The 72,089-nt window shown below is 32.3% G+C and overlaps 4 protein-coding genes across 5 annotated transcripts; 2 read left to right on the plus strand and 2 right to left on the minus strand.

Moving 5' to 3' along the window:
- The first annotated feature begins 4,061 nt into the window (after positions 1-4,061).
- On the plus strand, positions 4,062-8,701 carry LOC131634883 (vacuolar cation/proton exchanger 3-like). The gene is made up of 11 exons (XM_058905508.1): positions 4,062-4,453; positions 6,334-6,401; positions 6,524-6,552; positions 6,730-6,926; positions 7,019-7,234; positions 7,326-7,445; positions 7,534-7,650; positions 7,739-7,792; positions 7,886-8,002; positions 8,083-8,176; positions 8,307-8,701. Exons 1-11 carry the CDS (start codon positions 4,178-4,180, stop codon positions 8,366-8,368), a joined length of 1,350 nt encoding a protein of 449 aa, XP_058761491.1. The 5' UTR covers positions 4,062-4,177; the 3' UTR covers positions 8,369-8,701.
- A 494-nt stretch (positions 8,702-9,195) lies between these two features.
- LOC131634882 (ABC transporter G family member 31-like) lies at positions 9,196-23,189 on the minus strand. 2 transcript variants are annotated; one of them, XM_058905506.1, is made up of 24 exons: positions 22,534-23,189; positions 22,302-22,422; positions 22,129-22,217; positions 21,746-21,830; positions 17,481-17,643; positions 17,250-17,326; positions 17,001-17,145; positions 15,746-16,047; positions 15,378-15,659; positions 14,894-15,210; positions 14,655-14,815; positions 14,476-14,579; positions 13,939-14,095; positions 13,765-13,830; positions 13,498-13,634; positions 13,046-13,378; positions 12,673-12,963; positions 12,492-12,575; positions 10,793-10,926; positions 10,333-10,560; positions 10,033-10,204; positions 9,855-9,942; positions 9,598-9,764; positions 9,196-9,501 (listed from the first exon to the last, which is right to left on the minus strand). In XM_058905506.1, the coding sequence occupies exons 1-24, from the start codon at positions 22,869-22,871 to the stop codon at positions 9,220-9,222; spliced, it is 4,323 nt and encodes a 1,440-aa protein (XP_058761489.1). In that variant the 5' UTR covers positions 22,872-23,189; the 3' UTR covers positions 9,196-9,219. The 2 variants fall into 2 exon arrangements, with proteins under 2 accessions (XP_058761489.1, XP_058761490.1); XM_058905507.1 differs by lacking the exons at positions 21,746-21,830; positions 22,129-22,217; positions 22,302-22,422; positions 22,534-23,189 and adding an exon at positions 17,774-18,049.
- A 7,733-nt stretch (positions 23,190-30,922) lies between these two features.
- On the minus strand, positions 30,923-35,764 carry LOC131634886 (protein DAMAGED DNA-BINDING 2-like). Its single transcript, XM_058905510.1, has 11 exons — positions 35,398-35,764; positions 35,170-35,260; positions 33,835-33,962; positions 33,206-33,328; positions 33,020-33,108; positions 32,779-32,899; positions 32,544-32,635; positions 32,306-32,435; positions 31,951-32,199; positions 31,664-31,860; positions 30,923-31,479 (listed from the first exon to the last, which is right to left on the minus strand). Exons 1-11 carry the CDS (start codon positions 35,632-35,634, stop codon positions 31,266-31,268), a joined length of 1,671 nt encoding a protein of 556 aa, XP_058761493.1. The 5' UTR covers positions 35,635-35,764; the 3' UTR covers positions 30,923-31,265.
- A 25,763-nt stretch (positions 35,765-61,527) lies between these two features.
- On the plus strand, positions 61,528-63,098 carry LOC131634867 (dehydrodolichyl diphosphate synthase 2-like). Its single transcript, XM_058905493.1, has 3 exons — positions 61,528-62,006; positions 62,114-62,181; positions 62,485-63,098. The coding sequence occupies exons 1-3, from the start codon at positions 61,572-61,574 to the stop codon at positions 62,921-62,923; spliced, it is 942 nt and encodes a 313-aa protein (XP_058761476.1). The 5' UTR covers positions 61,528-61,571; the 3' UTR covers positions 62,924-63,098.
- The last annotated feature ends 8,991 nt before the right edge of the window (positions 63,099-72,089 follow it).

Consider the following 72,089-nt stretch of genomic DNA (forward strand, 5'->3'; position numbering starts at 1 on the left):
ACAGATTTGGTTGCGTAACAGCCAAGCTTCATAGACAGTTTCCGTAAAAGCGCATTTCAGAATTTTAGATTTCCCTTTACTATATTTTTATTATTGATATTAATTAAAATACTTTTTTATTATATTTTTCTTATGATTACTATAAGAAAATAATTGAGCAAACTATAAATCAATTTTAACAAATTCTCCTGATACGTGAGAAATAAAAAATATTGTAATTTATCTTTACTTTACTTTACTTTGCTGACATGATATAGAGAATAGAGAATATAAATAATTTAAAATTATTTTAGAGACACATTAAATTGAAAATATATATTAAGAAATTTTATTTACTGCAAGAAAAATAGAAATAATATATTCTACAAATTTTATGAAAGTAATATTTATCAAAAGTTAATAAAAAATTGTTAAATTCATTTTTTTTTCATTTTGCAAGATTTGAACATATGATCTCTAACACGTTGAAGTGTTAATAGACCGATTAATTTGATTTAAATTCAATCATGATATCAAGTGTTTATAGTCTTTTCTCGATCACAGTTGTAAAATTCGATCAAATCATAATTCTCTTTATCAAATTCCACTACTAGAAATACACGTATTACCTGTGGAATTTCCTGCGGAATATTTTCCGCAGGTTTACCTGCGGATTTTCCTGGGACTTTCTTAAAAAAAATAAACTTTCCTGCGGATTTAGAATTGGCAGAAAATTCTGCAGGAATACTTGCGGATTTTTCTGCGATTTATATATTTCAATCATAAAAAGAAACTATAATGCAAAATCCGCAGGTAAATCCGCAGGAAGGTTTCCTGCGAATTTTGCTGCGGATACCTGTTTTACTAAAACCAAACAGTTATACAAAATTCACAGGTATTTCCGCAGGAAACTTTCCTGCGGATTTTGCTGCAAATTTAACTATTTCTTAACATAATAGTAATTTTTGTCTAATTTTTTTTTTTAAAATTTAATCATTATATTTAATGGTTAATTATTTAATATTATTATATTAATTAATTTTTTAATGTGAATTGTGTTATTTTAAAATTTTCATCTTAATTTTTTAATGAAATAAAAGGTATAAAAAATTTGAAAAATAAAATTAATAAAAGATATTAAAATTTTTGAGAATGGGTATCAAAGATTTATTTAAAATAATCAATTTTTTTAAAAAATACATAAGTAACTCATATTTAAAAATATTATCTCAATAATCATTTAAGAAAGTTATATATATATATATATATATATATATATATATATATATATATATATATATATATATATATATATATATATATATATATATATATATATATATATATATATATATATATATATATATATATATATATATATATATATATATATATATAAGAAAATAGATGGTGTAGTCAATTATTTTTACACTGTCAACTAATGACAACTATATATAACTTTGATTAATTTAAAGTTATATTTAAAATTGAATGAGTAGTTGTTGAATAATGTTTAAACTCAAATTTAGAGTTATAATTATAATTGAATGAATGATTATCGAATAATGTTTATAAAAATAATTATAAAACATGATTTTATTTTGTTTTCTGATTTTATGAATTAACTAAAATCTTTTTAAAATAAATGATAATTTTTTACTTAAACCGTGAAACTAAAATAACTCCCAACATTAGTAAAAATAAAATAAGAGGTAAATTAGTAAAAATAAATTAAAAGTAAAATTTAGTAAAGGGGAAAAAGGGTTTTCGTTCTCAATTTCTCACGATCGTTCCACGACCATGGTTCCCATTAGCGCTTCAATCCAATCTCCTTTTACGCCATCATTTCGCGTTCAATCCATGCATAATGTAGGTTTTAGATCACATTTCACTCTTCAAGTATCTCTTGGCTTAAGTATCTCCACCCAGATTTCAACGATGTTCAAATCAAATCTAACACAACTTGTCATCACAAACATCTTACTAGTTGAGCTTCATTTTTCGGTGCTAAATCGATAAATTGTTTGTTGATTTTGTTTATTTTCTCAACTCGCTGAGTCTGTGATGTGTTTGTTGTTTTTCCAATTCTAGGTTTTTTTGTGATTTGTGTTGCTGTTGTGGTGGTTGAAAAGCATGTGGAAATTGACAAGTTTTTTCAGTTCTAGGTAAGGCAAAATAATGTTGTTTTCAGCTGATTATCTTATGTATTGTTCAATGGTTTCATTCTCAATTTCAGCTTATGCTTTCCCGCTTTGTACAAATTCAGTTTTCCGAAGCACTAACTTCAAATGACAGGGTATTCATGCTTCGGTTTCAACTGCGATTGGGGGATGCATTTGTCTGTATCTTACAACAATATAAGGGTTTATAGGCTGCAATAGTGAGAATTGGTCTAATAGAGATGTTAGTGTTTTCAAAGTTGTTTCAATTTGTTAAAGAAAGTACCTTATTTGGGAGTTGTGGTGTAGCTGACCTTATCACAACATGCAGTAAGAAAAATGAATTATAATTCTCTTTATCAAATTCAACGTTAATCACCACTAAAATAATTAACAATTGGTAATTTATCAACTATTTTGATTAATCATAAAAGAATTAGAAATGAATTATTAAATTACCAAATTGAAGAGAAAGTTTATGAATAAAATTGGTGGTTGATACGGATGAGGATTGTCTCCAAGTTAAAGTTTTCACTTGAGGGATTTATGTGAAAATCCTAACTCTTCAATTATTTTTTAATTAATTTTATCTATGCATACGAGAATTAACAATCAATGAGATGATTTAGTGAGAGAGAATTCATTCCCATTGTCTACACACTTGGAGAAGGGCTGTTCCTCAGAGAAAAACTTACATGGATACGCACATAAATCATTAGTGTTAGGAACAACCAATAAGAAAAGAGAGATTTTTAAATTTATTTAAAATTAAATTTCTTTCTTAATTGGATTTATGGGGTGGTTGTGATTGAGTAGGAGAGAGAAAAAAATATTTTTTGTATTTTAATTAATAAAAATTTGTGATTGGTTGTTTGTAAAGCCACTTGTTATGTTTGTTTTTTTTTTAAGCAAATTGGAATTAAAAAGCACTAGGGGTGCTTAACCCAAATACAAGAATACATAAAACCAGTCGGTGTAACAAAAACTAACCGACCTATCAACGAATAATCCATCTAAAATCATAACCTGAAAAAACCCGGATCTAAGAACCACTCCTCCCGGGACCTATTACAAAAACATTTAAAGAAAACACTAAACCAATCCCAAGAAAGAGCTTTCATGCGAGATAAACCATCAAAGGATTTTACATCCAAACCATCGAAAATTACTTCATTCCTACCAATCCACACAATCCAACAAAAAACAAGACCAAGGAACCACTTCAAACCAATGCCCCCCACTTTATCACAATGCTTTTCCAACCAACAAAGACGACCCACTATCGAATTAACCGCGGAATCGTCGATCAAATGTAACCAATAAAGAAAACCGTACACACGTAACAAATACAACATATCATAGAGGAAACTTCATCTCTAACCTCTAATTAAATATCTTTAAGAAACATATATTAAAATTCTCTATGGAAATATAAGTACTAGATTTAAATACCAATACTATTTATAACATTAAGTGGATTCTAACATTAATTTACTTAATATAATTACACAATCTTTAAACTTTTTATCTTTATTTAATTTTCAACCAATCATCATTATCTCTCTCTATACTTTATAAACACGAAAATGGAAAATGAAAATGACAAAACAATGAAACAAACCACCCAAAAAGTAAAAACTATAGTGAATATATTACGTACAACAACGTATAGGAAGATTCATGTTTTATCATCTATAATACCTCATAGAAACAAATTCGTATGAGCTCAAGCATGCAAAATTTATACTTCACCTATTCCAAATTTTCACCCAACAATATATCCATCCAAAACAATAAAAACATGTACGAGGGTTACGCAAACATGAGTTTGGAAAATTCCACGAAGCTTCATAGTACTTAGTTTGGAAATTGCCACAATAGCACAATGGTAATCTATACAATGCAACCACCCAATTTTTTTCACAACCTCATTCTAGTTTCGTTTCAATGAGTTTCTTTTTATCTCAAATATTTATAAATCTCGTTACACTATTATAAATATTCTTCACCATTTGGAAGTGTTAATTAGTTTTGGTAGAATGAGTTTCTTCTCTGAGGCTACTTCGCGACCGATATTTCCTAGCATGAATGTGAATGAAGATTTGGAGAATAAGGTTGATTCGGTTGAGAATATTTCATCGAGTTCGATTGTGAGGAAGAAGTCGGATATTGTTTTGGTGACGAATAATGGTCGGTTTCAGATAGTTAGAAATGTGATGAGAAATGTGAAAGAGGTGATGTTGGGGACTAAGCTTGTTGTGCTTTTTCCGGCGGTTCCTTTGGCTGTTGCTGCGGATTTTTATAGCCTTGGAAGGGTAAGTAATTAGCACTTTTGGTGATTCATAATGTATGAACATTTTATTTAGTTTTATGAACTATTTTTTTCTTTCAAAACAATAATGTCACATTGCCAAATATAATTTTATTTGTTAACGAATATGATACACTTAAGAAAAACATGTTCAAAATGAGTTGTGTGAAAAAAAATTCTAAATATTTTATAAGAGGGCTAAAATCTCGAATTTATAAATGAGAGAACTAAATTCAATAATTCACAAAAATGCATTTAAACCCCTATTATATTTTTCTAAAACACAAATTACACAAATCCCCAAGAGATTTACAGTTCTTTGTTGCATGGTTAGTGAATTACTAATAATTAATTTTTAGTTGGTTAAGTGGTTTAAGGTAGCTAATGTTAGATGAGGAGGTTAATTAAACAAAATATAGTTAAATAGGAATATATATTTCTAACATTGGCCAACCTAAAGCCACATAACAAGTATGCTTCTCATATTTCTATAATATTATAAATTATTTTTTATTTTATAAGCATATATTTAAAAAGTATAGTTTTTGAGTTTAATGGTTATGCACTGACGGTGTAAAAAAGTTTTACACTATCATTCAATTAGAATATGACGTTCTGCCACGTCATACAATTTTTTTAAAATTTTCAATCTAACTTGTCCTGATTCATAATCGTCATTGGTTGACAGTGTAAAACTATTTTACACTGTCCTGTCAGTGCTCTTTTTCCATAGTTTGTTATAAAGGATATTTGTGAATGATACAAAATATTTATTTTCTTTATTTCATGATTTATAATAAAAAAAGATGTTTTTGATAGTATATCATCCTAGCATTTTCTTATTTTTTTCATATATAAAAAAACCATTTTACTATTTTTCAAAAATATATCTTTTCCATATTACCCAATTCAAAATTGTAAAAAGAGTGTTTTTTATATATCCAAATTGTATAATCATGAAGACAAAATATATATTTTTTTAAAAAAAATTGATGACAAGAAATCATTTTTTTTAAGTAAAGATGGCATTAAAAAAGCACAAGGGGTGCTAATCAACAATTACAAAGAAAAAGAGAGAAAAGAACTCCCCCAAAACCCCCTTACAAAAATCACCTAATACATAAATTCGGATTGTCACCCAAAAAAATGAGATCTAGCCCTTTATAAGAGGAAAGAAGCCATTCCCAAGCAACAAACTTAACCATACCTATAGTGTCAAAATCCCTCAATGAAACACCCTCAAAAACAATAGCATTCCTACGATTCCAAATACCCCAACAAAAAGCCAATCCAAATAACCAACTAGTATCAACCTTAAATTTGGATTTACAAGACAAGTCCAAAAGAGAAAGGCTATTAAAAAAATTACCCGGAAATAAAGTATTGTCGAAACCGAGCCAATCACACAATTTGGTCCACCAAAGTAAAATAGTCGGACAAGAAGAGAACAAGTGATCCAAATCTTCCTCCTCCAAACCACACAAAGGACAAAGAATCTCCATAGGAGCTAGCACAACCTTCCGCTTAACCAAGTTCAACATAAAAGTTTCAACATTAATCTTTAATGAAAAAATCAAACTATATAACATAACATAAGTCATACTTGAATCACGAACTTAAATTTTAAAGCAAAATTATAAATTTTGATCATAGGTCACACTTGAATCACAAACTTAAGTCTTACGTTAAAATTGAAAATTTTAATTTATAAAATCTCATCCCCACTAAAAAAGAAAATATTTTTTTAATCATTATCATTATTTATATTTCATTTTGCATTTGGAAAAACAATTATAGTTCCTTATCTTAAATATATATGTAAGAAATGTGATATAATATTAGTTTTTGGCAAATAATATAATTGCCTTTCTGTTATGTATATAGCCTTGGATTTTTGCTTTGAGCTTACTTGGACTTGCTCCCCTAGCTGAACGTGTCAGCTTCCTCACTGAGTAAGTTTGCATTTCACATTGTAATATGATTATACTATCATTCAAATTTCATATTTTCTAGCATTGCTATTTACTAATTTTTTGTTACTGAAAATGTTTACCTGAACTGCATAAACTTCAAGGCAAATCGCATATTTCACTGGCCCAACAGGTACGTTTACTCTTTTACGGATATAATAAACACTAGACAGATTTATAGCCGATGACTGATAACTGATAGTTTATAGCTGATGACGGATAATTTATAACTGATGATTGATAGTTGATAAACATTTCAATAGATTACCATAAATTACTTTAAGTAAGCCAATTTGTGTGAATGTTACAGTTGGAGGTCTTCTAAATGCAACTTGTGGCAATGCAACTGAGATGATCATAGCAATATTTGCACTTCACCAGAACAAAATCCATGTTGTCAAATTCTCCTTGCTTGGTTCCATTCTCTCAAACCTTCTCTTGGTTCTAGGAAGCTCACTCCTTTGTGGTGGCTTAGCAAATCTCAAAAAGGAACAAAGATATGACAGAGTAAATATACATTATTGTCCTTTTTTCCATCACACATTGTGCATTCATGCTATTAATCAATTTCTTATGTTTTTCGATTATTAAATGAACAGAAACAAGCTGATGTGAACTCATTGCTTTTGTTGCTGGGATTTCTATGCCATTTGCTGCCATTAATGTTCAAATATGCGTTGGCGGGAGGAAATCATTCTATCGCCAATTGTACTCTTCAATTGTCGAGAGCAAGTAGCATTGTTATGCTTATAGCATATGTTGCTTATATCTTCTTCCAATTGAAAACTCATCGAAAAATATTCGATGCACAAGAGGTGATTAACACTAATTAGCACAATTTATTTAACTAATTTGGTTATATTTTATTTGTAGTTACTTAAATGAGGTGCGAGGTTTGATTTTCAGGTGGAAGATGAAGAGGATGAAGAGAAAGCAGTGATTGGATTTTGGAGTGCATTCAGTTGGTTGGTGGGTATGACATTGGTCATATCTGTTCTTTCTGAGTATGTTGTGGGAACCATTGAGGTACTTTTTGATGATTTTGGCCATTTAAACTAAATATGTAATTAGATTTGATGGGTTAATTGTTTACACTTTTATGCTTAATAACTAGGCTGCTTCGGATTCTTGGGGTATTTCTGTGAGCTTTATTAGCATAATTTTGCTACCAATTGTTGGGAATGCCGCGGAACATGCTGGATCAGTCATATTTGCTTTCAAGAACAAATTGGTATGGTTTTGATAAAAATATTTGATGTTTATATTAGACATTGCAATTTCTTTACTAGTACTATAAGCTTAAGTTTGTTATCTTGCAGGATATATCATTAGGTGTTGCTATGGGATCTGCTACTCAAATTTCTATGTTTGTGGTAAGGCTGTGATAAATATTTTGTCAAGTAATTATTATTTTTCAACGCTGGCTTAACACCGACAAATCTGGATTATCCAATAATCTATTTCAGGTTCCATTTAGTGTGATTGTTGCGTGGATAATGGGTATACGAATGGATCTAGACTTCAATCTTCTTGAAACTGGATGTCTTGGTTTCGCAATTATTGTTACAGCCTTCACTTTGCAGGTCTGCACATCCGGCATTTATTCTTTAATTTTCTTATCTTTAAAGTTACTAAATATGTGATTTTATTGAATCTTCTGTAGGATGGAACTTCACACTATATGAAAGGAGTCATTCTTACTTTCTGTTACTTTATCATTTCTGCATGTTTTTTTGTTCTCAAAGCTCCACAAATCAGTAAGTATACCTAGCTTCCTATCACGAACAGTAAAACTTTAATTTGTTCATATTGCATTTTTTTGGGTCAAGTATAGTCTTAGGAAAAAGATGTGTTTGATTAAACATTCAACTTTTTTACTTGTTACAGATCAATATGGTATAATCGGTTTCGGAGCAAACACCCCTGTGAAGCCATCTCCAATTGAATGACTCTGTTTCCATGGTGATTAAAACAACCTGACCCTACACATGACTGAAATTCTTCACTTCAGATACCAAGTCGGATTTCTGCTTGTGGAACATGAGGCTGTGAAAATCAAACATAAGTCCGAAGTAGATATTTCAATGCTTGTGCTCTTTCTCGATAATAAGGCGTAACAATGTCTTTTTGGATATTGCTCTATATATAGTTATCATTATCAATGGACTTAATTCATGTATACCCCAATTCCATGTTCCAGTGTTTAGCATTACAAGTATTTTCTATTGTGTCAGATGTTTAATTAAATAAAAGAATTTCAATAAAGGATGAAAAATTATGGATATTAATCTTTCTTTATAGTTTTTGTTCACTTTAAAAATATTGTAAAGATTCTTAAGTTATCTTGTCTACTGAATCTACATATAATTAAGAGCTTATGTGTGTAATTATTAAGACTGTTGTTTTTAAAAAGGCCAAACAGCTAATTTATACCAGATAAAGTTGTAGAATAAAAAAAAGGTGTTTGATCATCAACTTTCTGTGAGTAGAAACTGAAGTTATTATACTTGAGAATTCATTCACAGAGTGGGGGGGTCTATGATAGTTTCAACTATTAAGATATGAAATATCAAAAGGAATTCTTTTTGGCTTTTAAATTGGAATGAATGCCTTTTGTAACGGCAGGATCCAAAAACAAAACATAAACAACCGGGTCTCACATCATCTACAATAAACAGACCTAGTACAGTGACAATTCTATCGAGCACCTTCCTCATGAATTGCGTGGCATACAAAATCTTATCCAATGAATAAATCATCTACTACTATTATGATGTGGAAACCTAAAAATGTAAATCTTTTATCTCTTCTGGAAATTAAAAAGTTTAACAGATGTAGCAAAACTACCGAAGAATAGGATATTAAATGCAAGAAGGACTATCACTGAAAGACCCACAGACGATATTCCGTTGATTTTCTGATCATATCCAAGAGTTGCAGATATATACTCTTTCACAGTGCCTTTGAATCCTGGTCCCTCAATTGTTGTTTCCACATCACCAAGCTGAGATGTTATAATACCGCGTAAAGTCCATTGAACAGGGCAGATATAATAGAACCAAATCCACCAATCCGGAATACTCTGAGACATCCATAGTCATTGTCACATTATTAGTTTTTAGAAGCCAATAGAAAATTGACTTTTGGTTCAAAAATTTCTAAGTATAACATTACTCACCGCTTTTGGGATAAGAAAACCGGAAAGAAGATTCCACAGGGAGTAAAAAGCTGAAGAAATAACAGCAGCCAACTGTTGTGAAGCTGTAAAACCAACCGCCATCATTCCGTAAAAGGTGAAGTAGGTAAAGGTTAGGAACATGAACAATAGATAGAGAAAAAACTTCCCTGCAATAAATACAATTAGATATTAAAAGTGGAATCCAAACATATATAAAATAACCAATATATGAATATACATGAAAGTTGATATGTTACCCGGTGTCTTCTCAAAATTGACCATAAAATATGTTATCAAGCCAAACACCAATGTCTGAACAGCAATGTATGGGATCTCTATAAGTCCCTGAAAGTCAGATTAAACAATCATTATAAGTAAATAATTAAGCTGAAAAATTAGCCATGTAATAATTTTCAGTGTTGTGATGAGACCTACCTGGGCTGCTGCATATGGCAATGGGGAGTACATTCCTGCTGCTTTCTCTCTATAAAATACTGTCCTTTCTATTGAAACAATCGGCTGTACAGAAGAAGCATTGTTTACCCCAAGAAACAAGCACGCAGAATAAAGAGCTCCCATAAGGACAAACAGCTCTTGAGTTGTTGCTCTGCATAATATTATTGATAGTTACTGTGTCAGTCAAACTGAATAAAGCCTTTTACCTTTTTTTATTTGATTTAAATTTACATACATGAAATAACTCCTTTACAATAAAAGAAAACAAGGAAATATTACCTTTTTGAACCAACATCCCAAAATACACTTCCAAATATTAAAGCACTGATTGTGGTGAAATATAGCCTCATTGCATTATATGCTGGGCTTCTCCAGTACACAAGATTTTGTTTCCATAAGCACAGAAAAAATTGGGACAACGAATTTTGTGAAAACATTGTGTCAAACTTCAGTGGTTCGGATCCAGCAGGAGGATGCTCAAATTCCAAAATAGAAGACTCCACCCCTCTGATAAAAACATTGACTAAGCAGTTTAGCAATTTATCTGAAAAACAATATTTCTATTCTACCACCTGTAGCTTAAGGGTTGTATCATCTTGGATTATTAGTTTTTTTTTTCAATTTCTAGAACAGGGACCTTTCATTCATATCATATCACTCCAACATTAACTAAAAATAAGAACAAAAAGACTCTGGCAGTAGCAGTAGCAGCTGATAAACATCACAATAGAAACAACACCTGAATTGCGCTGAATTCTTATAAATTGCTGCAAAATCTGAACCAATTTTCTCTTCAATAGCAGGTGTAGTGACCTCAAGAACCCAGGTAGCTGGATTGTAGCCACTTGGAATAGGGGGGATACCACCGATTCCCTGTCGAGCAGATAGGAAAAAACAACCAGAAATATAAACTCAGGAACTCGCACATGTATTCTGACATTAGTTTCAGAAAAAGAAATCCACAACAAAAAACAGAGACGGTGAAGCAGGGGCATTACTGGGTCATACTTGTTAGAAAAAACAAATAGAAGATGAGAATATAAATCTAGACTATAAAAGTATGTTTTCTTTAATAAACAATGCACTCCTCCTTCATTCTCCACTGTCTTAATTCTCTTTCTATTCCCTTTCTCACTCTTTGTTCTGTTGTAAGTATTCTCTACTTTCCCACACAACTCCAAATCATGTATTGATAAAAGAAAGACCTAATTCCACTATGTATATTCTGAACTACTCTGCTCATGGCTCCTGTTCCAATCTAAGCCGATGCCTGTTCCAGAAAGGCACAAAACAGGGACCGATCCAGGTGGTAAAGAGCTCAATGCTCCACAAAGCAATGAGGACCTCCGGATCAAAGTAAATCAAGTTGTGAGGACACCTGTCTCCTGGGACAGATGCCCCTCGGGAGAAGGTTCTAGAGACTCAACCCCTAGGGCCTTACTATAAGGCCTGCCTAATGAAGGCCCCATATTTAGGTACATACTATTCTAATCCTGAATACGTCTCACCTTCTACCGTCATCTATTTGGGTGTCGGAGTGTTTGCAGTATCTCCGCCGCTAGACCGGAGCACCGTGACACCAAACTACACCGGAGTATGCTATAGGATCCTGGTTCATCACCTCATTTGTGAACCTCATCGGTCTTCTTGTGATCAGATCTAAGCTTATAAATATCTAACTTCTAGAAAAGGATAATCAATATTCAAGCCTAATATTTCACAGAATAGAAAGAAGTCGGAGAATTAAACTAGATATAAAGAAAAACAGGATGTTTTCATGTAGTTGTAGAAAGCAGACAAGTTGTGCGCACAAGATAGACACTTAGGAGAGACACTAACGCGTTGTTTGAGAGTTTAGGAGGAGAGGGAAAGGGAGCATTTTGAAATAAAGGAAGGAGAAGTGGAAAGAATCGGGAGAGGAGGGATTTGGGGGTTTGTGGAAAGAATCGGGAGAGGAGGGATTTGGGGGTTTGTTTTTCTTTATACTACAAAATCCCCTTAAAATGGGGAGCTTAAAAATTGTATAGAAAGAGGATTTTGGAGTTTTTGAAGGTTTCAGTAAATTCTTCAAATTCAATCTACATTATTATGATACTCATAAAATTAAAAATATATTAATGGTAAACATACATTTATCACTCTCTACAAAAGCATTCTTTCAAAAACTGTGGAAAATTTCTCTTTTTTTCCGACTACTCCCCTTCCTCCAAAGCTCACATTTTCTTCCCTCAAACCTCGCAAACAAAGTCTAAGGAGTAAATTATTCGTAGCATGCAGCACTGAATGGTGCCATTTTCATTGTAGGCTGAAAAAAAGATTGTGGGATCTTAAGTTTCATTGGTCAAGTTTGCACCTGGGTTTACTGATAATCACAATTGATGAGTAAAAATCACTGATGTAGTGGTAACAATAATAGTAATAAGTTCTAAAGTCATCACCTGAAAATAGTCTATCAATATCCGTGAATGCTCACCAATCTTTCCTCCATAAATAACTTGTCCCCCGCGTTTCATAAGAAGTAACTGGGCAGCAAAAGCAAATGCTTAGACTCATTGATAGAAATAAGTGCACTATTAGATATCAAAACAATAAACTGACAGAAGACATGATTGAACTAACATCATCAAATGCTTCAAAAATATCAATACTTGGTTGATGTATTGTGCAAACCACTGTCCTTCCAGTATCAACAGTGTTGCGAACAGTTCGCATAACAATAGCTGCAGCACGTGCATCAAGTCCAGATGTAGGCTCGTCCATAAAAATAATAGAAGGGTTTGCAACAAGCTCCACTGCAATTGTTAATCTCTTTCTCTGCTCTGTTGATAAGCCTGAACTACCTGGCATACCGACCAAAGCATGTCTCAAAGAATCAAGCTCAACTAGTTTCATTACTTGTTCAACAAATTCCTGTAAAATATTTCAGCTAGTTAAAGTCTGTAAATTTCAATGCTCAAATCAGATGATACAATGTGTTACGAAAACAAATTACACGTCTTTTATCAACGCTGATTTCCTTGGGAAGACGAAGAGATGCAGAAAACCACAGGGACTCCTCAATTGTAACTTGAGGAGAATGTATATCATTTTGTTCAACATATCCGGATATTCTAGCAAATGTCCGTTGCTCTTTTGGGTAACCTGATATTTTGATGTTCCCTTCGATATACCCTCCAGTTTTCCTGCCAGCAAGTACATCCATCAATGTGGTCTTTCCAGCTCCACTAGACCCCACTAATGCTGTAAGGACACCCGGTGAGAAAACTCCGCTCACATCTGTTAAGAGTTGCAACCTTGTTTCAGGTATGCCTTGCTTTCTTATTTCCTGTAAAAACGTCCTTCTGAACTAGTTAATGAAAAATACATCTGCTAATTTTTATGGAGCTTATATCATTACATATATAGACAGTATTTTATGGAATCAGAAATTACATATGCCCTTACCTTTGGCATATCAACATAATAATTGACATTATGGAATGTCATTGTCAATGGTTGAAATGGAAGAATCATTCCCTTCATATCACTTTTATCTTTCGTAGTCCTGGAATCGGTACTCATTTCATGGACCTGATTACTAACTGCATAGCCAATTCAAGTATTGTGCGACATTTTAGGTCAATACATTATCTATCTTTAAATATGTACGGTCCATCAAAGTGAAGTAGATAATAGATATTTATTCAAGCAAAATAATATCAAGCTCACTACCATCTCCAGAAGAATTCTTTCCTGAGCCATCATCCAGAGGAATAACTGTGCGAGCCTTTTGAAGTGCTGTATTAAAAGTAAGAAAAAAAACCGGATATCATAATGAATGACATAAATGGAAGGAGTGCAGGCTCTTAAATGGAAAAACTGGGGAAAATAATATTCAAAACTTACGATTCAGATAGGCCAAGGACAAAGTGACCATACTATGGAAAAAAACTGCATAGAGCATTAAAATTCCAGCACCAACCCAATACCAGTAATCATCAACTGGTATGTTGTGTGAAATGAGGATGTTGTAACCAATTGTGTTGTTCCCAATTGCTGATTTCTGCAGACAATAATTAATATTATAATTCATAAATATGCTACAAAACCATTTAAAATAAAAATCACGTATAATATTCATTTTTTCGCCTTAAGATTTTGATTAGTTGATTGTTTGCATGGCAATAGAGTCTACATAATCAGATGGTCAAAATTCTAGTCCATGTCAAAATTTATATTCTTTATAATACAAAATCAGGTTTTAGCCCAAATTATAATGGGCCTACTAAACTTTGACCATGCTTAATGACCAAAGGGAAATCAGGTTAAAAGGTATTGGAAATTACTCACAAAATTTTCTCCGTGGAGTTGGTCCTTGACAGTATATTAACACATGAATTCATTGGCAGAAAATCAATAAGTTACACATGCCAAATATAATACCTTCATCCATCGGGTAGCAGTAAATTCATTAACTGTAATTGCAGTTTGTCCATAGGTAAGAGGTGACAAATAGTAGCCCCAAATCCACCATGGCTTAATCATTCCTGAAGAAATAACAACCAAATAACTAACAGCAATATGGTTTGCAATTCTCTAGCAGTATGTGGGTCAGTGCCTACCTTTAGGTACAATAAATCCTCCAAGCAAAAATATAGTCAGCAGTGCAGCTGAGCCAAATGTATTGGCAAGAACCATATCTCTTGCAATAGCAGCCATCATCCCGAAAAGACCTAATGCCATTTGGTGCACTATAAAAAGTATAAACATGTAGCGAAAAAACCTGAAACATTTAAAAATTCAATGACTAAGAAGGTAAAAATAAATTTTTTAATAGAAAGATGCAATAAATTTAAGATACCTTCCCGCAGCAGGGGCAAATCCAACAGTGTAATATACAACAGCACTCCATATAAAAGCCTCAATAACGGAGTAAGGTACACGGAGAATCCAACTGGTAACAGACCATGCCCATGCAGGATAGAATAAATTATCTCTTTGCTTGTAAAATATTGGGAGCCGGCTTATCATCAAAGGCAACTCAGAGAACCCATTAAACATCATGTGAACAAGCCCAAAGAATAGAGCAGAAAGATAAAGATTCCCAAAAACCTCATCTGTGGGATGCAGCCTTGTTCGTAGAAATACTGTACATGTAACGAATCCAACAAAAGCAACCTGGGGCAACATGATAAAATATATAAATAAGTCAACAACTTACAAAATAAGTTGATAATATAGACTTCATAAAGATAATAATAATAATAATAGGATCTTTTCAATTTTGAAATAAATAAAAAATAGTACAAAGAGCAAGTTTAAATACAGTATCTAATAAAAAATACCTGGAAGGTTCTAAAAATATAAAGGAAACTATGTCTTTTGATCAAAAGGACTTCTCGATTAAAGCAAGCTTTTGTGACCTCCAATTTTGACACAGCATATTTTTTTTGAGCCAAAGCTGAAGGGTGGCACTTTGATTTATCATATGGATGTGCCTGTAAGGAGTCAATATACCTTCCAAATCTAGATTTTCTAAAGGCTTCTGCAATCTCATGAACTGAGATAAATTCATATGGTTTAGAAGGATCAGCCCAGTACTGTGCCTGATCCTTTTTAGAGGTGACCTGACAAAAGAGAAGAAGTTAAACAAGATTCATATGAAGCTCTTGACCCTAATAGTATGTTTAGACGATATTATTTATACATATACCTCCTGAAGGAAGTCTGCAATCCCCTTACGTGGTGGAAGCTGAAACCCTATTGACTCAAAAAATTCAAGCACATCTTCTCGAGGGCCTTCATATATTACATGCCCTTCCGACAGAAGCACCAGGTCATCAAAGAGCTCAAATGTTTCAGGAGCAGGCTGAAGGAGAGCCATGAGTACTGTTGCCTCCATCTGATGAACAAAGTTTTTTATGCATTTCACAATCTGGTATGTAGTAGAGCTATCAAGCCCAGTTGATATTTCGTCCATAAATAGTGTTTTTCTAGGACCAACGATCATTTCTCCTAAAAGATACAATATGAGATGTCATTGGTTGCTGCAACCACACGACTTAAATCAGAGTCATCACTCATCACAGTATTTCAGGTCTTCTAGTTCAGATGAAGTTAACAAGATTATAAAATATACTGATTTTTGTCTTCAGCTATGCCTTACAAATCCGAAAGTAATATAATAGCACCTTCCCAGAAACATGTCTCAGTAAGAGCAACAATGCAATAACCTTTAAAGGGAAATGCATCTTCCCCTATTTCTATACTTCTAACCAATGTAAAAAAAGTTATAAATGATAACCAAGCACTTCTTTTTTTTGACAAGTCTCACCAAATATTTATTATACATTTGTTGATTAGAAATGTTAAGAATCCGTTAGAATCAATTGTAATTGATTAACATTAATATTGTATAAGTTATATTGATGACATTACCTATTGTGTACAGTTTATATGATTATAAATATACACTGGGTGTGATTTCATTAGACACAATAATATATAGAAAATAGGATTTCAATAAGGTATCAGAGCTAGGTTTAAGATCCAATGGCCCCCCTGCTATCAGGTTTCCGCTATCGAGTCACCCACCATTTATTTTCCTGCTCCAGTTGTCCTTGTCTAGTCTTGGCCATGAGGGGTATGTTAAGAGTCTCACATTGAACAATAGATGGCCTGAACATGTATTTATAAGTGGGGGCAATCCTCACCCTACAAGCAAGTTTTATATGATTGAGTTAGGCCTAAAACCACATTTTTTAACATGGTATCAGAGCACACAATCTGGTTTTCCATGAACGGGGAGAAATAACCACGGATTTCGTCAAGTTTGAAGACCAATTGGTTGATATGTTCACTAAGCCTTTAAAGGGTTCTCGAAGGGGGAAAATAGGAGTATATCCGATATGGACAAGCATTAGATGTTAAAAACAAATAAACGTAATTGCAGAAGAAGGGCAACAAACCTGTTGTAACTCTCTTTCTTTGGCCCCCGGAGACTCCCCTGACCATGTCGTTACCAACTATTGTATCTGAACATATATCGAGACCAAGAACCTTCAAAATGTAATCAGTGTTCACACTGTGCTTTTTACCCCCAACAGAGGATGCCTGCAGAGTCAATAGTTTCACACAAGACAATATTAGGGAAGCCCTGTATATAGAGGGGAATGAATACTATCATACATACAATATTACAAATTTAAGAAGATAACCTTCATAAATGCGTCAATTTCTGGACTTGGCCGGATGTTCATTTCATTCTCTAGACGGCCCAGATCTTTTGTATATGCTGTAGAACAAGTTGAAAGATTAAAAGGAAAGGGAATCTGTTATAAAAAATATATTAAGCAGTAGTAAATTAACGTTCTTAAATGCATTTTGGTAGAAAATCTATTATAAAAAAAAATGTAAAATCCTTTTTTAGAATAACAAAGGAAGTATACCTGCAAAACCTTCTTGTGCACCTTGACATCTAGCACCAAAGTCCATAGTTTCTCGCACTGTCAGTTCTGGAATGTGATTATCTGTTTGACTAATATATGCAGAAGTCCTTCTAACATAAAACTCATCTATCTCATGGCCGTTGTATGTTATACTACCAGTTTTCTGTGAGGGGGAAAATAGTAAAAAGAAACTGAGTGAGAGATACACAATCTGATATCAACATGGGTTTTCGGAGATGGTCTGCATTTCATAATGACTTATGAATTGTGAAAGTGTTATCTGAGAGAAGTACCGGAATTACAAACAAACAGCAAAAACCCGCAATGTTGGGTAACACATCCGAACACCAAAAAACTATTGCTTCATATACACTCAAAAATCCCATCCCATAATCATACATATCTGGGTATTCAGATTTAGAAGGGCGAATCTTTTTCATTTGTTTGATCACACGTAGAGAATAGGGATTTGCACAATCACTAACCCAAAAAAAAAAAAAAACACACAGAGAAATGGATTCTGTTTGAACTAGTGTATCTGCTTGCTTGATCAAATGAAATACTACGTTTTGTAAACAAGTTTTTCTTACTAATTTAAGGTTTTTTGTATTTGAATCAATTTACTATAGTTTTTTTTTATATACATAAACCACAGGAATTGTATCTAAGTTTTATTTTTTTTTATTTCTATTCTCTTTCTTGATTTTTTGTTTATCTTTTTATTCTCTCTATTATTTTTAATTTTTTAACTTCTTTTTTTTTATTAATTTTTCGATTTCTCATTTTAAATTTAAATTATCTCTCTTAATTTAATTTAATATTTCATTTTCTTTTTTATTAATATTTTTTATTCTATGAGAAAAAGGGATATGCACCGACAATATAAAATATCAACCAATCACAATTATGTATCCAATTAAAACACAACTTTAATTTAAAAAACTAATATGACATGACAAGTGTAAGGATTTTGATTGGTTGTATGTGTAAAGTTAGTTTACACTGTCAACGCACTACCTTTAAACTCTTATTCTATTTATTTTTTAATTATATTATATTTTCATATATTTTATTAAAATTTAATGTGATATTTGTTCCTGATAAAAACACTTTTGTCAACCTCCCAAAAACTTTGAGTTTGCGGAAGTGTGTGAACGTTCTCAGATAGTGTCTTATTCTGCTGCCGCAGAGTCTCAACAATTGACAATAACTATGTCATGTTTGGAGGAGTGCAAGGTTCACCCTTGTTGGGAGATGATCCAATTACTATGAGATAAATATATTTTTTTTATGATTTTGAACGGCTTGAGAAAGTTTTACCGAGGCCCCACAGTAGACACCAAATATTTCTAATAAAATATTTTTTATTAACCTCCTTAAAGCTAGTTAGGTGAGGTCACAAATGTATGGAAATGTGTTGCTTATTCATTTGTTATCAGCATATTTTTTATTCTATTTTTTAGATACCTTCTTATTTGCTTTGTGGGCCTTTATATACCATAGGTTTCAAGTCTCTTGATCATAATGAGTTGCCCCTTTGAATCCTTTATTCCCTTGCTTATATGTTTTGTAACGGCTCCTCCATAAATTTCGTAACCTCCATGCGACCTTGAGAGTGTTTCCAAACTGTTATGTTAGGTTACCAACTCGGATATTCGACTATCTAACCATGAATGAGTTGTAAGGGCACGGCTTCGGGAACTAGTTGTTCGATCTCTATAAAAAGGACATACTCGGAATCCTACACGACCACGGGAGCCAGACAACAAACCGACTTTTTGTTAGTTAAGATCCTTCCTGCACTTCTAAGTTCACCATCTCGAACAATATTAAGAGAGATTTCACGGCTAGGATAAAAGTTTTGAAATGTGCACATATATAATTGGATTGTTAGGAATAGCTTGGACTTTTAAGAACTTGATTTATTTATATATTTTTCCAATAATATGTATCGAAGATAAATTATATCGGTAGAATTAATATTTAAAGTAGAAATAATTTTAGTTTGAAAAAATCTAATACGTTAAAATAATTTTAAATCAATTCAACAATTTTAAAGTTACTTTTGAGTCTTCCAAAAATTAAATGGAAGATACATTTATACCATTATAATATCATATTAATGGTATTTCTAACTAATACTGTAAAAAAAAATGGTATTTCTAACTAAAATAACCATTATTAATTTTATTTTCGTTAGTTATACTATTATAATATTATATATATTAACATTCTATATTAATAATAATAATGTAATTTTTTTACACATATATCAAATATAATTATTTGTGATACTGCTTTCTTTTACATTGTTCTAAAACTATCTCGAAAAATATTTATTTCTCATATAATTTGATTGAACACAATAAAAATAATGCTCGCTTCACCCACTTTCATTCCACTCTCTATATTTGGTGAGATGATCTCATTGCTTTAGGAGATTGATGATAAACTTCTCATCTAATCTAAATCCCTTAACTTTAAAACTACAATTCCCTATCTGTTTTATTTTCCTCAAACCAACCAAATCCTTGAATTCAAATTGAAAATTAAAATGTATATGGAAATTTAAATTATGTGATTTTATTTATATATTATTGTCTCAATTAATAAAAATAATATTGAAGTTTTAAATATATATGATAAATAATTTAAAATAAATTTAAAATATTAAATTGAAAATGATAAATATTTTAAACAAATGTATTTTATTGAAATAGAATGATATAAACATATAATAAAATTTAAATTTTAATATTATCAATCAGTTCAAATTATCTTGTCAATTGTTTTTAATTTTAATCGGAAAAATTGATTATTATTTTCCATTGAACTAAAGTATATACTCGATACTTCATATACGAACATTCGTATTCACCCACACAAAAACATTTTGAATAAATGTCATATTCAATTTTAATATAATATTAATTATTTTTTTAAGTATAATTCTTATTAATATTACATGTATGATTCTCGGTTAAATGTATTGTAATTAGGGCTTATTGGTTTTGATTTTTTTTTTTTAAATTATTTTTATAGTGTTACATAACTTTGTGGAAAAAAAATTTTAATTTTTTTTTACCAAAGCTTCACATAATTTTTTTTTTTGAATTGTTATTGTTAAAATATGATTTTAGGTATTTCATCTATTTATGAAAAAAAATTGGATATCAAAATTTTAAAAAATCACTTAATTTTAAAGCTATTTCATATAGATTTTCATAAAAATCATTTTTGAAATATAATCTTTTTGAAAAAATTGCGATTTTGACTAAATTTTGATTTTCAATAATTTATGTTTATGTTATAGGATGTCAAAATTAGTGTTTCATTTTAGAAAAAACAAATATAAAAAAACTTATAATATTTCAAAATTAAAAAAAAAAAAATCCATTTTTTAAAGCAGAAACATACCTGCCCTAAACTTTAATGAGAATAATGAATAGTATTATTTTTTCTTCACTTATAAATTTATTTGAATTGTGTAAAATAAGCAAGTATGACAATTATTTTACGATGAGAAGTGTATTTTCTTTAATCCGCGATGATTATGTTCAACTTGACCTCCAGTGACTGCTCCAAAGCATCCTGTGGCTTGTGACTCTATAGATCAATTATGGGAGATATCAAAGTCGCAAGTGAGACTGAGACATCTAATTTTAAAGATCATATAATTTTACACTTGAAATAAATAGAATTTTAAGCTTGATAATTTTTGATGAGTAAATCTCATAGTAGTTTCATTATTTTCCTAACTTTAAAACTCAATTATAAATAAAATTAACTAATTACAAACAGATTAAAAATAGAAATCAATTTCAGTTAATTAATGTGATGTAATTAAAAAACAATTGCATTCTCTAAACTACAATTTTTTATAATTGAATGTAATAAAAAAAGTGAATTTTTTAATTAGGTAAAAAAGAGGCAATCTCAGTATATGTACATTAAACTGTATTTATTTCAATTTATGAGCTGCTTCACAAATAAATTGTATTAAATTGTTAGTCATTTTAAAAATATAATAAAATATTATTTTTCTTTCTATTATTTATTATAATTTTTTATTCAATATTTAAAATTAAAAAAAATAAAATTGAATAAGTTACCCGCACCGCAACCCTGTAGTGTTAATACACAACTACCCGATTGAATTTCATTTCTAAACTAGGTACTTATAATGTGACATGAAAGGGTGAAAAGTTAATGGACAACTATTCAATTCAAGAGAGTCTAAACTCTAAAAGGAATACTGAGTGCACCTTTAGATTAGAGTCAAGCTTGCCCGCGAGAGCCATAAGTAAAGAGGACTTGCCAGAACCTGGAGGTCCAAGTAGCAAAGTCATCCTGCGTAACAAAAAGTAAGCTACCCGATTAATCACCACGTAGCACACATCAAGTTCTGAACCTGTCAAATGCATAACCTCTTCACCCGTGATAATATCATTACTATCACGCTGTTTCAATTCAATACCAAATGTATATCAACCATAAAAAGTAACTTTATTCTACTAAAGTGACCAAAAAGAGAAGATGAAAAAGAAAACATAAAAAAACATGAGTTTATAGTTGCGTAACAATCACAATAACTATAACTAACCATTGAAGGAAATATTACAACTAAGAAGGAGGAATATTTAACTACCTTCCAGGTTTTATAACGCCGCTCACATTATCTAAAATAGTAAGAGAATGCCGTTTAGGTCGAAAACACCCCAACTTCGTTAGGATACCCTACGTGAAATCACATAACATATTCAGAATCACATGCACGCATCAACAAAACAAATATGAAATGAAGTAAATACAAAAAATAACCTCTAACGCATCACGAGTGTAATTGAGCAGAGTTGGAATAGCTCGTGAACCGATTAAAACATTAGCACTAACAGTCAAATTCGAATACCTAACTTCAATCTTCGGTATCTCAATTCCAACCCTATCAGAACCAGAAATAACAAACAGATCCATAATTTTGAACAACAAAAAAAAACGAAAATAAATTAATTAAATAGCGATAATAGAAACCGGAAAAAAGAGAAAAAAAAACCTCTCGATGCGTTCTTTGATGGCGGAGAGGAGAGCGTAATTATCCTGAGCATTGGTAGCAAACGCCTTCTTAACTACGAGTTCACGCGTATTACGATTCAGTTTCCTCACATCAACTAAATCATCGGTGCTGGTTTTCACCGGCGAAGGTTGACGATTGGAAGAGGAAGCGCGGAGGACAGCGTAGTTGATTCGCTTCTGAGACGGTAAGCGAGAAAGCGCCGCCCACTGAAGCTCCGCCTCGTCCTCCTCCACGGCCTCCGCGTTGGACGCTCTCGCAAAACTCTCGCTACCGTTAGATCCAATTTCGAAGAACTCGCTTCCATCGGAAGCTGCCATTTCTCTCTCTACAACTGTTTTCTCTCTCTATAACGGTTTTTGGTTTTGCATCTAAGAAGAATGAAAAATGAGAGAGTGAGTGTGTTTGTTTGAGTTTTGATCCGTCTAAGGGAAGGGTGGTATGAGATGACGTAAATGCCCTCCGAAGTTCTCGGTGAAGTTCGTTATAGTTTCGGGAATGAAAGAAGCTGGCACTTGTTTTTTCAATTGGGGTTCGTTTGTGTGACTGTGTGCATGGAAATTAATTGTAGTGTTGCGAATCTCCAAGTTAATTAACCTATTGGATGCGTTTGACCTATTCTCGCGAATTGGCCTATTTTAATTGATTGCGTACTGGTTTCGAGGACTCATGACTCATGTGCTTGTATGCATGCAAATATGCTTATAAATATGAGCCATGACTCATATTCTAGAATGTTTTCATGCTATCATTTTATTTGTGATTTTGGTCTATTGAAAAATAATATAGGTCGGTTTTCTTAACATTTGTCTTAAATATCCTTTAAAAGAATATTTGTCTTAAATATGTGTGTTATGATCTTAAATATGTGTTTTATGAGAACATTAACTCATTGATATTATTTTATGAATAATCGTTAAATATGCAATCTCGTAAAAAAAATCACTAAACATGCATATACTAGTATCGTTCAAATTTTTTTAAGAGGAGATTCTCCCTAGCATTCATAGGTTTTTAGGTTTTTTTTTTTTTTAGAACAAAGGTCAAATCTAAGAGTACCTCTAAAATAAACTAATTTAGCTAATTTAGCTATTTTGTGTAGGATTAATTGTCACGGTGTATTTAAGCAACATCTAAAAATTTTAAACCAGTTTTATTTTAATGATGATTTCAAAACAATTTTTATATGACATAATCAATTTATATTTGACCCTCAATTATCAAAAGAAAGGTGACATATCATTAAATGATGAGCAACATATTTTGGACATTGCTTCATAAAGCAACTTACAAAAAAAAATTAAGAAACGAGAACGTCATGTCATGTATAACTTCTCCAATAGTAAAAACGCTAAGATCTGGAACTTAAAATTCACATATGCATTAAGCAATCTCTATTGGAGATGCTCTAAGAATGACTTTTTTATTTGCATGTTATTTATTGAGATATTATAATGATGCCATCTTTAAATGTGTTACAAAAATTGCAAAAGAAATTGAGGATAAAAATATTTTTTTGGCCTGAAAAATAATTTCTAAGTAGATCAGAGGTGAACGCATGCTCGTACACTTGGTGGTTTCAGATGAATTTGCACAATTATGTGACAAAGAAGGTATTGAGCATTAAGTTATATCTCAAATACACCTCAGCACAAGGGTGTTGTTGAAAGGAAGAACATAAGCATACTAAATATGGCAAGACGTATGCTTAAAGCAAGACGGATGTCAAATAAATTTTGGAGTGAAGCAACTTCATCTGTTGTGTTTATTATCAATAGGTGTTCAATAAAGAAGCAAATGAACAATATAATTTATGAAGCTTGAATTGGATTAAAGCCAACTGTGGACCATTTCAAAATATTTGTTTCACTTTGCTTCAGGCAAGTGCTTGAACAATTATAAGAAGAAAATTTGGTGACAAGAGTCAATCCATGATTTTCATATACCATTAATTAATAGATACGTACATACTATTCTCACTAAATGAGAATAAGATAGAAATAAGTAGAGATGTGCAGTTTGATGGAAGTAAAAGTAGGGAGTGGCAAAAAAGCTTCGGGCAATTCAATGCAAACTGGTGAAAAGTATGATAACATAAGAACTATGCAGCAAGAAAATTAAATACAAGTGGTTGTGCAAGAAAAGTAATTGGAAAGATCAACTAGAAAAAGAACTCAATTATATGGAGTCCACCAATTACTATGGTTCTGGAGATAACACCCATAGCAACTCCATACACACAAAAAAACTATTGAGGAAGAACACAAGAGCATCACACTTCAGCAGCTGACCTTTTATGCAGAAACATCAGCAGCTGTCACCATAAATCAAAACACTTCTTCATAATCAAGTTTCAGACCACCTGTCTGACTTTGAGATGTAAGGTGTCATCCTTCTGCACCAAAAGAGGAGATTCCCTCTTCAAGAAGACCACAATAACCAGTATCATACCATGAACAAACTGTCCAGACAAGTCTGCTTCTCCCATTATTCAGTATCGAACAATTCATCACAAGTAACTTGGATGATACCATTAGATCATTGGCTGAATCACACCATGACTGTAAGTTAATTTTTCAGAATATTAACTTAACTTAGGTTGATGCATCTCCATTGCATACAATCCCTTGTATATCTCTCTTAATTTATCATAACAAGAGTTCCATGTTCTCATAGACTTGACAAGTGATATCGAGTTTAAGTAAATAACATCTATCTTGTTTGAGAGAAACATCAGTAGTACATATTAAGAAAAATAAATTCTCAATACAAAGATGTCAAGACATTATATCTGACATCTCAAGAATCTCCAACTCCAGATTTGGGATTCTTCATCATCAACTGCTATGAACTCCTTGAGAATCAAACATTCTCCTCCTTAATAGCAGCACAACATGTGGTTAGTGCACACCAACACAAATCTCTCTCGACAGAATCTGTTCCATGGCCACAAACAAGATTCCATAAATCTGGCTCCTTTCTTAACACCCCGAAAATCTAGATTAATTATTTGATTAGTTATTTAATTGATCTAGCGCGAATATATGAGTCCTTATGAAGTCTTGGTGTTCTAATGATGATATTTTTTTGTTTGATGATGATATATGAGGTTTCAATGATTTTGGCGGTGCATAGGTGTTATGAGAATTATTGAGAATTAGGAGTATTTTGTAGTAATTAGAATAATTAGTTGGGATTATTTTCGTTAAAAAAATAGAATAATAGTGAGGTAGAGATAATGAGGGCGAGATAGTCAATTCAAGAGGGTTAAGTGAAACAAAGAGAAAAGAAGGAAGAGGGTTTTCATTCAATCGTGAAAAGTTTGGAAGAACGTGAGAGAGAGGAGAGCTAGGCTTGAGAGAACTTGAAGGCTTTGTAGAACGCGAAGAGGATTTTGATACCGAGTTTCAATCAAAGATAATGGGAGTCTATCCTAATTATTATATTTGGCCTAAGTGTTAGATAATCGTAGGATTGGTTTTGGGTTATGATGGATTGTTGATGATATGAACGATATTGATGATTTAGAGGTGTGAGTTGTGACTTTGCAATATAATGATACCCGTAATGTATAATCCATTGAGTTGTGATTATATGATGAAATACTGAGTTTAAAAGATGGTTTAGGACTTGTAATATGAAGAAATCGCAAGAATTTGGACTGATTTTATGAAGGAAAATGCATAAGGAAATCCCTGATCACCCAGATTCGTCGAACGGATTGATCGTGTCGTCGGGCGATTCGATTGAATTATATCTCGTCGGGCGAATGGTGTAGGCGAGGGTAAGTTTTGGCTACTAACTTGTTTCGCCAGGAAAAATAAGAGGCTCGTCGGGTGAAAGGTTTGAAAATTTTGAGAGGTTGGCTAGTGTCTTCAGTCGCGGGGCGAAGGAGGAGGCTCGCCGGGAGAATGATGCTTGAAATGGAATTTTTATAAAGGTCATAACTTGAGTTTCCAGACTCTGTTTGACGCGTTGTTCGAAGCGTAAGAGAGCTAATGAAATGATATATACAGTGTTGGAATAAAATGAGTTGTAGGATACAGTTTTCTAGTAATTATTTTATGATGAGATGATGATGTCTAGTGATGAATAATAGTAAATATGTTTTCTATTATGAAATTAAATTAATCATATCTTGTTGTTACTTGGCTTGTAATTTATGATGTTTTGATGTTGTTGTGATGATATGTGTGTTATGAAGTATGAGATGACGAATGTGAAGAAATGTGACAAACATGATGAATGATTATGCGTTTTGACTAGTAGTGCTCGTATTTTATATTGTGTTGTGCATCATGTATTCATAGCATTTGTAGGAATTTTGTCCAGTGAAGTTCCAGGATATTATTCGATGATGTTAGGACGTTTGGTCCAGTGATGGCCATAATCCCATAGTGTGGATTGAGTGCGACTTGTGATGTACTCCGGTTCCAAGCGGGAATTGATCCTATTGGTGGGGATCTTTAGAGATAATGATGACTAAGTCATCAGTGATGTTCTTGGTACCACATGCATGAGCCTTATGAAGTTGCACTTCATTATTCGTGACATTGCACAATATTTGGAAATTAAGTGATGTGTTTGATTCCAATTCTTGAATTATAACGATTTGATTTGATTCCTGAGTTAGGGTGGTTTGATGTGAAAAGTAAGTAATTGTTTATTATGTTGTGGACGTAATAGATGATGTTGTGTTGTTGTCCCTGTGTTATGACTACTATATCTATTACTTATGCTTTTTATAATAATTGTGATTTACTCACCCTTTCTGTTTGAATGTTACCTCCACATGGGTAATGTGCAAGTAATCAGGAATAGTCTGTTGAAGCTTAGAGGATAGCTTTGTGGAGTCTGTTAGCGAGTTGTTTTGAACAAAGAGGGTATTTCTATGATACGTAACATCTGGGTTGGGATCGTTTGATTGCAAATCTTAGTACTTTTGTTATTTTGAGGATTCCGTATTTCTTTCATGAATTCGCGTTTTATTCCATGGTGTTATAACACATGAAGTATGATGAATCTATTAATGTTGAACTACTCTTCATGGTGTTAATTGATTTACGAAGAAGTTGTAAGAATTGTTTATTTCGCTGTGAAGTTTGAATTAGTTTAACTAATGAATTTAAAGACGTTATTTATATTTAAGTGTTTTGCAACCCGTGTTACGGAGTAGGGCTATTTTTTATATGAAACTTATTATGAAGATGTGACACCCTTGTGGTGGTGTGTTTGTTTTTCGTTAAAATTATATGCGAAAACATATGTGGGTTAGAAGGGTGTTACACCTTTGATTAGAAGGATCTTCCATATATTAGAGAGAATGTCCTTGACATATGAACTTGACTTTCATAACACATTTCTCTTGGACACTGAAGTTCAGCCTTTGCATTTCCTACTTACTTGAATCAGAAATAAACTGAACCAAGAAGTAGACAATTTGGTTGACCATCATTCAACCAACCAATCTAAGACATGTTTTCTGGATAAACATTTTAGATACACAACCCAGATACCTCCTATTTCAAATCAAGAGTAGGTTCTAAGCATATGTGATCATCACACATTTGTTCAGCACCCAGAGCATTTTTATGCAGCAGGAATCCGCACACCTACTGACATAATGTCCCAACATCCGGTAGGACATTAGTTCCCTTCTCATGGAACACAAAAACTGAGCTTGGTTCTGAAGCCTTCCTTACTTACAGAAAAACACAACAACCCTTGATCCCCTTCAAGGTCCACAAAAATCCAAGCTCCAGTTACACCAACAACAGTCTGTCGAATACAAGTCAAGCTTCTTGAAAAATACATCAACCACACACTAAAGTGCCTTTTTTAGTGGGCTTGAGAAATAAAATTCAAGTATTGTTGGCAACTTTACACGGTATGTTGAAAACAGTCTTGCACACATCCTGTCACCATAGGATACACCTGGTGAGGAGACCAAACCCACAATGTTTTTCCAAGAAAATACCTTACTTGGGACAATCAGGATTACACTAGATACCATGCAGTGGAATACATAGACACAACCTCCTCAACAGCCTTCACGGAGCGTAGCAAGAGGTTTTTAGGGTGTATAGAACTCTAAATGGACACCCAGGGAGCGTAGCAAGAGGTTTTGAGGGTGCATTTGTGGTATGGTATCAGCGAGATAAATATGGAAAGTAAATTCATCCTAGAGTTTTGTCGGTTTTGAATCTTACTATAGCTAATATATGCTTTACGAAAAGAGATGAGTATCTTGTCACATATAATAGTGGGGTGAGATGTACTCATACAGATTTCTTTCTTATTAGGAAACTAGATAGGAAGATTTGCTTGGACTATACAATTATATTTGGATAGAGATTGACTACCCAACATAGAGTGTTGGTTATGGATGTAAGGTTCAAGAGGAAAGCGGAAAGAATAAGTCACATGGGAGTTCCACGATCAAATAGTAGAACTTGAAAGGTGGAAAACAAATGAGTTTCGAACATAAGATCTTAGAGTTAGGGTTCAGACAACCACAAGGAAGTGCAAATTATATGTGGATCAAAATGGCCCAAGATATTTGAAAAGTTGCTAAAGAGATGTTAGGAGAATCAAGAAATTGTTGTCCTATGGGTATAGAATCATTGTAGTGGAATAAAAATGTTCAAAGGAAAGTTAGAGTACAAAAAGAGTATTTAAAAGAATGGTTTAGGTCTAAAAATGCTGAAATTTTGAAAAAGCATAAGAAAGTTAAGAAAAAGAAAGAAGGTGATGAGTGGAGAAAGAACCCAAACTTTTAACGAATTATATCAATTTTTAGGATCTAACGAGGGAGAAAAATAAATAAGATATAAGAAAGACAAAAGGTTCAGATCAAGTGTAGTGTGTTAAAGATGAAGAAGACAGAAGTCTTGGTTCTGGAAAATTATATAAAAGGTATATGAAAGATGTATTTCTATAATTTATTTAATGAAGTATATGATATCTCACCAAACTATAACAAGCTCAATAGCAAAGAAGAGGATCGAAACAATAATTATTATCGTCGAATTTAAAAACAAAAGGTAAAAGTTGCATTGAAAATGATGAGTAACAGTAAATCGGTTGGGTCAAACAAACTACCTATTGAAGAGTGAAAATTTCTTGGAGATAAATGCATTGAATGGCTCACCAAAAACATTTAACAAAATTATGATGTCAAAGCATATGTCAGACGAATAGAGAAAAAGCACTTTAGTTCCATTCTATAAGAACAATAAAGATATACAAAATTGTGTAAATTATAAGGGGATTAAACTTACGAATCATACCATGAAGTTATGAGAAATGATGATCGAACGGAGACTAAAAAAAGATACTAAGTTTCTAAAAATCAATTTGATTTTATGCATGGGAGGTCAAACATGAAAGTTATCAATCTATTATGACGTGTGATGGAGCAGTATCAGATGGACAAAAAAGATTTGCATTTAATTTTTATTGACTTGAATAATGCGTGTGATAGAATGTCTATAGAGATTTTGTGGAAATCCATAAAGAAGGAGTTATGATTGTCTATATTCAAGTTACTCAAGATATGTATGAAGGGGTATCGACTAGTGTGTTGTGTGCGGTCACATGATGGAGAGACGAGCGATTTTTCCATTACAATAGGATTACACCAAAGTTCAACTTTGAGATCCTACACTTTTACTTTAATTTTGGATGTATTCACAAAGTGCATCCAAGAGTTAGCACTGAGATGTATGCTTTGTTTTTACCGATTATATAGTCCTACTTGGAGATTTGAATGAGGATATAACGAGAGGTTTGAGACTTGCAAATGAGCCATAGAAACACATGATTTTCGCCTAAAAAAAATAAGACGAAATATATAAAATGTAAATTCAACAAAAAGAATAAGTGTTTCTAACCTAGAAGTGAAAGTTGGATATCATATCATACCACAAATCATTCAATTGAAATATATTTCAATTGGGTTCGTTATTCAGAATGATACACTTCTATACAATAACAGAGATAAGAGAGGTGTGACCTGTTTTTGATAAATTTAGAGAATGAAACTTGTTTATTATTATATATAAAAAAGACCAGTTTTCTAATTTGAGTAATTAGTGAGTTTTGTTAATAGTAGAGTCTGGCAAATACAATATAACATTAATAGTACTTCATAAAAAAGAATTCTTCAGAAATCGTTTTCTAGTTTTTTGTGTAACACATTGTGTTAAATTTTTAAAAACAATGACAATACTCACATGTTTTCAACATTTTCAAATATAAATCATTTCTAACTAGTATTAGCTCTTCTCCCCATCACAAGTTTCATAACTTTTACCAGTAAGCTTTTAGTGACATACTTTAGAAAATGAAAATATAAAATATTTTCACAAAGTAAACAAAAAACGATCTAATTATATTCAACAAGACATCACATTACATATCTAGATATTTTCTCTAGGTGGCTGTCATATAGCTGCTGTAGTTCTGCAAGGAACTGGCTTCTAAACTTACAAGAATTCAAAATTTAGGATCTCAATCTAAAGCTTGAAGATTATATACCCTATTAGTACCAAAAAAGAGACACAAAGCCAGCCAGGCCTGCATTCTTACACAAAATCACTGTTCCAACCCCAAAAAACAAAACTATGAAAGGAGTTTGGTAACCTATACAGGGTTAGCAGTTGGATTAAAAAACCTTCAAACCCAAAAGAACTGAAAAACTGAACATTTTAGCGTTATCCTTTTTTCGAGCAGCGAGCCAATTTCCACTCAGTTTGCTTGGACTTGGGCTTCTTGAGCTTGGAAAATCCATCATCATCGGATTCATCGCTATCATCACCTTTTTTCTTACCGCGCTTCTTCTCTGTGTTTCCATATACAATAATTTTCCTTTCATCTTTCTCCTCAATGGGCTCGGATCTCTCCCTCGGCTTCCAAATGAATAGAGATCTGAAATATTTTAACAGGTAACTTAGGACCATTAAGATGAATAATATAACTTTAAAGACTGAAAATTCAAATACAGAAAATAGATATAGATATTGTCATACATTTAAAGGAGAAAAAACAAAAGTTCTTTAACTTCTTTTAGTTCTTTAGGACTATTACTAAGATAATGTGTGACGAATCATACCTAGAACTTCCGGTTGCCAGGATATCATCGCGTGGATGCAGCTTATTCACTGGACTAATGGTCGTGATGTTTGGGTCCATGACTTCCGCTACCAACTGCCCTGTACCGGTATCTATAAAATCAATAGGATGCAGGGCTGCACCGTTGAAATTTTCACTTATATATCGACCAACAACAGCAAGTGACTCAGATGAATCCTGCAATTACATTAACAGTAGCATTCCTAAAATAAGAATATAAAGAAACATCATAAAGAGCTGCATAAAATTCGAAATTAAAACTGCCACCTTTGGATCCCATTCAGCTTTGAAGGGTGTTAAATGGCGATTGAAATCATGGCTATGCACAATTTCTCGGCTAGGAGATTCCATGTTACCGAAGATAGAATCCCATATACGAAGACGGTTGTCTTGTGATGTAGTAAGAATTTTGTTTCCAGATATCGGAGAGAAATACGCAGAGTTAACAACACGCTTGTGCTCAAGGTTGCAAAGTGATGATCCAGCTTCTAAGCGACGCAGATCCCATATACGAGCCTAAAAAACATCATTGTTTCATAAGCTGGTAACGTAAAACAAATGTACAAATATTTTTAACTAACTTCAATATAAATCAATATAGGAATAAACGGGAAGAACTCACGTAATGATCATTTCCACAAGTCAAAAGGATATCCGGTTGAAGAGGATTGCAATGGATACCAACAACTTTACTACCTTTTTTATGAATCAGAATTGCATCACCATTTTTGTTGTTGGACCGCATGTCAACCCTATCAATGGCGAAGGGGGTTATATAGTTTTGCCAAGCTAACATGTTGGAAAATGGACATGTGGAGAAAGTAAAAACTAGTGCGGGTGAGCCAAAGGAAGTTACTTACAAGTGAAGAAAACCAAAGTTATCGGCAACAAGCACGAGACCTTTCTCACAGTTAACATCCATGCCATAGAGCATTTTCCAAGTGTTCGGACCCTAATAAAAACAACACATACAAATAAATTTTTTGTTGCAAAATGACAAGACTGACATTTACAGAATTACCTTGAATAAACTCATGCGCTCAAGAGGTTCAGTAGGAAATAAGTTAAGAAACAAACATTTAGAGAAAATGTTACCTGCCATCCATCCGGATTCAGGTTCATCGGAGAGGATGATATTCCAGTCTCCAAGTCAGTACAACTAATGGTTCCATCTGAGGATGCGGAATAGACCATGCAATCATTTCTAGGATTAAACCTACAAATTTTCCCATTTAGAGTCTAACATTAGAACTTCCAGCTAAAACATGCAAATAAACAAAATGATGAAAGCAACGGGTCAACTACATGAAGGCCGTGGTTTCATTAAGCAACTTACTTCATGGTATTCACTAAACAAGAATGTATGCTCCCATAGACTACTTTCTCGTATACTTTTTCAAAATCCCAGACTCCGATTTGTCCTTTCTAGTACAATTAAAGCAGAGGAAAAAAAGAATCAGTGGCTAAAAAATGGCAACCTACAAATTATTCCCAACTATTGTACTTCATTGTAATGAGTAACCTTATCCCCTGATAACAGGATGTTATTCTTTGTCGGGTGGAACTCCAAACTTGTTACTCGTCTACTATGATATCTGATAACAGCACAATGTACTTGGTCTGGGATCACGCATTTTGGCTTGATCTATAAGCATAAAACAGGAAAACGTGAATTTCAAAATAAGAATCACATAACACTAGGTTCTATAATGAATAGCTAGGAACAAGGTAGTACATAAACATTATGTAATCATATGAGGAAAATATGGTTTCAAATTCAAGACACTGCATGATAATATTAAGAAAATTCCTATTATTTGTTTCCACAATGAAGAGATAGAAAGGACCCTAAGCACAAGCAAAAAAATCTACAAATGCCTTAAACCTAAAAATAGATTTCAAATATTATCACTGATATTTCAGCATACATCATTCAGTATATAACTTGCAATATGGCTAAAAAAAGTTTATACTGTGTTTTGCAGTAGAAACATGTAGTAATGTTTCTACAAAGTTCCAATGATACCAAATTGAAATAAATAAACAGTAAAAGAATCACAACTGCAAATTAATGACACGGTAGAAATGAGAGATCGTCAAATTCTTCACAACTAAAGATAAAATATTAGTTAAAAAAATAGTTAGGCTTACCAGAGGAATGGCATGTCTTAGCTGGCGTTCAAACACATACTCCAAAGGTTTAGTTGTTTTCTTGCGGGGTGCCGGAACAACACCGTGCTCAGTAGAGACCCGGTGCGGACAATTCAAAGTAGTATGCCCTTCAATTGAGAATATCAAAAAATGGTAAATATTAAAACAAAAATACAATCAAGAGCTGAACAAGTTACTATCAAACCAGAGAGACATAAGTGTCACAAATGATAACCTTTCTAGTTGATGAAATAAAGAGTGTGGTATAGGTAAGCGTTTATGATGAAATATGATCTTTATGCTGGTTCTATATCATCAATAGCATTCTAAGGAAAAATAGTGGAACTCTAGAAATTTACTATGTAAAATAGCAGGTAGCATTTTGGACAAATAGCAAAAACACCGCTTTTGGAATAACTCAATTATATGTATTCAAAGACATGTTGCATACATATAAAAAAGGAAATTGATGCAAACAATAGTTTATATATTGAAAGGTTTACATATAATGGTGAATATAGGAGTATTACTCATTGACTCTTCACTTTTTTATTTATAAAAATATGTCAAGTTTAGGCTACAAGCAGATTCTTCAGTGTAACTATTATTAAAACCCTAAAATTCTATTTTTTTTTTCCCGCCATTGCTGGTACATCAGCTAACAGACATTGCAATTGAACCTGAATGCCACTATTCCCCAAAAAGCAGATCTAAAGGTATGTCGCAGTTTTCAAAGCGGATCAAAATCCATCATGATATAGCACTATAGTGCCGTTTATTTGACGAAACAAAACAATTTAATCTGAATTTCAGATTGGTCACGTATAGCTTTGCGACAAAACAAAACAAAACCATATAGCTGACTCCACAAGTAGATGGTAGGAGGACTCGTCCCCAGATTAGTCGACTCTTAGACCCAGTACGTAGGAACCACTGACTCCACACATACTAAAAGCATGACTATTATATCAGACACCGACACAACACTGACACATGTAATAACATTCAATCAATATCCTTTTCCTAAACTATTAACAATGCCATCACATTAGTGTCTGCGTTATGCCTGTGCTTCACGGCCCGGAGAAGGTACATTACCTCGAGGCATTTTCTCTAATCAACTATGACAAGCTAAGCTAGACAACCAAAAAAAACATTTTTTACTCCATATTAATTCATGTTTAGAACTCATCATCACTTCCACAAACAAGCCATAAAATACCCTCAACCGATCAAAAACACTATCATATAAAACATTAAATATATATAGAGAAATCAATCCAACGCATATTAAATACAAACAGCATGCAGAAGATAATAGTTATCTTCACTTACCAGGAGTTTTACACAGAAAACAGGGTTTCATTGGGCAATCAATATAAGTAGCACCCTTAAAACCCGCTTCATGTCCAGGCTTCTTACACACCTATAACAACACCATCAACAACAATACACAAAATCAACCACCAAACCAAAACAGAATCCCAATACCCATTAGGAAAAAAGAAACAACTTCGCAGCAAAAATTAAATTTTTTCAAAAAGAAAAGAAAAAAGGAGTAACCTTGCAAACTTTTTGGAGAGACAAAGTAATGGGTGTTTTTCCTTTACTATTACCGACAAAACCCAGTTCCAGTTTCTTAATCTTGGCATTTTCAGCAACCCCATTTTCTTCTTCTACGAGTATTTCTTCTTCTTCTTCTTGTTGTTCTTGTTCTTCATCAGAGGAACTCTGTTCCGAGTCAGAGTCTTTCTCAATGAGGACTTTGGGGAAAGAGGTTCTACGAGTGATCGGTGCCATACAGTTGAAAAACGAGCGAACCCTTTTGCGGGAAAATTGAAAGGCGCACGAAGACAAAAAGGGTTGGAGGATTGGAAGTTGGAACAAGAGGAGTGTGAAGACAAACAGGGGAACTGAATGAATGGGTGTGATTTCACCGCTTATTTTTCCTTTGGTTTTGAATGGTACACGTCACACGGTATGTTATTAAATGTCAAATGACATATTTACCCTACTATCTTTATTGGGAAATACCCTAATTTTATTTTATTAACTAAAGGATTACAAATTTCATTCAGAGTTTCAATAAACTTTAAATATCATTTGTTTCTCCGTTGTTTGGATGAAAAATATGGAGAATTGTTAAAATGATATAAATTTATGAAATATTTTAATCAAGTTAAATTTAAAAAATTTTAAATGACACCAAAAAAACAAAAAATTTGAAATTGCTCCATAACTTGTGTTAAATTATTTATTTTATTAATTTTTTTAAATTTGCAAAATGGTTCAATATTTTATTAAAATTATAAATTTATCCCAAAAAATTTCATAAAATTACAAATAACTCCCTAATAATTTTCCAAATTTACAAAATGGTCCCTTAAAATTTTCAAAAATTGCAAATTAGTCCCTATTTTTTATATTAAAAATTTGACCCAAAAGTTTTAAAATTGATGAAAATGACCAAAATAATTTAACAATGAATCATTTTAATACTTCATCCAAACAAAAGAATTTAAAATTGAATGAATTTCAATTGAATCATTTGAATTGCTTAGAATTTTAAATTCTTTGAAAATTCTTAATTGCCCCATCCAAACACACCCTTAGGGTTTTTTAATGTATTCTCAGTGTAGCTATAGAGAGTGAGCTGAGAGTTTGATTTATAGGAGAGCTAAGAATGTGTTTGGATAAAGCATTATAATGAGGTAGTGTTATGTTTTGAGAGAATTTAAAATGATTTGCACAAAATTTATTGTTTGGATACAAAAATGAAGAATTGTTAAAATAATGAAAATTTATGGAGTATTTTATCTAAGTTAAATTAATCATTTTCAAATGACACAAAAAACTAAAGAATTTGAAATTTATCTCATACTCCATAGAATGTATTTGTTACTATTATTTCTTCAAATTTTGCAAATTGGTCCTCATATTTTTCAAAATTATAAATTTGACCCCAAAAATTTTCAAATAATTGCAAATTGGTTCTTAATAATTTTTAATTTTTACAATTTGATCCTTCAAATTTTTAAAAATTGAAAATTGGTCTCTACTTTTCAATTTTTTATTTTGGTCCAAACAAAAACAAGTTTCCAACTTGAAACAAACTTGGCTTAAAATTTGAATTTGGTAGTGCTAATGGCATATGCGATGAAAAAGAAAAATGGTTGATGTTTCTATCATGATTTGTCTAAAAGAATGTAACCCATGCAAGAAACTTCCATATGAGATGCATTATTGAATTTTTCTGTTTTAAAAATAAGTAACTTCTAATGCAAGAAACAATATCTAAAATCCTAGCCAAAATGGTGAATAAAGTAATATGAATGAATGAAATAAAGATGAAAGTCCCCAAATGTTGAATTTTTTCTTGAATTTGACTTTTTATATGGAGAAATGATGCATACTTATGATAAAAGCCAAAAATGATTGATAGATGAGAACATGACCTAAGGACTATTCGTCATAACATCATATGAAATTCACATATCCATAGCCAAATGATATGAAATGACAAAATTGAGGTATGACACGCTGTAGATGTGAAATTGAAGATCAAGCCATAAGAGGTAACTCCCAAGGATGAAGACATGTCCGCCCTACCCCATGAGAGTATGAAGGTAATAGAAGAAGAAACTTGTTAGAAACCTTTAATTATTTTAGGTGTTAAGCCATATTTAGTCTAACTTAAACATTTGGTTTATTTATGGCGAGATACCACCTTTGTCGTTTATATGTTTAAACCTATGACATTTTTTGTTTTGTAGGGAGCATTCTTTTTCCATGTATGAGGTTTTTAATGAGTCACCTCATGTTATCATTTAAATTTGGAATTATTGTTGTTTTGCTTTGTAGGAACTAAATAGTGAAAGAAAACCTTATTGAAACCACCCATAATAGTGATCATATACGCTAGATCCTCATACATGAATTCTTGCCGTCCTTTGAGGCGATTAGATAAGTTGGATCCTCATAGGGGAATCCTTGTCGCTTGATGAGTGAAAGGTATAAGAGGGTCCTTAAGGGTGCCAATGATTTTCCATACAAAATTGAATCCACATGCAAATGATTCTGCTCTCTTGAATCGTTGTCCTCCAATGGTGTCGTTTTTGATACTTTATAAAGGAATATTAAAAATAAAATGTTAAAATACACTAATAAAAATTTAAATTCAAAAATATAATTAAATAATATCACCACTAAACAAAAACTAAATTGGTTGAAAATATAAACAATATTTACACGGTTGTTGAGAAGTTGGTTTCACGCAAATCAAAATTACGGTGACGTAGATAAGAAAAAATTTGTGAGGTTAATCAAACCAAAAAAAATGTTTTTTATAAGGAGGTAAAAGAATGTCTGAAAAGTTAAATAAGCATAAAAATTAAAATAAATCAATTGTGAAAAAAAATACTGAAATTTGAGATGAAATAGAGAAACATTTTCTTAACAACTGTTTGACATTAGAATTGAATTTTCCTCCTATTTGACAAGTTTATCTTGTTTTCTCCATTTCTCTCATACAACTTTTTCTTGTAACTGTAGCGGGGTTGAGATCCTCTCCATTTTTATCTCTCTCCATTTACTCTATTATTATACTTTTATGTATAAATAACACGCATATCGAAGACATGCGACATATATTTAATGATTATTTAATTTTATACACGTAAAACTATAGTAATGGAATTCTCCATTTCTTTAGGAAATGGAGAGGATCCATACCCACAGTAGCGACTATTATTGTTCTTTTGATTAATTAATCTTTTTTATTTTTGTTATTTTGCTAACTAACACATGGGCTTAACCCATTTGTTTACTGTTTTGCGGTCAAAATTTATTTAAAATACATGGTCCAAGCAACGCTTATACTAATGTACATGTGTATTTAACTTACTCGTAAAAAAATTAGTTTTTATTTAAGAAATTCACATAAAGAATGCACAAATAAAAAATAGGTTGATAGAATTAAATAATTAAAATATTACTATACACATAATAAAAGCTATTGATTAAGATATAAATAAGGAAACTTTTAATAAAAGAATATATGTAGTTCATAAAAAAAAATCAATACTTTACATACAAAATTGAAGCCACACACAAATGATTCTGATCTCTTAAATACGTATATTCCATTAGTATCAATTTCTATACTTTATGAATAAATATTAAATTTAAAATATTAAGAAACAATTAAAAATGTTAACTTAAAAATTAAGTAAAATAAAATCATCCATAAACTATGGGTGCGTTTGATTTACAAAATATGAAGTACTGGACAGAACAGTACTAGACAGTATAGAACAGTACAAGACAACTTTTTGTATTGTAATGCGTTTGATGGTTATTGGACTGGACAACTGTTTTCTCGATTTTGCTTGATATGTCTATGCACCAGACAAAATAATATAATTTTTAATATAATATCATTTATTAATATATAAAATATAATATTTATGAATTAAAATATTAAATAATAAGGAGGAAAAAAGATGAAGAAATAATTTTTCTGCTCTACTTTGTTTAATATGGTTATGCAGCAGACAAAATAATATAATTTCTTATATAATATTTTTGAATCAAAATATTAAATAATGAGAAGAGAAGAAAAATAATAAATTGAGATTTTTTTTCTACTTTATTTGATATGTCAATGAACCGAATAAAAATAGTATAATTTTTATTATAACATTTTTTTGATATATAAAATATTAATATTATATTTATGATTAAAATATTAAATAATAAGAAAGAGAGTAAAAAATAATTTTTTGATAACTAGTGCTTGGGACAAAAAGTTGTCCGATGGTTTAGTGGGGGACAAGAAATTATGATTTTGTCCAGTATCTTGCCATATTTTTTGTCCAATACAATGATTAGTTTCTACATCAAACAGAGTAAAAAAAAGTTGTTCGTACCTCATTTTTTAGCAAATCAAAAGCACCCTATAACTACATTGGTTAAAACAAAGGCAATATTCACACAATTGTTGTGACGTTGATTTCGCGCAAATCAAAATTATAATGATGAAGATAAGAATAAATTATAAGATTAATACAACGAAAAAAGAATTTTAAAGGGAAAAAAAAGATTGTCTAAAAAATAAATAAGCGTGCAATTTAAACGAAACCAATAGAAAAAATAAAATACTCAAATTTGATATGAAATTGAAAACTTTTTTTTCACTAACAATTTGGCATCAAAATTGAATTTTTCTCCTTTTCCATGAGCTTGCCATAATTCTTCAATTTCTCTCGTACAACTTCTTCTTCCATGTTATTATAGTTTTTATGAGATATTAGATCGAACTCTAGTATGATCGAATGGTAGTTTTTTGGTTCGACAATTCGACATGATCTTAGCATGCCGTAGAAGTTTGATCACATATTTAGTTGAAGGCCTGCAATGTTGTAGTCTAAGTATACTCAAGTATTTAGTAGTCAAAATGGTAGAATTATTAGCATGTCAAATTGAGCATGTTTGTTAAGCCCAATTGTTTAAGTTAGTTGTTCCCTAAATTAGCTTGTGTAATGAGTCTGTGTGTAAAAGCCGATTAGTTTAGTGTGTTAGTTTTATTATAAATAGCATACTAGTCTCTCATCATTTCACACTGCAAATCCTAATTAGGGTGAGAGAAGTTTGTTGTCACTTTGAAACATTTGTAATCTTGTTTCAAAGAGAAAGTAAAGAATAATAGTTTATAACCAATTTGATTGTATTCTTCTTGCTTTCCCCTTTCCTACCTTGTGGATTTCCTGCCAAGAAAAGAAACCTATTATACTTTGTTCTTGGCATTGATTTCATAATAAATTGGTGTGGTGAGCGTGGAGAAGAATTTCGTCAACAAAGTATGGGATTGAAAAGTTCACCTGGGTGAATGATTTTGGCCTGTGGCGGTTGAAGATGAAAGCCCTACTGATTCAGCATGGTTGTTTAGAAGTTGCAGGAAGAAAGCTAGTTTGTTTCCTTGATATTGGATCGAACTCTAGTATGGTCGAAGGGTAGCTTCTTGGTTCGACAATTTGACAGGATCTTAGCATGTCGTCGAAGTCTGATCACATGCTGTAGTCGAAGGCCTGTAATGCTGTAGTCGAAGTATGCTCAAGTATGCAGTAGTCAATATGTTTGTTAAGCCCAATTATTTAAGTTAGCTTGTTCCCTAAGTTTGCTTTTGTAATAGGTCTGTGTGTAATATCCCATTAGTTTAGTGTGTTAGTTTTATTATAAATAGCATACTAGTCTTTCATCATTGCACAATGCAAATTCTAATTAGGGTGAGAGACGTTATTTGTTATTCTGTAACACTTGTAATCTTGCTTCAAAGAGAAAGTAAAGAATAACAGTTTATAACCAATTTCATTATGTTCTGACTCCCTCTTTCCTACCCTTGAGGGTTTCTTATCAAGAAAATAAATCTATTATACTTTGTTTTTGGCATTGATTTCACAAGAGTTTTGTTGTTCTTTTCTATTTTTGTTATTTTGGTAATTCACACATGGACATGGCCAACCGATTTCTTATTTTGCACCCTCAATTTATTTCTAACACATGATCTAATTATCTCACACACACACACACACACATTTCGTTTTACAGTCCTTCAAAAGAAATTCTTCAAAGAATGATCCTCCTAAAGTTTTTTGTCGACACTTTTAGTCCCTCCTATCAACGTCCGTTAGCAGAAGCTGATGTGGCACGACACGTGACAATGTCAACTGTCAAATATGCTGACATGACATGTCACATGGCTAAAGTTAAAAAAATACTCGAGTCCATAAAAAATCGTAGTTAAACCGCAGCTAAAGTCCTAGATAATTTGTAACAAATTCAAAAACCAGAAAATTTATTATATTATCCCTGACTCATAATTCTTCTTCGTGACTAGTCTTTTAATCATTACAACAATTATACCCAATACAATTATCATGTGATGTTTTCCAATCAAGCAACAAATATAGATGTTATAGAATATGTTTTTTTAGTGAGAACTTTTAACAAAAACCTTATAGGATCACTGTATCAACACAATCTCGTGACTCAAATTAAAGCTTCTCTTTTGCAAACCATGTGAGAGGAATTGAATATGATATTGAACACAATTATATGTCATTTAACATGTAGAATCATATGTTGTTGGCATGCTAAAAATCTTATCTAAAAAATAGCAAGATATAATCTAATTACACCATAACTTTACTTATGTATTAATTCTCATGTGTACACAAGAATAAAGACAATACATTTGCAAAACAAAATCAATATTATTCATGAAAAATAGAGTACGTATATAATTGACATTTTCATGATCTATTTTCAATTCACACAAACCCAACCCATTGCACCATCCCTCTTGATCAATCACTCTCATCTCTTAGTTTCGTTCAGCGAGCCATGGCGCAACTCACAAGTTAACAAAAAAAAAAAAAATTAAATGTTATTGTGTCCTCTGTCATTTGGGCGAATCTCATAAACAACCTTGTAAAGAAAAAAACACAAATTTCATCTTTGCCATTTGTAGATTCTCTTATTTTATCTCCTCACTGAATTTGATCAACAAAAATGATGATTTGACGTGTTGTATTGAATTTTTTTTATTGCTAACGTGGCTGCCAACTGAATTTATTATTTTTTATTGCAAACGGCTTTCAATTTTTCTTATTTTACAATCTTTTCAAACGAGGTATTATATACATGTATTTGTTTCCATCATTACCTTTTTTTTCCGATAAAAGTATATATTATTTATAATAATTCTATTGTTACATTTTATTTTATCATAATATATTACAAAATTAGTAAATTTATTATTAATTTTAATTAAATCATTACGATTAAATAAATTATTACATTTAAATTTTATTTGAATCATTTAATTTAATCTAATTTAATATAATATTTATAGAAATTTATAATTTTTTTCACAAATTTAACTTCTCTACTATATCAGCTATAATAAAATTGTGTATATATATATATATATATATATATATATATATATATATATATATATATATATATATATATATATATATATATATATATATATATATATATGAGAATGTGAGAATGAATCTGAACCGTTGGATTTTATATATATATTTCAAGATGCAGGAGAGAGAAAAAAATGATTCACTCATAATCTCCACCATTTATTTTAAAATCCAACGGTTCATATTCATTCTCACATTCTCATATAAATATGGCATTCTCATATGATATGCCCTATATATATATATATATATATATATATATATATATATATATATATATATATATATATATATATATATATATATATATATATATATATATATAAAGAGGAATATTAGTATATATTTTATATTTTTATTTTATATTTTAAAAACTCTATTTAAAAAATTATAACAGGGCCTCTTAATTGTTTGGGTCGGCTCTGCATTTAATATTATTTTTAAATCAAATAATACATTTAAAATCATCACCTTACAAAGGATGCCGAAATAAGAAAAATTCACCACAATACTATTAATTAAAATAACATTATTATAAAATAAATAATAAATACAAGATGACAAAATTAAATAATTAAAATATCACTATACACATTGATTAATATATAAATTAGAAACAAATTTCTTAAAGAATGTAGGAAATTTATAAAATAAATCAATGGTTTTTCATACAAAATTGAATCAACATGCAAATGATTCTGCTCTCATGAATCTTCGTCATCCAATAGTGATAATTTCTATATTTTATGAATAAGAATTAATTTTAAAATATGAAATGCACTTAAAAATATTAATTTCAAATTAGTAAAATAAAATCACCCATAAACTATAAATACATTGGTTGAAAATAGATGCAATATCACAATTGTTTTGACATTTTTTTTTTGAAATAAAAGATTTTATTCATTTCAAAGAGCTAATAGAAAGCAAGGCTATGAAGCCATATAATTTGACCATATTTACATGAGAATATTAACAATATGGTTTCTATATTTGGGTTTCATTCACCCTCTATAGACTATAGAATCTATTGTATTCCTAATGACACCTTGTGTATCTCTATAAGACCTCTTATTACCAAAAATCTTAGAGTTTCTATACATCCAAATGTCATAAAGACTTCTGTTGCAGCAGCTTTTAATAATGCATTCTGCCAACCTTTCCCTTTAGATTTCCTTTTAATCCAAGCCATGTCAATGTTGTTATCAATCTTCATATCCAGCCACTTCAAGATCTCTTGCCATATAGTGGAAGTACCCTTACACTTGAACATTAAATGATCAAGATATTCATCATCCTCTTTACACATATCACAAATGGTATTCTGCAACATTCCCATATTCTTCATTCTAACTTTGGTTAGCAATCAATTTTGGCATACAAGCCAAATGATCACTTTTGCTCGAGGCCTTGCAAAGTTATGAGCCATGATATGGTACCAATCAACCCTATTATTATCCTCAATCAAGAGATTATAAATCTTCATCATGCTAAACTTTCTCTGATTCCTCATGTTGTTCCAACAGTTTTCAATTCTCCCAATATCAGTTTTCCTTGCCATGATAGATTTGAGGATCCAAGTACAATTGTTGCCATGAATGTCAGTCATAATACCCTTGCCTTTTAAGTAGTATGTATGGATCCACTTCACCCAAAGGTTATCTACTTCCATAAAAATATTCCACAGACATTTTAGCAAAGCCACTTGATTCCACACATTCAGATTCAACACATTTAATCCCCCTTGCTTGACTGGACAACAAACTCTCTTCCAAGCCACAGGGCTTTTCTTGCAAATGGTGGCTCTTCCAGACCAAATATATGACCTGCAAAGACTATCCAATTTCCTAATGACAATCTTAGGCAGAGGCAGACTAGCCATCCAATATTGGACAGTGGCAGACACAGTACTTTTCACAAGTTGAATTCTGCCTGCAGTGCTGAGCAAATTTGCAGACCAATGTCTTATCCTGCTTATTATCCTATCAATTAAAGGAAGATAATGACTAACATTCAGTTTCCTAATAGCCAAAGGAATTCCTAAATACCCGATAGGAAGTTGCCCCTCAGCATAACCTGTAAGCATACCTATCTCCATTTTTATAGCAGTGTCCATTCCACCATAGAAGGCTTTGCACTTCTTACGGTTAACAATGAGGCCTGTTGAATCAGAAAAAGTTTTGAAACTTGCAAGCAACAAGTCAATGGACTTTATATCCCCTCTACTGAATAGTAGCACATCATCTGCAAAGGTTAGATGAGTAATCTTCAGTTTTTTTACATTTATTGTGGAACTTAAACTCAGGATTTCTAGTCATCTTGACCATGACTCTATTCATATACTCCATCATAATCACAAAGAGGAGAGGGGAAATTGGGTCCCCTTGTCTAATACCTCTTATTGCCTCCATGACCTCAGAATACTCACCATTTACAGTGAATTTGTAGTTTATAGAGGTGGTGCCCAACATTATCCATTTGATGAATTTACTAGGCAGACCAATCTCTATCAGCACAGTTTCCAATGATGTCCAGTCCACCATGTCATATCCTTTCTGAAGATCAACCTGGATCATGCTTCTAGGAGTTCCACCTTTTCTATTGTAGCCTCTCATCAACTCAAAAGCCAGCAATATATGGTTCTGGATCACTTGCCCTTTTAAGAAGGCAGCTTGGCTCTGATGAATTATCTCTGATAGCACTGTACCCAATCTGTTGGTAAGGATTTTTTATATAATTTTGTAGAATGTGGTACATCCAGCTATTGGTCTAAAATCCTTCACTTCATTTGCATTCTCATGTTTGGGAATTAAAGTAACAATAGTGCTATTGAAGGCTTTAAAGAGTTTACCTTTGACAAAAAACTCTTGGACAACTGCTATCACATCAAATTTAACAATGCTCCAACTAGCTTTAAAGAAATTTGAGCCATACCCATCAATTCCTGGGGCTTTAAGGTCACCTATAGCCTTCAAAGCTTCCCAAATCTCTTCCTCATTGACTGGCCTGGTAAGGAAATCTTTTTGACTGGTGCTAACTTGTTTCCCACTCCTCATTGCTTCAATATCAACATGCTTGATATTATCTTCCTTGGTTCCCATAAGGTTGTGGTAGAATGTCATGACCTCTTTCATGATGCTATCCTGGTCAGTCACAAAGCTTCCATCGACAGTCTTTAACATTAGTTTAATGCAAATCGATGTTTTGGTTATGAAGATAAGGAAAAATTGGGGATCAATCAAACCAAAAAAAAAGATTTTAAAAGGGAGGTAAAAGAATGTGTGAAAAATAAATAAGCATAAAATTTAAACTAAATCAATAAAGACAATAGAATACTGAAATTTAAGATGAAATAGAGAACTTTTTTTTCTCACGACACTTTGGCATCAAGATTGATTTTTCATCATTTTTCACAAGCTTGTCAAATTTCTTCAATTTCTCTCGTACAACTTCTTTCATGTTACTATAGCTTTGTTGTTCTTTTCCTAAATGTTTTTTTCTATTTTTGTTGTTTTGCTAATTCACACTTGTTTTCAATCCCGCGTTTACCCGCCTTAAGCCCGTCAAAAAGTGAGCGGGGGCGGAGAAGCCCGCCAAATAAAATGAGCATAAAAATTATGTCTGCCCTACCAAGTGGTGGATTGACGGACGGCGGACTTGCACGCCTATTTTTATTTATTTTTATTTCATTTTTTTAATAGATTAATAGTCTTTTTTTACCTTTCAATTATATTTTTCACTTATTTTTTAGCACAATTTTTTATAAAGCATCTTTTAAACAAATTTTACCTAATTTTTTTTGCATATATTAATAAATAAATGTATAAAATAAAATCATCAAGATTTTGAACTACTAGAATTAACTAAAAAATGACGAGCTTATGACGAGACGAGCTTAATGAATACGTGAAACGGACTTTAGCAGACGACGAGTTTTGGCAAGGTGAGCTTAGGCGGGCAGCGGATTTTGGTGGGATGGACTTTGGTGGGCAGCGAGCCAAAAATTCCAACTCAATCTGCCAATTTTTAACGGGTGCGCAGGACGACGTGACTGGCCACTGCTAGTTTTGCCACCCCTGCTAACACATGGTCCAATAATGCTTATACACATTTACTTGTTTATCTAACATACTCATAATAAAATTATTTTTTTATTTAAAAAATTGACATTATAATACTAGTATATTCATATAATTATTAGTATATTAATATAACTAATATATTATCAACATTTAATATTATTTATAAATCAAATAAATACATTTAAAATCGTCACCACATAATGGAAGTGCAAATAAGGAAAATTAATCACAATAATATTAATTAAAAAAATAATTTATTATCAAAAAAATTTTAAAAAAATATTATTTATAAAATAATTATTAAATATAGGATTAAATAATTGAAATATCACTATACACACACGAGCAATTATTGTTTAAGATATAATTATTAAAATTTTACTAAAAGAATGTATATAGTTTATAAAATAAAACAATGATTTTTATACAAAATTGAATCTTCATGCAAATGATTCCGCTCTCTTGAATCCTCGTTATCCAATTGTATAAATTTTAATATTTAATGAAAAATATTAAATATTAAATTTTCAAATACACTTAAAATTTTAGTAAAATAAAACCACGCATAAATTATAACTACATTGGTTGGAAATAGACGCATTATCACAAATATTTTGAAGTTGACTTCACGCAAATCAAAGTTATGATAATGAGGATAAAAAAATAGTGAAGTTATTAAAAAAAGGTTTTTAAAAGGAGCTAAAAGCATGTTTGAAAAATAAATAAGCATAAAAATTAAACTAAATTAATGAAGAAAAAAGAATATCGAAGTTTAAGATAAAGTAGAGAATTTTTTTTTTCACAACACTTTGGCATAAAAATTGAATTTTCCTCCTTTCTCACAAGCTTGTCAAATTTCTTCAATGTCTCTCATACAACTTCTTCTTTCATGTTACTATAGCTTTGTTGTTCTTTTCCTAAATGTTTCTTTTCTATTTTTGTTGTTTTGCTAATTCACACGTGGACAAGGGCTACCGATTTCTTGTTTTGCACTCTCAATTTATTTCTAACACATGATCTATTAACAAAAATACCTACTTACTTAATTAATTTAATTACTCATAACAAAATTGATTTTTATTTTAAATATCACATTAGAATACATTCATATTCTTAGAATTATAATATAACTAATATACTATATATTGACACTTAATATTATTTTTAACTCAAATAAATATTTATCAAATCATCACCATATGACAAATGCAAAAATAAGGAAAAATTAATCACAATACTATTAATTCTCAAAATAATTTTTGTTAAAAAAATTATAAAAATATGATGATAAATAATTAAAAAAATACTATACAATAATTATAAGTTATTGATTAAATAATAAATCCAGAAAATTTTAGTAAAAGACTATATGCTATTTATAAAATAAATAAATAATTTTCCATAAAAATTCGAATCCACGTACAAATGATTCAACTCTCTTGAATTATCGTTCTTCAGTGTTGTCGATTTTGATACTTTATGGTAGGGATGTTCAAAACCAAACCAATCCAATAGAAAACCGCAAATCAAACCAAATCGAAATTGCAAAAAACCGCATTTTGTTCGGATTAATTTGGGTCATCTTTAAACAAAACCGCACGGTTCGGTTCGGTTAGCGGTTTGTATTTTGTAAACCGAACCAAACCAAATCAAACCGCATTATGTTACAACCTAATCTATTACACTTTAGTCTTATGATTACGAACAATTTTCTCATTCTTACACATATGATTTTAGTCCCGATCTTCTCAAATCTCTAATAGCATTATCGCGCTTTCTTTACCACATATATCTTCCCTCTTTTTCTATATTCTATACTCTCTTATATTCTTTCTTTTTCACCTTCTCATTTTTATGCAAATGTTCTCTAATTTAGTTTCGTTTTTATCGCACATCTTCTTTTCTAATCTCTCGATTCTTTTGTTTTTTCTTTTTCACCTTCACTAATCTCTCGTCTCTTCTATTTTTTTCATTCTAATAATTTTTATATTGTTTTATACTATTATTTTATGTTTATTATTCCAATTTTATTTAATTTAATTTTTACCTATTAAATAGAAAGTTGTTGCCAAAATATGATGAGTTTTGTTGTTATTTGATAGTGTATGAATGTCTAAATACAAAGTTATGTTGTCATCTATATGTATATGCATGGTTCAATAAAATATTTGTAAAAAATCGAACCGAACCAAACCGCATTAATTTGGTTTGGTTTGGTTCATATTTTTTCTAAAAGCCAACCGAACCAAACCAAACTGCACGATTTTTTCTCTTGCGGTTCGATTGATTTTTTTTCGTCAAAACCGTCCAAATCGCACCGCAGACACTCCTACTTTATAAAAAAAATATTAAAATACACTTAAAATATTAAATTAAAAAATATAGTTAAATAGAGTCGCCGCTAAACAAAAACTAAATAGTTAAAAATACAAGAAATATTCAACCAATCATTTTGAAGTTCGTTTTGCACAAATAGGAGACACAGTGATGAAGATAATAACAAATTGTGAGGTTAACTAAATGAAGAAAACGATTTATATATGGAGGTAAAAGAATATCTGAAAAGTTAAATAAACATATGTGAGATTTTGGATCGAACTCTAGTATGGCCGAAGGGTAGCTTCTTGGTTCGACAGGGTTAAGCATGAAGTCGAAGGTTGTTCACATGCTTGTGTCGAAGATGCTAGGGTTGTTAGCATGTTAAATTAGGTTTTAGTGTTTAAACCCTAATTTGTTAAGTTAGCTTGTTTATTAAGTTGACTTGTGTAATGGGCCTTGTGGAAAAAGCCCATTAGTTAGTATGTTAGGTTTTATTATAAATAGCATACTAGTCTCTCATCATTGCTAAGCTGCAAATCCTAATTTAGGGTGAGAGAGGTTATTTGTTATTCTTGTAAACTTGTAATCTTGTTTTAAGAGAAAGTGAAAGAATAGCAGTTATAACCAATTCTTGTGTTCTTCTTCTCCTCTCTAATTCCCTATTATACTTTGTTATTGGTATTGTTTTTCACAACAAATTGGTGCGGTGAGCGTGGAGAAGATGCCTTCAACAAAGTATGAGATTGAAAAGTTCACCGGAGTGAATGATTTCGGTCTGTGGCGCTTGAAGATGAAAGCCCTACTGGTTCAGCAGGGTTGTTTGGAAGCGTTGAAGGGAGAGGCAGCCATGAATGCAGAATTGACGGCAGCGGAGAAGACAAATATGATCGAGAAAGCACACAGCGCAATTTTGTTGAGCCTTGGTGATAAGGTTCTCCGGCAGGTATCAAAAGAGACGACGGCATCAGGGTTATGGGTGAAACTTGAAAGTTTGTATATGACCAAATCGCTGGTAAATCGACTCTACCTGAAGCAAGCTTTGTATTCATTCAAGATGATTGAAGACAAAGTATTGGCTGAGCAGTTGGATATGTTCAACAAGCTGATTCTTGATCTTGAAAATATTGATGTGAAGATCGATGATGAAGATCAAGCGCTGTTACTATTGTGTTCTTTGCCTCGATCACATGCTCACTTCAAAGAAACTCTCTTGTATGGAAGGGAGTCCCTGACGTTTGAAGAAGTTCAATCAGCCTTGTACTCTAAGGACTTGAATGAACGAAAGGAGCATAGACCTTCGACTGTTGGCGAAGGTTTGGCCGTTAAAGGAAAACTCTTACGAAAGGATGGTAAGTTCGACAAGAAGAAAGGCAAAAGCCAGTCGAAGACTTACAGTGGCGAAGCATCTGGCATTCGATGCTACCATTGTAAGAAGGAGGGTCACACAAGAAAGGTGTGCCCTGAACGCTTGAAATATCATGGAGGTAAGGATAATGGCAACGCTGCCATTGTTCAAGATGATTTCGAATCATCTGATGTTCTTGTGGTTTCAAGCAGTGACTCTAAGAAGGAGTGGATTATGGATTCAGGTTGCACTTGGCACATGACTCCAAACAAAAACTTGTTCGAGGAATTATGTGATCAAGATGGTGGATCAGTATTGCTGGGAAACAACAAGGCTTGCAAGATTGCAGGTGTTGGATCTGTGAGATTCAAGCTCCATGATGAGTCAATAAGGTTGTTGACTGAAGTCAGGTATGTTCCTGATTTGAAGAGAAATCTGCTTTCTCTTGGTGAATTCGACAAGAAAGGATATGTTTTCCAAGGAGAGAAAAGTATCCTAAGAGTCATGAAGGGTTCGAAGGAAGTCTTGAGAGGCGTGAAGAAACAAGGCTTGTATACCCTTGAGGCTGAAGTTGTAAGTGGTTCGACAAATGTTGCATCCACGAAACCTTTGTCGAAAACAGAAATCTGGCACATGAGATTGGGCCATGTCAGTGAAAGGGGTCTGGTCGAATTAGGGAAACAAAATCTGCTTGGTGGAGACAAAGTCGAAAAGCTGAAGTTTTGTGAACCCTGTGTACTTGGAAAATCTTGCAGAGTGAAGTTCAACAAAGGCAAACAAAGAACACATGGATCCCTTGATTACATCCATGCTGATCTTTGGGGGCCTGCAAGGTGTCCATCACATTCAGGAGCAAGGTATTTTCTATCCATAGTAGATGATTATTCCAGAAAATTATGGGTATTCATCCAGAAGACTAAGGATGAAACTTTTGAGAATTTCAAAAGTTGGAAGACTCTGGTTGAAAATCAGACTGGCAGAAAGGTCAAGAGGTTGAGAACCGACAATGGCCTTGAATTTTGCAATGAGGCATTCGACAGTTTTTGTGCTGCCTCTGGTATTGCAAGGCATAGAACTACTGCAGGTACTCCACAGCAAAATGGTTTGGCTGAAAGGTTTAATCGAACTATTTTGGAGAGAGTCAGATGCATGTTGACTAGTGCGGGGTTAACAAAGGTGTTCTGGGCTGAGGCTGTTTCGACAGCAACATATCTGATAAACAGATGTCCTTCGACAGCGTTAGATATGAAGACACCTGAAGAAGTTTGGTCGGGACATCCACCAGATCTCGACAAACTGAGAGTATTTGGCTGCGTAGCCTATGCTCACATTAGGCAAGACAAGGTCGAACCTAGAGCTCTGAAATGCATGTTCATGGGATACCCTGAAGGAGTCAAAGCTTATAGGCTATGGTGCCTAGAGCCAGGTCACAGGAGGTGTATCACCAGTCGAGATGTAGTTTTCAATGAAGCTGAAATGGCTTTTAAGAAAACTAATGATGTTGGTCGAAGTACAGAAACATCTGACGAAGAGCTGGAACAGGTAGAGATTCCTGTTGAGGTGGAGCATGTTGATGCTGAATTGCATATCCCAGATGAAGTCGAAGAAGAAGCAAAAGATGCTGAAGTTGAGGAAACTGGCGATGACTACCTATTGTCGAGAGATAGGTCGAGAAGAGTCATCAAGCCACCTCAGAGACTTGGATATGCAGATCTTATAGCTTATGCCTTAATCTCTGCAAGTGAGGTTCTAGACGAAGAACCTAGAGACTATAAGGAAGTTATGAGGAGTCGAAATAAGACTGAATGGCTGAAGGCCATGGATGATGAGATGAAATCTCTTCATGATAATCATACTTGGGAACTGATCAAGAAACCTGTTGGGGCAAGGTTAGTCAGCTGTAAATGGATTTTCAAAGTTAAGGAAGGAATTGAAGGAGTGACGTCGAAAAGATACAAGGCAAGGTTAGTTGCAAGGGGTTTCACTCAGAAAGAAGGTGTCGATTTCAATGATGTGTTTTCTCCTGTTGTGAAGCATAGGTCCATTCGAATGTTGCTTGCCATGGTGGCACAGTTCGATCTTGAACTGGAACAGATGGATGTGAAGACTGCGTTCTTGTATGGTGATCTAAATGAAACGATCCTGATGAGGCAACCTGAAGGGTATGTCGAAAAGGGGAAGGAAGATTATGTGTGCAAGTTAAAGAGATCTTTGTATGGGCTGAAACAATCTCCTCGACAGTGGAATAGGAGATTCGACAAGTTCATGGCACGCATAAGTTTCATTAGAAGTCAGTTCGACCACTGCGTTTACTTCAGATTTCGACCTGGTAATTCATTTGTTATTTTGTTGCTTTATGTGGATGATATTCTCATAGCAAGCAACAATGTTGAAGATGTGATGAGGGTGAAGGCTGAACTCAATAAGGAGTTCGATATGAAGGATCTGGGAGCTGCTTCCAGGATTCTTGGAATTGACATTCGAAGAGATAGAAAGAAGTCGAAGTTATGTCTATCTCAAGAGGCATATCTACGGAAGATTCTTGAAAAGTTTGGTATGTCGAATTCGAAGCCAGTTGTGACTCCAACAAACCCTCAATTCAAGCTGAGTATTGATCAGTGTCCCAGTACTGATGTCGAAAGAGCCTATATGAATAGCATCCCATATGCTAATATAGTCGGTTCTTTGATGTATGCTATGGTCTGTACTAGACCCGACATAGCATACGCAGTAAGTCTTGTAAGCAGGTACATGGCGAATCCTGGAAAGGCTCACTGGCAAGCATTGAAGTGGATTTTAAGGTACATAAATGGATCTCTGAACAGAGTTCTAATTTATGGTGGAGCCTTGGGTGAAGATAGTAAAGCAGTAATAGAAGGATATGTCGACTCTGATTATGCAGGTTGTATGGATTCCAGAAAATCTATTTCTGGATATGTTTTCACTATGTTTGGCACTGCAATTAGTTGGAAAGCAACACTTCAGAAGGTTGTTGCTCTATCAACCACTGAAGCGGAGTATATTGCCCTAACTGAAGCTGTGAAAGAAGCATTGTGGCTTGAAGGTTTTGCGAAGGAGCTGAAACTTCAAGGTCGAGGTATCACTGTTAAATGTGATAGTCAAAGTGCAATACACCTGTCGAAGAATTCAGCCTATCATGAGCGAACTAAGCACATTGATGTGAGGCTGCATTTCGTCAGAGGAGTAATCGAGCGTGGAGAAGTCCAAGTGCTGAAGGTTTCGACTGAAGACAATGCTGCTGATATGATCACCAAGACATTGCCGAGTTGCAAGTTTTTCCACTGTATGCAGTTGATAAAGCTGCATGAAGAAAGCTAGTTTGTTCCCTTGATGTTGTAGAGTTAGATCCAAGGTGGAGATTTGTGAGATTTTGGATCGAACTCTAGTATGGCCGAAGGGTAGCTTCTTGGTTCGACAGGGTTAAGCATGAAGTCGAAGGTTGTTCACATGCTTGTGTCGAAGATGCTAGGGTTGTTAGCATGTTAAATTAGGTTTTAGTGTTTAAACCCTAATTTGTTAAGTTAGCTTGTTTATTAAGTTGACTTGTGTAATGGGCCTTGTGGAAAAAGCCCATTAGTTAGTATGTTAGGTTTTATTATAAATAGCATACTAGTCTCTCATCATTGCTAAGCTGCAAATCCTAATTTAGGGTGAGAGAGGTTATTTGTTATTCTTGTAAACTTGTAATCTTGTTTTAAGAGAAAGTGAAAGAATAGCAGTTATTACCAATTCTTGTGTTCTTCTTCTCCTCTCTAATTCCCTATTATACTTTGTTATTGGTATTGTTTTTCACAACAACATACAAATAAAATTAATTCGTTGATGATAATAACATACTGAAATTTGAGATGGAATAGATAAATATTTTTGAACAACTATTTGGCGTTAGAATTGAATTTTCATTGTTTTTGAGGAGCGTGACATTTTTCTTCTATTTCTCTTGATAACTTCTCCATTCTTGTAAATGTAGTGCGCATTGTTCTTATTTTCATTAATTTATCTTTTTTATTTTTGTTATTTTGATAAGAAAATTTCTTTATCCACTCTCCTACTTTTTAGGAATATGTGGTAAAATTTCTTAAATGTCTTTATATTTCAAAAGTGCATCTCCAAATGTATTTTTTTTGAAAAATAAAATTCATTTCGGAATTGCATATCTAAAAACACATTTTTTTTAATAGAAAAAAATGTGACTTCGGAGATGCACTTCTGAAGACACCAATTGAAATATTTTGGATATGCATATCCCAAAAAAATCAATAATTATTAAAAAATTAAAATTAAGGTGAATCAATATAATTAATAATATAATTAATTATATTAATTAAAATATATTATTAAATATATATCATTATTATTTTATAAGTAATAATATTTTTATTATATTTCATAAGTAAAATTTGAATTATATAAAATTAAATATATAATTTATTCACTAAATAAAATTAAGATAAAATTATCTTGTAATTTTTTAAACTAAATGGAAAACGATTTTTTTATCATAATTAATTATTAAAATAAATTTTATATTTGTGATTTTTATTTATTATTTTGAAAACCTATGTAATTCGAAATTTATATTAAAATATAAATAAAGTAGTAAATAATTTTATTCTTACTTGATCTCTTTTATTTTAAATTTTTGTTGAATAATTATTAATTATTTATTTTTTATATAGTGTATTAGTTATAATTTTAGTAATTATTAATATGAAATTTATTAAAAAATAATTAAATTTTTTATGAGTTTTATTTTTTAATTTATAATTGAAATTAGAATAGAAATATCAACCGTATAATTATCATTATTATTATTCATAGCTTATAAATTATATCAATTTTATGATATCTAAATTAATTAATATCCCAAATGTTTCAATTTTTTGGGATTTTTTCGGATATGCCTATCCGAAAAACCTCTGACCATTTTTTTGGGGTTTTTTCATATCCGAATTAACTAAAATCTCAAATTTTTTTAAATGTTTTCGGATATACATCTTCGAATTAACTAAAATTCTAATTTTTTCAGTAATGCATCTCCAAAGAGTATTTTGAGATTTCCAGCGGAAGAGAATTTCGCCGATGGAGTGGATAAAGAATTTGCTAATTCACACATGAGTTAGGCCATCTTTTTACTATTTTGCATCCAAAATTTATCTCTAACACATGGTCCAATAATACTTATACACATTTACTTGTTTATCTAATACTCATAATTAAATTATTTTTTATTTAAAACATTGACATTATAATACTAATAGATTCGTATAATTATTAATATATTAATATAACTAATATATTATCAACATTAAATATTATTTATAAATAAAATAAATACATTTTAAATCTTCACCATATAATGTATGTGCAAATAAGAAATATTAATCACAATACTATTAATTAAGAAAATAATTTCTTATCAAAATGTTTAAAAAATATATTATTTAAAAAATAAATATTAAATCTAAGATGATTGAATTAAATAATTGACATATCACTATGCATACCCGAGTAGTTATTGCTTAAGATATAAATTATGAAAATTTTACTAAAAGAATGTATGTAGTTTATAAAATAAATCAATGATTTTCATACAAAATTGAATCTTCATGCAAATGATGATGTTCTCTTGAATCCTCGTCATCCAATAATATATATTTTGATATTCAATGAAAAAAATAATAAATTTAAAATCTTAAAATACACTTAAAATATTAATTTAAAAATTTAATAAAATAAAATCATTCATAAAATAGACGCATTATCACATACATTTTGAAGTTAGTTTCACGTAAATCAAATTTACGATAATGAAGATAAGAAAAATGGCGGGGTTGATAAAAAAAGTTTTTAAAAGAAGGAAAAGAATATCTCTAAAATAAATAAGTATACAAATTAAACTAAATTAATGGAGAAAATAGAATATCGAAGTTTAAGATGAAATAGAGAAACTTTTTATTTCACAACACTTTGGCATCAAGATTGAATTTTCCTCCTTTCTCACATGCTTGTCAAATTTCTTCAATTTCTCTCATACAACTTCTTCTTTCATGTTACTATAGCTTTGTTGTTCTTTTCCTAAATGTTTCTTTTCTATTTTTGTTGTTTTGCTAATTCACACGTGGACAAGGGCTACCGATTTCTTGTTTTGCACTCTCAATTTATTTCTAACACATGATCTATTAACAAAAATACCTACTTACTTAATTAATTTAATTACTCATAACAAAATTGATTTTTATTTTAAATATCACATTAGAATACAGTTCTATTCTTAGAATTATTAGAATAATAATTATATATTGACACTCAATATTATTTTTAACTCAAATAAATATTTATCAAATCATCAACATATGACAAATGCAAAAATAAGAAAAAGTTAATTACAATACTATTAATTCTCAAAATATTTATTTTTTTAAAAAGATAATAAAAATATGATGATAAATAATTAATAAAAAATATACATTAAATATAAGTTATTGATTAAATAATAAATTCGGAAAATTTTAGTAAAAGAGTATATGCTATTTATAAAATAAATAAATAATTTTTCATAAAAATTCGAATCTACGTGCAAATGATTCAACTCTCTTGAATTGTCGTCCTCCAGTGTTGTCGATTTTGATTCTTTATGGATAAATATTAAAATACACTTAAAATGTTAAATTCAAAAATATAGTTAAATAAAGTCGCCCCTAAACAAAAACAAAATTAGTTAAAAATACAAGAAATATTCAAACGATCATTTTGAAGTTTGTTTTGCACAAATCGGAGACACGGTGATAAAAATAAGAAAAAATTGTGAGGTTAATTAAATGAAAAAAAAGATATCTACAAGGAAGTAAGAGAATATCTGAAAAGTTAAATAAGCATAAAAATTAAATTAAATCGTCGATGAAAATAACATACTGAAATTTGAGATGAAATAGAGAAACTTCTTTTGCACAACTATTTGGCGTTAGAATTGAATTTTTCTCATTTTCGGGGAGCATGTTATTTTTATTTTATTTTCTCTTGACAACTTCTCCATTCTTGTAACTATAGTGAGCATTATTGTTATTTTCATAAACAAGATCAAGTACAGTCTTCATGCCATCTTCTCATCCAAGTCTTTGAACCTGACCTTCTCACTAGTCATTTACTATAACTAGGGTACATGAAAAACGATAAGATGATTGGAGTGAGATTACTAAATGAAAGTGAGTACTCCTATCCTATTGGTCCGCTCGTCTCTACAAGGTGCATAATCATGTATAAATCAACCATCGATCAGGGGTTTCCTTACTTACCACTTTAGGAATGTACAAACATCACATAACATCAGATTGGAATTCCCCTAACTACTAAATTCCGATATCACCAAATCACACAATATCAACTAGGAGTCCCCGACTACTCAAGTCCAGAATCATCAATCCATCCAAGTGTCAGCACACACATATGCATACCCATACCCACGTACGAGAGAATCTCAAAGCAGTATACGCCTACCTCTAAGACATAAAAGCACACCCTCGATGAGTAACCAAGCACCGAGTGTCAAGAGCTTGCACAAGCACACCGCATGATGAGTCAGATGAGTAATGAAGTGATTTAAGCTTAAGTGACTACATGATTCCATCTGTGATGAGTAACAAAGTGACATTGCCTATATGGCGTCACGACCCCTATCAATCAACAATACGCGGGTGAGTTAACGTCAAATGTAAAACGCCTACATGACTGCACGAGCCCACTGGGTGAAAGCGCTAACGAACCCAAATTTGAGTAGCTTGATGAATTTGAGGTGATTTTCCAAGTTTGATCATTTCGACTTGCGAGTGTATGGTAATGATTTTGTAAAAGTTTTGTACACGTCCAAGGTATGTGTTTATCGCTTTATAGACTTTAGCATATTCATGATACTTAGGCTTTTTACAACTTTTATGCCATTCATTCTTTTGTATAATTGTTCGTTTGTGAATCACTTTAGTTCCCACCTTTTTCTGAGGTAGTTTTCCATTGTTCACACATGCGGGAGACCGACACTCTTTTTCTAACTGAATTTTATTATGCCTAATCTTTTGTTTGTGTTGACTATATGAGGGATGAAAAAGATCAAGGCAATTTTGTTTCTTTTTAAGCACAACTACCTAGCCAAATAGTTACTTCATCTTGTGAGTGTGTGATCATTCGTACCCCCTTTGAGCCTTTTGTCATTGTCCATATTCTTTGAATTTGATGCTTGTCTATAAGTATTTAGTTCACTTTTTATATGGATTTTGATTGTTGATTTTTTCTTGAACCCTGAACTTTGTGTTGTTACATGAATTTTTTACTATACCTTACAAAGTAGGGAGTATTCACATAATGATAAGGTTGAATTCAAGTTAGGGAGAAAAATGATTGTGCACTCTAGAGGCTACCAAGCCAGGGATAAGTCCACTATGATAGTACCAGTTTGAAGTACTATGCAAACAACCTCCGGCTCACACATAAATAACCTCCGGTTTACTGCCTTCTCACCTAATCACTATCCGTGCTATACTTCTACCTAAGATTCACCTAGGTATGAGACCCTTCTCAATCTCCCTCAATCACAACCGTGATAATCAATTACAAAACTTTAGAAGACACACTTCCAAGACACTATCAATCAATGCTTAAAAGCTTATGAATGATACAAAACTTACAACTCGATGAAAACGTCCAACTCCTCTATCAAGATGATATTAGAGAGGCTCACAATACACAAGACTACACAAACCCTAACACAAACTACAATGTAAGTTCCACGAAATAACTAGGTTTTTTGCTTGCTAATTAACACAATCTTTTGGACTGGATTTGGGCTTCAAACCCCAACAGGACACCCCAGAAAATACTCCAAAATTTTCTCCATGAAAATAGAGATTCAATCATTAGTTTCCTAAATATTATCCATATTTAGAAACTAATTAAATATCTTGAAAACAGAGACAATCTCTTATCCCTAAATCAAGTGCCACATAGGATTGCATAATATTCCAAAATATTTTGCACTAGTAAATAAAACAGACTTCGATAGATCCAAATGTACTTTAACAATCACGATGTCGGATGATCCTACATAGGACATCTTTCTTAACATGTCTCTTCAGTTGAAGTGGATAGAACATCTAGTTCAACATGTTCCCATAAGTTGTTTTACCAAACATAATGCCAATCATAAAATAAAGAATTAACAATGATATCATAACTACCAACCATTCACATCTCATCGAACTTCCAATCTATCTTCCCCGTATCCCGTTTTGAGGCCCTCAAACATTAAGTCCATAATACGCACCTCTCAAACTCGTTTTGAGATTCTATGACCCTCGTAGAGGAATTACATTATTGAATAAACATTATGAATAGAAAAAGGAAACAAAAAAATCGTAAGGGAAATAAAGTGTTACATGATGTTACGAGTGGTTGAAGGAGCTATAGGATAAGAAAAATATGCTAGGGCAGAAAAGTTAAATAAAATATGTAATTTAAAGTGGCAAGATGATAATAATGAAAATCATAAGCCTATTTATAGGTAATAGTGGCAAACAAAAGGACTGTCACATTTAAAGCGGTTCTTATAGAGATGTGGGGAGTGGGGTTAGCTCATGAGGTTTCTATGATTCCCAAGGCATTTGCTAATTATTGTAGCTAGTATAAGTGGCAAAGTAAAAGATTAAGCTTGAATAACCAATGGACAACAATCAGTCGCAAACAAAGGCCTCCACATCCAATAAGTCAATGGAAGCTCGTCAAAGAGTGAAAATGTGTGAACTCTGACTGAGATCAGCTAAGCATTTCACCTCTTACGTTGCTCATGCTTGAGGGACAACGTAAATGTTTGACCTCTCAACTAGGATCAAGAAAGAATTGCATCCATACGAGACCCATGCTTAAGAGACTATATAAATGCTCGACCTATCAATATAGGACTCAGAAAGCATCTCACCCTTGTTTAACTCATGCATAAAGGACTTTGTAAATGTCTAACCTCTAACATGGGCTTAAGAAAAGATTTCACCCATATGCCACTCATGCTTTAGGGAATTTGTAAATGTTTGACCTCTCAACGGGACTTAGAAAAGCATTTCACCTGTACACGACTAATGCTTAAGGGAATGTGTAAATGTCTGATCTCTTGGTAGGTCAAGGACTACATACATTTGGGCCCATTAGATAACACATTGAGTATCACACAGCCTAAGAGGGGGTCAACCTATAGGTTGAAGTCGGAAGAGCCCCTAGGTTAACAAGGTCGCTCCTGCAATAAATGAGGTCGAGTCAGACTAAAGGATCGGGTCGATCCATCCTACCTAAAACTAGCATAAGAGAAACTACCAAATAAAGAGATTTAAGGGCATGAGATACTATTTTTATGACTAATTGGTAAATATAATGACCCACGATCTGACAAGAGAATCTAATTTCAATCATCATTAAGATGTCATGCTTAATCAGAGACAATTATCTTAATGGTCCTTAATGAGCTTTAAGTGCGGAGAATATCATTAAAATAAGAGACAAACAATTTCATCAATCAATAAGTGATTGAGACTTTGTTAACCTTCACTGCTAAATTTACCTTAGTGTACCTACGAGTTCATAAGATGACCAATTTTACCTTATAAAAAGAATTAATAACCCAACTCGTTGTAATATTCTTTTATCTATTATATTTAAATAATACTTGTGATTAAAAAAATACATTTTACCTATTTGTAAATTACAAGTGACTAATTTTATGATTGTCAGTAAATTATTCAAATTTTGAACAAGACAATTTATGCCCCACCTTTTTATAAACGTGCTACAGCCTACATACAACACAACCAATCAAATTTTGTCTTATTCATTGTTTTTGCTTATAAATAAGATATCCCTTTACACTATAATAACACCTTCCATTTTTCACATGTCAAGAAAACCCTTATCACTTCCCTTCACATTATTATTACCATGTTTTGGTTAAGACTCCCCATTCCATTACAGAAAACTCCAATAACATATTCTACACCAAACACAACTATCTCTTCTAATTCTAACTATTACTGCCATCAAAGTTTTCTTCCATATTCTTCTAAACCCGTTACGAAATGCAGCACAATCTCCATGGCTTTTAAGGATGAGATGAACGGAGAAACTTTTGTGGACGAAGATTTTTCTGAACTGGAGCCATTGCCGGGAGAGCTGAAGGCGGAGCTGATGCCAAAGCATGTGGCGGTGATTATGGATGGGAATGGGAGGTGGGCAAAGATGAAAGGCTTGCCGGTGTCTGCCGGCCACGTTGCCGGCATGGACTCGTTCAAAAGGATGTTGGAGCTATGTTCTTGTTGGGGAATAAAGGTTCTCACAATTTTCGCGTTCTCTAGTGATAACTGGAACCGGCCCAAGGTTATTATTAATTACACTTGTTAGTTTAATTCACTTTGATTAATGCTGCTGTTGATCGGGATTATGATTTTGCTTAGATTTTATAATTTGTGTTGGTGGTGGTGCAGGTGGAAGTTGATTTCTTGTTTGATCTCTTGGAAAGATTAATACATTCTCAAATTGAAAATTGGAAGAGGTCTCAAACTCTCACTATTCTTATTAAGAATTAAGTTAATAAAATAGTTTACGCTGTGACAATCGCAATATGCATCATAACCACAATCATAATACCCGCGATCAAAATTTAAAACCATGCTTGATTACTAAAGAATTTACCGACAGAAAAAATAATTAAAATCAAAAGGTAAGAGTAGGATTTAATATAAGAACATGAACATTGGAGTGAATGAGAATTACCTAATAGATGGATATCAATAAAAAAAAATTGTTTAAAAATTAATATTTAAAAATTTATAATTCAAAATGACTTATTATACAGGAAAGGAATTAAAGTATCTGTGATTGGAGATACATCAAAGCTTCCCAATTCTTTGCAAAGAATAATAACTAGTGCTGAGGAGAATACAAAGAAGAACTCGAAATTTCAACTTATTATGGCAGTTAACTATGGTGGAAAACTTGATGTAGTCCAAGCCTGTAAAAGGGTAGTCAAGAAAGTGAAAGATGAACTTATTCTTCTAGAAGACATTGATGAAAATATCCTTGAAAAGGAGCTGGAGACAAACTGCACTGAGTTTCCTTATCCGGATTTACTGATTCGGACAAGTGGAGAACTTAGAGTTAGTAATTTCTTGTTATGGCAATTAGCATACACTGAATTTTTCTTTCACAAAAAACTTTGGCCTGATTTCGGAAAGGATGAGTTTATCGAAGCCTTAATATCATTTCAACATAGAAGAAAACGTCACGGGGGATGACATTAATTACTTTACAACAATTTATCTTCCGATATCGTAGTGATGATTTATTAGAAGATAAGTGTATCTCGATTGTTTAGAAATGGTTGTTTGATATGTTGTTAGGGTATGTTTGTTTTTTTATTACTCCCTCTGTTCCTTTTTAAGTGTCATTTTAGCAAAAAGCTCTTCAATCAAGATAATGAGTTCTTAGAGTTACTTTTTTTATTATACCCTTAATTATTTTTCTCTTTCCAAATAAATTCAATCATACACTCTCGTTTTCCAATAACTAATTGAAAAATATGAGGTGTAGTTATTAAGAAAATAAGGGTATAATTGACAAATTATGACACTAAATTATAAAACAACACTTAAATAGGAACACAAAAATTCTTCTAAAACGACACTTAAAAAGGAACGGGGGGAGTAATTTTTAATTTGACTTTTTTGTTTGATTTTTCTCTCCTTTTTAATATGTGGTGTGCTTTTTGTGTATATTTTATGTCAGCTATACTATGTAATTTTACTTTTTGTTTCCATATATCTAAATAACATTATTTTGTGTTTGCACGGATACTTGGTGAAAATGATTGGATTTTTGTAACTAGCATTTTCTTCCGAACTACGGTCATTTCCTTCCAAATCATCTCTGCCTTACAACAAAACAAAAAAGAATGACCCGAAGATTCGGGAAACTTTCCACAAAAAACGCATTCAAGATTTGAAGAAGTAGAAGAGAGGATGCCTCTACAAACTAACAAATCTTTGGTGAGAATCCTATTAATAAAACATCTCCACCCAAAGGCTTTCACTTTTAAAGGAACTTCTACTTTCCAAATAGAAGAAAAGACTTGATCATAGCGATTAATTGGGCTGAAAGGAACATACCTCTAGCATAACTCCGCGTAACAAGACGAAATCGAGAAAATGTCGTCGACAGACTGCTGCCAAACGGCTCTGTCAGCGCCCATAGCAGCTTGTTATACCCCAAAATTTGCCCGCATCTTTTTCAGAAAGAAGGCAACAGATTTTTGTCTAAAAAATTGGGAGTTTCATATAATCTTGGATTTTATTCCATAAATATCCTGATTTTATGAATACTCGGTTTTTAGAATTTTTCTTATACGGTATTTTGGTTAGCTGTCGAATTTATTCTTACACAAACGCCAATTACTGTTTATCACTTCACACACGCTGTTTATTTGAGATTTATTTGCAGATAAATAGTACTGACGCAATTGGTACAGAATTAAATTTTGCAGGCACAGAGTCCGGGATTCAGACTGTACTGGTAACAGTTAAATTATTATTAGTTTTTGTTTCTCACTAATTTTTGTACTATATTCTATTATTTTCAAAATCTTTTCCTTTCTTTTCAAATCTCTTTCTTTCAAAATCAAATCCTAACTTTATTCTATACATCTCTCTTTTCAAACCCTACCATACACTTTCTTTCAAATCCCACTACCACTCAAATTTTCCTTTTTTGTACGGAATCACTTTATTCCCCAACGTCTCTATCCTTCTTTTCACTCTATAAATACCTCTCATTTTTTCCATAAATTCTCACATCAAATTTCAATTCATCTCTCAAATTTCTACCTTATATTTATTTCCTCTTCTTCCCCGGCAAAAATGGCAAAGTGGATGGATACGTTTTTTCTTCTGGTTATCACTGTCTTGGTGGTGATCATGTCCTTTTTCTGTCTGCATAGTCCTGAAAAATGCGGACCTGGGTTGTTTACACTCCCAATCATCTATATGTTGTTATTTATAGCATGGGTTTTTAATCGTCATTTTTAAAGTTTGTCATATCTTTTGTTTTCAAATAATGTACCGTTTATTTGTCGTACTGTTCATTATATTATGTAATATTTGTACTGTCAGTATTAAATGTCGTACTATCTGTCATACTGTAGTTTAATTATCCAGATAATATTATGTGTGTTTTCTGCCAGTTAAATATATATTTTTCTGCGCATTAAATATTTTTCAAGGTTATTATCGGTAATTTCGTTCGCGTACAGTATATTTTATTTATTTATTATGTTTGTGTTTTTCTAATAACTCATGTAAATAAATTTTCACCATTAACATAACAAAAAAAAACAAAAAGAAAAAATTAACTTTAACTGTTGAATTTTCACTTTAACTGTTACGTTAATGCCCGGAGAGCCAGTTGACAGTCAAACTCGCTGACAGCGCGATTCTCCGTGTTTTGCACCATCAATCAAATCAATCTTTTGCATTTCAAAATTCCAAGATTTTTGTTCTAGAAGTCTTCTGATAATCACATGATCAGCAGAGACTCAGCACTGCACAAAAATCAGGTACGCTTAACTGTCTCCTACACAAACAGTCCCTAACTAGGGTTTTTGTTTTTTTTCAGGAGAACAAGTTTTTTTGAGACCTCAAATGGATTTCATGGACCTCCATATGTCTCAAAGTACCACCATTCAAATTTTCAAACTTCAATTCGCTCAGACGCACAGTCAGCAGCTCAAACAATCAACAGACGACCAGTTTGACCGAAAAGTCAACAGACAGTCAAAAATGAAATTTTTTGTCGACATCCATATTTTGTCAAAAGATTCATCATTTGATCATTGGTTGATCATAATTAATCAAGAAAAGATCAAAAATCAGCAAAACCCTAAGTTTCAAAATTAGGGTTTTCTCCTAAAAAGTCAACTGAACTTTGACCGGCCATAACTCTCTCCTCGTTCATTCAAAAAATTCCAACCAAAGCTTGTTTTGAAGGAAATTCAATTATCTTTCAAATACAATTGATCCCATGGTCACAGGATTCACCATTTGAAAATATGAGCTCAGACATTACAGGTCATTTTCAAAGTCAACAAAAAGTGGTTTTTTGTCAAAGGCCATAACATCAAGATAACTTCTCCAAATGAAAAAAAGTTTCCAAAGTAGCTTGTAGAGGACATCTTGAGGTTTCTAAAAAGTACAAGAACTCCTTCATAGGATCAAAATTGAGGGATCTATGCCTTGTTGAAGTTGGCTATTTTTTGGGAAAATGCATGAAACCAACATTGAACAAAAATGTTTTTTTTTTCCAAAAGGGGCCAAGTTTTCATGATCCAAACATGATTCTAATAATGTTAAGGGCCTCCCACGACCAACCTAAGGCCCATAACATTTTTATTTCTTTTTTGGTTTAATTTTATTACATTTAAAGTTAAATTGAAAAAGAAATGGTAAAGGATAATGATACCATGCTTTGTTCTTAAGCTAAAGCCATCAAAGTTGATCAATACTCTGCAGCATGAAGGTACAAAGCAGGGCTAGAGCAAGAGAGGTGAAGAAAATCAAGCCATGGTCAAAAATTCAAAGATTTTTAATATTAAAAAATCAAAAGTTCAACAAAGCAATCAATGCTTCTTAGCTTCAATTTGCAGCACTTCTTTGCTTATAAATGAAGTAGGTTGCTTCATCAACACAAGACACACGAAAATCTACCAAGAGAATAGCTAAGAAATTCATAAAATTGTCAAAAAATATCAAATACTTGTAATTTTTGTTTTCATATTTCCAGCCACTATCAATACAAAATAATCAGTCTATCACTCTTGTATAATATCATAGGTAAGGATTGAACTATAGCATGTGATAGAAACAACCTCAAACACATGCATAATCATCTTCCTACTTATCACCATGTAGCTTTCGTTTTCCTATGTGTACTTAACTATAATACAAACTAATCATTTGAATGGACTCATGGCATGATATAGAGTAGATTTAAGTGATTACATGCAAACTCTAACGTGGTTTTGAAGCTCTACCATTTTTGAGCTTCAAAGATGTAAAGGTTTCGTTCTCCATGATGCGAGCTCCAAATGACAAAACTAACACCGCTATCATGTTTAGAAGGGTCAAATTAGGTGATATGGGTGGCCCTTGTTCTTTTTTATTTTCATTTTGTAGGTTGTTCAAAAGATTGAAGATTTGAAGGAAAAATCCGCAGGTAAATCTGCAGCAAAATCCGCAGGTAAAAGGAAGAAGATGATGAATAGTAAGTTTGAAATCTTGACCAGCACGCGTGGCACTTCCTCTTCATCTTATTCGCTGGTCAGCAAGCGTGGACCCCACCTGGAACTTTTAAATGCTGAATGATCCAATGATTCTCTCTTTCCATGTGCATCATGTGACCTACAATCTGAGCCACTGGTTAATCTGACAACACATCCAACGCACCAAAACATACAACCACACCATGGACACTCAGTCCTCTACCACACAGGATCACAGATTTAAATATTTTCTATTTTTATTTGATTTAACTTCTAAAATTATTTAAAAATAGTTTTAAAAAAAAATATAATAAAAATATTTTTAGGTTTATAAAATAATCTATTAATTTTTGATACAAAAATATTTTATTTTTCTTAATAATTAAAATATTTTGTTTAATTAATTAGTATATATTTATATATTTGCTTTTTAATTATTTCAACCTATCAAAAATCAGAAAAAATATGTTCTTTTTAGTAAATTTAGTTTATATATTATAGACTAATTTTGTACATAATTATAATATTTTTCTCATTAAGTTTAACTTATGTGTATAATTGTTTACATAATTATATGTTAATTAACTTAATAAATTTCCAAAACAACTTCAAAAATCCAAAAAAAAAAAGTTTTTATTTTAAAATTAATTAATAAGAAATATGAACATATTTTAGACTTAATTTTTAGGTTTAAATTTTATTTCTACCTTTTTTTCTCATTTAATTAAATTAATTATGCATTAATTCTAATTAAAATCAACCATCTAAAAAATCCAAAAATACTTCTTTTATCTTATTGCAATTTAAATTCCTAGATAAAGTGTATAGGTTGTCAAAATCATGTAAATAGCGTAGTTTACATTTCCCGCACAATCGATGTAATAGCGTAGATTTATTTTCCGCATTTTACATTCCTGCACTTTAAATTCTGTACATATAAAACTGCGTGTATGTCAAAGATAATAACTGAAACGTTAGGTCACTAACTTCAAAGATAAAAATATCTGAATCAAAACACAATCACACTTGCACCTCTTAGGGTAATCCCTCTGTTACTCTTTTCAAAAATCAAATTCTACTGTTTCAAATACAAATCCAAACTTTTGTTTACATCCGGTCAAAGGAGAATTTTCTAAAAGAAAAGACCTTATAAACTTAGGGTAGATCTCCTAAATTGCTTGCTCAAATCAAAACAACAAATGTCTCACATATTCATTGTTTTTTTCAAAACAAAACTTTCAAAAAAGACAACATTTTGTATATATCCAAACAAGGATCATTACGAAGTTAAAGATCTTTTTTTCAAAACATCTTTTCGAAAGATAAAACACTTTGTATACATCCGCACAAGGATCATTACAAAGCCAATTTACAAAGGTATTTTAAAACCACATACAAGCATTTCAAGGCAAGACAAATGATTCAAACAAGTGAGCTAAGCAATTAAGAGCCCATGGATAACCATGGATACAAAGGGGTGCTAATACCTTCCCTTTGTATAACCTACCCCCGAAACCAAAATCTCTTAAAGGTCTTTTTCTGTTTCTTTTATAAACCTTTCCTTAATTGGATAAAATAAAAGTCGGTGGCGACTCTCTGATTTTCAAAACTCAAAAAACAAAAGAAGAGTCAGTTCGTATCTCACGCGAGATAAAAAAAAATCGAGGGCGACACTGCTGCAGATGCAAAAAAAATGCACCATGTACAGTAGCTGCCGAAGTGGGAATGCCAAGGTTGCTCCGCCTCCAAGAGTCATCTAACTAACCTCTCATACAAGCTATGGACACATCCTGTAAAAGAGAAGATTCAAACAAGATCGGAAAAGAGGTTTTTAATACCCCTCCATCCAACCAATTCACATGCCAAAAGGAAGTAGAAAAACCATCTCCCACCCGGAATTTACAATTATTAGCAAAAAACTCCTCCGATAACTTTTTCCCTAACGAGCAAACATCCGCACACCAAACTGATATATCACGGCTATTTTTATTTTTATCACCACCCAAAATAGTCCGTAAATAATATCCTCATATCGGACCTTCAAAATGCGGTACCATAAAGAATTGGAAGCTTATAAAATTCTCCACCTCCATTTAAAAAGAAGAGTCGTGTTAAAGTCTTCCAATCCCCTCATTCCAAGACCTCCCTTATCCACCGACAAGCACACGTCATTCCAACTAACCCAATGCATTTTTATCTTCTCCTCCGTACCTCTCCATAAAAAATTTCTTTGAATTTTGTTAATCTCCCTAATAACCTTCAAATGAGCTTTGTAAAAAGATAGAGTAAAAATAGCCAAACTACTTAAAACCGACTTTATAAGAGTGATTCTCCCTCCAAAGCTAACCCACCTACCATTCCAAGAAGACAACCTCCTCCTAATTTTATCCACCAAAGGTCTCCAAGTACTTATTCTTCTAGGATTAGAACCGATCATAATTCTGAGAAATTTAAATTCTTTCATTTCCGTCCTACAAGCAAGAAAATTGGTGGCCACTTCCAAAAAAAAAGAGGATTAACATTAACACGTATAAGCTTACTCTTGTGAAAGTTGATGCCAAGGACGGACACTAACTCAAACCCCTTCAACACCGCCTTGATTGCCCAAATGTGATTTCAACTTCTGTCCCCAACTAACAATGTGTCATCCACAAATTGAAGAACGTCGACAAAGCACCTCCCATTCACATTACAACCCGTGAAATCGCCATTATCCACCGCCTTATTAACCAAAAGTTTTAAACCTTCCGCTACAATTACAAAGAGAAACGGAGAGTAGGATCACCTTGACGCAATCCCCTTTCCACCCTAAATTCCTTAGTAGGACTACTGTTAACAAACACCAACATCTTACTAGTAAAAATAAGCGCCTCTATCCACTTCATCCAATTCTCTCCAAACCCCATTTTCCTCATAATGTATCTTAGAAAGTTCCAACTCACTTTATCGTATGCCTTTTCAAAGTCCACCTTAAAAAGAAGACACTCTTTCCCCTCCTTAGAAACAAAATCCACCAATTCATTAGCAACAAGAACCCCATCAAGCATTTGCCTCCTCGGAATGAAAGCACTTCGACTATTCAAAATGATAGCCGAAAAAACCTTTTTAATCCTACTAGCCAACAACTTTGAAATGATTTATAAATACAACCCACCAAGCAAATAGGTCTATAATCGTAAAATCCCAACAGGTGAGAAGCCTTCGGGATTAGAGTAAGAAATGAAGTAGTAATAGATTTAGACAACACCGCTCTGGAATAAAAATCTTTAAAGCAAGCAACTACATCCGAATGTATGAAAGACCAACAACTCTTTATAAAAAGAAGAGACATACCGTCCAGGCCCGGACTCTTAGAACCGTCACAATTCCAAACCGCTTCCTTAATCTCCTCCTCCGAAAAAGGAACCTCAAGAGAAATACTTTCTTCCAAATTCAAAGATTTGAAAACAACGCCATCTAAAATAGGTCTATCAAAGCAATTCTCCATAAAATTTCCTTCAAAATACTCTTTCACCACCTCTCTCACCTCCTTAACCAAATTCACCACACCTCTATCAGTGACAATATAGCTAATGTGATTTCTTATCCTCCCCTCCTTCATCATTCTACAAAATTTTTTGCTATTAGAATCCCCATCGTTCAACCATTTTAATTTAGACATTTGAATATAACCATGTTCTCTTTAATCTTAAGATTCAACCATATTCTTTTGCTAGCTTTTCTATTAATGACTAACATCTCCACATTCGCAACTTCAATATCTTCCGATGCATTCAAATCCCTAACTCCTTCCTCCACTTCCAAATAATAATTTCCGAAGACCATCTTGTTCCACCATTTCAATCTATCTTTAATAAGCCGAAATTTTTCTTTCAACATATAATCTCCCCTTCCTCTCACATCCAAATCCTTCCACTCCTTCTCAACAAAAGAAATAAAATCCTTATTCGAAAACCATTCGTTATTAAACTTAAAAGGTTTAGGACCCCAATCTTCTTTATCCATCTCCAACCACAACGGACAATGACCCGACACATCCCTCATGCCGATTAATTGACCGACCACCCCTAAGATGAAACAACTAGATCAAAAACAAGAAACCTATCAATCCTACTTTTAGAATTCCCATCTTTGCTAAACAAACTATACTTCTTTCCCTTACAAGGGACATCAACAAGACCACTCCCGTCAATAAAATCTGAGAATTCCCTTCTCTCCACATTAATGTTATCCATGGAACGACCTACTCTCTCCTCTATCCTTTTCACCGCATTAAAGTCCCCCCCAAAGATCCATTCGCCATAAATAAATTTTTTTCTTCAATTCTAACAATTATTTCCAAAGAACCCTCTTTAATACTAAAGAACAAGGAGAATAAATATTCACAACATAATAGAAGCCATTCTTCCAACTAACATTAGTGCCATAATAGCCATTACCATGAAAACTAGATTGAAAAGTTACTATATCAGTTCTACAGAGAGTCAAGATTCCGCCCGACATACCCTCAGAAGGGGAAAAGGAAAAATCAATCTCTTCCGACCCCCAAAACTCTTAGCTTTCGCTTATGATACTTCCACCATTTTAGTTTCTTGCACCAAAAACATATCCGCCTGACCCTTATTGATGATACTACTAATCCTTTTGCGTTTAATACTACTACCTCCTCCCCTTATATTAAAGGATCCCACTATCATTATAAAGAATTTGAATTCACCATCCCTCCATCTGTTCTGTTCAAATCAACTTGGTACATATCATGAATTTTCTTCCGAAAGTCCTCCCTTGAATCTCCAGAAACCACCCTAAGATTCGCAATCACGTTCACCTACTTTTCGTCCGAAGATGCACAAAAATTAGACAAGATTATGAAGTTACATCTTTGGATATCAGAATCTGCAGAGTGATCTCCATGGAAATCTTCAGAACATCCGTGAGGAAAAGAGTTATGTGAAAGACTAGCTGAATTTCCTCCACACAGTTCTATATTCTTTAAAAGGGAAGGTTTTTTCTTCAAACAGGGCCTTAAACTCCTACTAGGCCTAAAATTCTTATTGGGCCTAGTTTTTACTGGTTTGTGTGGCCCACCGATAACCTCTTTACTTTTCAAAAGCAATTTTTTCCTCCTCTTCTTGCTTTTCACAAAAGTCTGT

This window comes from Vicia villosa, unplaced genomic scaffold (genome assembly GCF_029867415.1).
Source record: "Vicia villosa cultivar HV-30 ecotype Madison, WI unplaced genomic scaffold, Vvil1.0 ctg.001374F_1_1, whole genome shotgun sequence".
Lineage (NCBI taxonomy): Eukaryota > Viridiplantae > Streptophyta > Magnoliopsida > Fabales > Fabaceae > Vicia > Vicia villosa.

Bases quoted from the DNA above. Each gene is read 5' to 3' on its own strand.
- LOC131634883 (XM_058905508.1), top strand. From the start codon at position 4,178: ATGAGTTTCTTCTCTGAGGCTACTTCGCGACCGATATTTCCTAGCATG. The intron at 4,454-6,333 runs GTAAGTAATTAG...TTATGTATATAG, and splicing joins ATTTTTATAGCCTTGGAAGG to CCTTGGATTTTTGCTTTGAG. The intron at 6,553-6,729 runs GTACGTTTACTC...TGAATGTTACAG, and splicing joins ATATTTCACTGGCCCAACAG to TTGGAGGTCTTCTAAATGCA.
- LOC131634882 (XM_058905506.1), bottom strand. From the start codon at position 22,871: ATGGCAGCTTCCGATGGAAGCGAGTTCTTCGAAATTGGATCTAACGGT. The intron at 13,379-13,497 runs GTAAGGGCATAT...ACGTTTTTACAG, and splicing joins ATTATGTTGATATGCCAAAG to GAAATAAGAAAGCAAGGCAT. The intron at 9,765-9,854 runs GTAACATATCAA...TATTTATTGCAG, and splicing joins CAATTTTGAGAAGACACCGG to GGAAGTTTTTTCTCTATCTA.
- LOC131634886 (XM_058905510.1), bottom strand. From the start codon at position 35,634: ATGGCACCGATCACTCGTAGAACCTCTTTCCCCAAAGTCCTCATTGAG. The intron at 33,109-33,205 runs GTTACTCATTAC...TAATTGTACTAG, and splicing joins TCCTGTTATCAGGGGATAAG to AAAGGACAAATCGGAGTCTG. The intron at 32,200-32,305 runs GTGAGTTCTTCC...GATGTTTTTTAG, and splicing joins CTTGTGGAAATGATCATTAC to GCTCGTATATGGGATCTGCG.
- LOC131634867 (XM_058905493.1), top strand. From the start codon at position 61,572: ATGTTTTGGTTAAGACTCCCCATTCCATTACAGAAAACTCCAATAACA. The intron at 62,007-62,113 runs GTTATTATTAAT...GTGGTGGTGCAG, and splicing joins ATAACTGGAACCGGCCCAAG to GTGGAAGTTGATTTCTTGTT. The intron at 62,182-62,484 runs GTCTCAAACTCT...CTTATTATACAG, and splicing joins CAAATTGAAAATTGGAAGAG to GAAAGGAATTAAAGTATCTG.